Source organism: Bos javanicus, chromosome 13 (assembly GCF_032452875.1).
Source record: "Bos javanicus breed banteng chromosome 13, ARS-OSU_banteng_1.0, whole genome shotgun sequence".
NCBI lineage: Eukaryota > Metazoa > Chordata > Mammalia > Artiodactyla > Bovidae > Bos > Bos javanicus.
The window spans coordinates 72,104,909-72,165,572 of NC_083880.1; the positions used below are offsets into that span (position 1 = coordinate 72,104,909).

The 60,664-nt window shown below is 44.7% G+C and overlaps 2 protein-coding genes across 9 annotated transcripts in view; both read left to right on the forward strand.

Moving 5' to 3' along the window:
- The window catches only part of SGK2 (serum/glucocorticoid regulated kinase 2), a 25,362-nt gene extending 19,834 nt beyond the window's left edge, over nucleotides 1–5,528 (forward strand). For all 3 annotated transcript variants that reach the window (XM_061437635.1, XM_061437631.1, XM_061437633.1), the window contains 3 exons: nucleotides 393–482; nucleotides 2,657–2,863; nucleotides 5,101–5,528. In XM_061437635.1, the coding sequence (XP_061293619.1) occupies nucleotides 393–482; nucleotides 2,657–2,821 (255 nt within the window). In that variant the 3' untranslated portion in view covers nucleotides 2,822–2,863; nucleotides 5,101–5,528. The remainder of the gene's footprint in view (nucleotides 1–392; nucleotides 483–2,656; nucleotides 2,864–5,100) is intronic.
- Nucleotides 5,529–8,946: 3,418 nt separating this feature from the next.
- On the forward strand, nucleotides 8,947–47,130 carry IFT52 (intraflagellar transport 52). Of its 6 annotated transcripts, none has more exons than XM_061437638.1 (14): nucleotides 8,947–9,133; nucleotides 11,334–11,461; nucleotides 12,129–12,216; nucleotides 13,158–13,287; nucleotides 13,581–13,656; nucleotides 14,726–14,797; nucleotides 21,130–21,256; nucleotides 24,598–24,687; nucleotides 25,796–25,864; nucleotides 29,879–30,033; nucleotides 41,779–41,866; nucleotides 43,012–43,120; nucleotides 45,014–45,159; nucleotides 46,878–47,130. In XM_061437638.1, exons 2-14 carry the CDS (start codon nucleotides 11,343–11,345, stop codon nucleotides 46,932–46,934), a joined length of 1,326 nt encoding a protein of 441 aa, XP_061293622.1. In that variant the 5' UTR covers nucleotides 8,947–9,133; nucleotides 11,334–11,342; the 3' UTR covers nucleotides 46,935–47,130. The 6 variants fall into 6 exon arrangements, with proteins under 6 accessions (XP_061293622.1, XP_061293623.1, XP_061293620.1 ...); XM_061437636.1 differs by lacking the exon at nucleotides 8,947–9,133 and adding an exon at nucleotides 9,198–9,442; XM_061437637.1 differs by lacking the exon at nucleotides 8,947–9,133 and adding an exon at nucleotides 9,203–9,442 and having other exon boundaries at nucleotides 24,601–24,687.
- The last annotated feature ends 13,534 nt before the right edge of the window (nucleotides 47,131–60,664 follow it).

The following is a 60,664-nucleotide window of genomic DNA, read 5'->3' on the forward strand; positions in this document are numbered from 1 at the left end:
AAGAGTGTATTTAAAAAAAAAGAATTCTGGGAGAGTCCGGATGCACTGAGAGAGTGGAGTAAGATTCCCCAGGACCCTCCAAGAGCAGGGTCTGCTCTCTTTCTCACTGACATACCTCTACAGCCTAGTACGGCACAGGGTAGGTGCTCTATAAATAGCTGTGGAATAAACAGATGCTACAGGGAAAAGGTCTGGGCTTGAGATAATGGCTAAGGGGAGAGGTCTTATTGCAGACACTCCTTTGTTCCAGGAAACCAGCCAGCAAGTTACCTTCCTAGTAAAGATTTTGGGGCTAGACAACCGGCTGCCAATACAGTTGGAGCTCCGAGGCATGTGGGGTGGGGTGGGAGCGCCAATGGAGAGGACTGCTACTGATCACCTTCTTCCCACAGCTTGAGATAAAGAGCCATGTGTTCTTCAGCCCCATAAACTGGGATGACTTGTACCACAAGAGGCTGACTCCACCCTTCAACCCAAATGTGGTAAGAGGCCATCACGTTCTGGCTTCTGGGTTCCCAGGACTGGTGGAAGCTTGGAGGGTACCTGGGGAGGGTATCCTGGCCTGGCCTCTTCCTACAGATGGGAGAACCGAGGGTCCAAGAAGCTCAGTGATTTGTTCAAGGCTATCCTGTAAGCCAGAGGCAGAATTGGGTCCGGAACCCGGAAGTCCTGACTGCCAGTTCAGCTCTTTATGAGGAGCCAGGTTGCCTCCCTTTACTTTCAATACCAATAACCCTCATGGCAAAGCGCTTTACAGCTTTTAAAGTGTTCTGTGTCATGGAGCACACCCAGACAGAGCCGAGTCCTGTGACGATTTTTTTTCCTATGTTTAGCTTTCTTCCTGGTAATAAATGACATGTATTTATTGTAGAAAGTGTGTAAAACAGAGACATTTAAATCATCACGGAGAGGGACTTCCTTGGCAGTCCACTGGTTAAGACTTTAAGCTTCCGCTGCAGCAGGCACAGGTCTGATCCCTGGTCAGGGAACTTAAGATCCTGTGTGCTGCACAGCACGACCAAGAAATAAAATAAATTTAAAGCATTAAGAAGAAAGAGCGTATTATCTCACCACCCAAGAGAAAGCACGCACCACTGGCATGTTTCAGATATTTTTTTCTGTTTTTTATGTAGGTCATAGTTCATACACAGATACAGATATCATCTCCCCCAACAGAGATCATAATTCATGTATATAGATAGATCTCATCTCCTCCCTCTTTTTGCTAAAACTATGTCATCATTTTCCTAAGTCACAGAAGACTATGATTTTAAGTGGCTGTATAATATTTCAACCCTATGTCGGTAACATAATTTATTCCACCATGTTCCTAACGGTGAACTTTAGGTTATTACCATTTTTTCTTTATCATAATGGATTAATAACTTTAAGTTCATGTCTTTGTCCAGTTATTTTTTAATTAAATTTTTAATTGGAGTATAGTTGATTTATAATGTTAGGCTAGTTTCTGCTGTAAAGTGAAACAGTCATGCATAGATCCACTCTCTTCTAGACTCCATTCCCATATAGGTCATTACAGAGCACCGAATAAAGTTCCCTGGGCTGTACAGTAGGTTCTTATTAGTTACCTTTCATATAATAGTGTGTCTATGTCAATCCCAGTCTCCTAATTTATCCCTCCCCTGTTCCCCTTGGTAACCAAAAGTTTGTTTTCTATGTCTGTGAGTCTTTTCTGTTTTGTAAATAAGTTCATTTCTATCATTTTTTTAGATTGCACATATAAACGATACCATATATTTGTCTTTCTGACTTCACTCAGTATGACAATCTCGAGGTCCATCATGTTGCTGCAAATTGTCCAGAGTTCCGATTATTTCAGGATGGATTCCAGATGGGGAATTACCAAGTCAAAGAATGTGAATATATTTTATTTTTTATTGTTGAGGTATAGTTAGTTGGGGCTTCCCTCATTGCTTGGTTGGTAAAGAATCTGCCTGAAATCCAGGAATCCCAGGTTCGATTCCTGGGTTGGGAAGATCCTCTGGAGAAGGAAATGGCAACCCACTCCAGTATTCTTGTCTGGAGAATCCCATGGACAGAGGAGCCTGGCGGGGTCACAAGAGTTGGACACGACTTAGCGACTAAACCACCTCCACCACCACAGTTAGTTGACTTGCAGTATTATTTTAGTTTCAGGTGTACAGCATAGTAATTCGATATTTGTATATATTATACTCCATACAGAGTTACTATAAACTATTCACTATGTTCCCTGTGCTGTCCATTACATCCTTGTAACTTATTTTATACCTAGTGGTTTGTACGTCTTAATCCCCTTCACCTGTTTTGCCCTTCCTCCCGCCCCTCTCCTCTCTGGTAACCACTCATTGTTCTCTGAATCTGTTGTGCACATTTTTAGGTTCTTGATTCATACTTTCATCATGTCACAATCTACCGGCAGCATATTGAGGGTTGATGTAGAGCAGGCAGGGGGCCAGGCAGGTAGAGGAATTGGTAAATGGTTACTGGACCTTGTGGAACATGATGACTAGTGTAAATGCATGAAAAAATGACACTTAAAGAAGGATGCCCCTGGAGCACTCAGAGGGGAGATCTAACAGCTCTCTCAGGGCTCTGGGCTCCTTTGGCAGCTCTGACCCAGTGTTCCCTTCTCATCGTTGGCTTATATTCACAGGCAGGACCTGCTGACTTGAAACACTTTGACCCAGAGTTCACGCAAGAAGCTGTGTCAAAGTCCATTGGCTGCACTCCTGACACCATGGCGAGCAGCTCTGGGGCCTCAAGTGCCTTCCTAGGATTCTCCTATGCGCCGGATGATGATGCCATCTTGGATTGCTAGAAGAGAAGCTCCCGTGAAACCACCAAAGCCAGCCTGAAATCTGTAAGGAATTACCTTCAGCTGTTGGTCACAGAAGCCCAAACTAACAATGGCTTAAATAAGATTTCCGCCCACCTCCCCCCACCCCCCACCCGCCCGCCAGCACATAAAAGAAGGATGGTGTTAGGTGATCCAGAGCTGGTACGACAGGTCATCAGAGGCTTTCTGTATTTCCACTCTGTCATTCTTGGCAAGTGGCTTCTACTATTAGGATTATTATATTATCCTAAGATGGTACTGGAGCTCTAGCTACTGTTTCTGGGTCCTGGGCAGGAAAAAAAGGAGGAAAGAGCAAAAGGGCACCTTTACAGAGCTTCCCGAGAAGCCCCACCCAATGACTTCTGCTTGCATCTCACTAGCCAGCCACCTTACCTGCACTGGAGGATGGGATATATGTCCAATTAACTGGGCACATGACTCCCCACAATAACGCAGGGGTTCTGACACTAAGGGAGAAGGGAAAATGTTGGGTAGGCAACCAGCACCTCTTAACCAGAGGATCTCTTGGTGTTTGGATTTTGATCTCAATGTGTAAAATGACCAAGGTGCAACAAGCCTATAAGGTATCACCCAACATCCACTTTTTTTCCTTTGTCAATGATGTCTTTCTTTGGGTGGGTGGTATTGCACATTTATTAGGTTTGTCTGCCTGGCATCTGAACCCCGGCCTATTCCCCTGGCATCTATTCCCCGGTCAGGGAATCTCCTATTTTATGAGCCATGATGGGAGGCAATTCACTTCCTCCAGTTAACCGTAGCTGAAAATGCTAGACACTAACTTTCCCAGCCTCCCCTGGAGCTCGGGCCAGGCATGTGGCCTCAGGATGCACCTGTTATCAGATTTTTGGCTCAAGGAAGGAACTGGGAGCTCTCTTTCATGTGGCTGCTGTGATAACAAAGCCCACAAGACTGAGTTCCTGGTGTAGAAGTGGCAGCGATGCTCTTATTGACAGCACCAGTTCCCTCATCACATCCGTGCTGCAGTGTCATCCCTGGGAATCCTGGGTTCTCCCTCTCTAGTTTTCCCAATGATTTTGAGAGCTTCTGATACTGTTAATCACTCCTTCTTTTGCTTAACCCATTTTTGACCAGAGACGTGTTAGTATATCTTTTGTCACCTGCGTGTTATTAATAGGAGACGTATCAGTATCAGTTACAAAACAAATCGCCAGCCACAGGTGTTAGTTTCTGCAAAAATCCTGTGGTCAATAGAGTTAACTGCTCAAACTCAGCTTCAGAACACCTGCCTACACTGATGCAGTTTCTGTGCTAGACTTCTTCATGTCTGTTACCAGCTTTCATCCAAATGACCCTAAGGTAGGAATCTCCTTTTTACCCATGAAGAAACACAGAGAAGCTGTACCTTTCCTAGAGGTCACAGAGCTAATAAGGGCCAGGTCACAGAGCTAATAAGGGCCAGGTCACAGAGCTAATAAGGGCCAGAGTTGGGACTTGGAGCCCTATAAACTTACTCTGGGGCTCTCACATGTAACCTTTGTGCTGGTCTGCCTCTCACTCTGGCTGTTAGGTCCAAGCAGAGTAGCTGTCAAAATCTCTAAGCAGAGCCAAGCCAGGAACTGGCTGGAAGAAGCCAGGTAATGAGAAACGGGGTCTTCCAAGAGGAGGCATTCAATTGAATGCTCACGGTCTGAGCCTGGCTGCCAAGTTAATTCTCTGTTCCCTTTTCTGTCTCAGATGGAAAAGAATCTGCCTGCAATGCAGATCTGGGTTTGATCCCTGGGTTGGGAAGATCCCCTGGAGAAGGGAATGGCTACCCACTCCAGTATTCTTGCCTGGAGAATTTCATGGACAGAGGAGCCTAGCGGGTACAGTCCATGCAGTTGCAGAGTCAGGTAGCATGGAGCACCTAACACTTTTTACACACCTCTACCTCATATACCTCTGTATGCTTGTCAAGTCTAGGGCCATAGGGAGCCCAGGCAGGGTCTGTACAGGCCTAGTGATTAGCCATTTCCAAAAGCAATTCTGACCGGACAGAATGTGAGCATATAACACACACGAGTCCAGGACACTCCGCACTTGTTTGATGGATTTTATACTGCCTTATTTCGGTGAAGAAATCTTTTCACTGTAGTTCATCACCTGCTTCAGGGTGGTCCTATTAGCTGGGGACAAGAGGAGAACTTTCATTCTTTTCAACATCAGTGTGTGCTAGTGATTTTATTGGCTTTTCCTTTTAACTCAGTCCCACTCTTTGCCTTACATTTTTGTTTGCCCAGCGCCCTGCCCCAGGAATTATGGAGGATGAAGCTGGAAGACCATGGAAAACACATCGATGACACCACAATGACCTACTGGGAATCAAATCTGGGTCAAGGAGAGCTAGTTACCCTTTGACATGTGCTGAGAATTCTGAAAGAAACATTCTGATTTGATTTACATCTTAAGAGTGTCCGCTAAGAGACAAGTGTCGAACGTGATGAGAGAGAGGCCCAAATTCCCCCAACTTCCCAGAGCCAAGAGCAAGAGCGCTAATCATCAGAAATGGAAATAGTATTGTCAAAGTACACAACTTGCTATGAGTTGTGAAACACCCAAAGGTTCTATCTGTTATAAGACTGCAAAATCACAAAATGTTCACCAGGAGAGAAAATAAAAATGAAAAAATTATGAATATTCATTAAAAATGAGTATCTGTTTAATATCAGATTTGTTCACACCTGTTTATTGAGCACAGAGCTTCATATGCATTATCTACCATATGCATTACGCCAGTATTTAGAAATTATTAATCTCATTTTACAGATAAACACTCACTCAGAGATAGTAAGCGACTTGCCCAAGGTCACCTAGCTGTACGAGGCACAGCCAGGAATTGAACTTGGAAGCCGCTGATTCTCGGGCCCTTGCTCTCTCTACAGTCTCCAGTAGAGCGCGCAGTTCTTCGGGCACGTACTTTTTTTGTTTTCTAGCGAACACTGACTGCAAACAGGATTTACGCAATTTTGTACCGAAAGACAGCATCCTCAGGAAGAGAAATCACAAGCACCCTCTTCTCTACTCTTTAACTTTGTAGGGACAGTAGCTGAGAAAAGGCAACAAGAAAGAGTGTGTGTGTGTGTGTTTTAAGACCCTAAAACTCTGCACCTGCTGAAGACTGTAACAAAAATCTTTAAGTCTCTGCATTCATCAGTTTGAGCCAGCGAGACAGGTGCATTGCACACACATCCATGCTCCCTCAGGCAGCCACCAAGTGCTCCCCTGGGGAGAAGCCTGGCCCGTTTGTGGTCACCGCCCTCTAGTTTCTCATTTTCGCGACGGCTCTTTCCAAACGCAATTCCTTCGGCTCAAAAGCCCTTCTCCAGCCCTGGCCTTAATGATCTATTCTTTTTTCTCTTCTCTGCTCAACGAGGATGCCTGTCTACCCAGCTCCAGCCCCTCAGAGCTCCCTCAAAACGGTCTATATTTTTTATTTTTAAATTTGTTTTGGCTGCAGAGGATCTTAGTTTCCGCCAATGGGGATCTTTCATTGCGGCTTGCAGGCTCAGTTGCTGCCTGGTAAGTGCGAACTTAGCTCCCCTACCAGGGATCAAACCTGCCTCCCCTCCCTTGCAAGGAGGATTCTTAACCAATGGATCACTAGAGAAGTCCTATATTTTTTATTTTTTGGTTGGATTGACAAGGTCCAACATCCCTAAAGGATCACCGCCCCATCCTGAGTCTGGCACTGTGGCGCTCATAGATGCGGGGCTTATCAAACAGAAAGAACTAAGTCGTATTCCCGTTCTCATCATTAAACCTGCCCGCCCTGCAGCTGGATGTCCCCTCTGGTCTCCCAGGAGACAGAAACTCTCATATAAAACAGCGCCGACCCTCCAGTCCCGCGTTCCCAGTACCGCGACCCTTACTGAAGCTCGCTGGAGCAAACCTCCGCCCTCCGGCGGGCCGCCGCTCTGCGCCTGCGCCCTTGGGATCTAGGCTAGGCTTTCCGCACTCCCCGCCGGAAGACTCCACTAGCCTCGTCAGTCCAGGTGGAGCGAAGTTTCGGCCCTTGGTGGGAGGGGCGGGGCGAGGGGAGTCTCTCATTTTTCAGTTAAGTTCAGTCGCTCAGTCGTGTCCAACTCTTTGCAACCCCATGGACTGCAGCACACCAGGCCTCCCTGTCCATCACCAACTCCTGAAGTTTACTCAAACTCGTGTCCATTGAGTCGGTGATGCCATCCAACCATCTCATCCTCTGTCGTCCCCTTGTCCTCCCAACCTTCAATCTTTCCCAGCATCAGGGTCTTTTCAAATGAGTCAGTTCTTTGCATCAGTTGGCCAGTGTATTGGAGTTGCAGCTTTGGCATCAGTCCTTCCAATGAACATTCAGGACTGATTTCCTTTAGGATGGACAGGTTGGATCTCCTTGCAGTCCAGTTCACTTCAGTTCCGTCACTCAGTCGTGTCCGACTCTTTGCGACCCCATGAATTGCAGCCCGCCAGGCCTTCCTGTCCATCACCAACACCCGGAGTTCACTCAAACTCAAGTGCATCGAGTCGGTGATGCCATCCAACCATCTCATCCTCTGTCGTCCCCTTCTCCTCCTGCCCCCAATCCCTCCCAGCATCAGAGTCTTTTCCAATGAGTCAACTCTTCACATGAGCTGGCCAAAGTACTGGAGTTTCAGCTTTAGCATCATTCCTTCCAAAGAACACCCAGGACTGATCTCCTTTAGAATGGACTGGTTGGATCTCCTTGCAGTCCAAGGGACTCTCAAGAGTCTTCTCCAACACCACAGTTCAAAAGTATCAATTCTTTGGCGCTCAGCTTTCTTTACAGTCCAACTCTCAGCCTTCCTCAGCGATCAATGCAAAGAAATAGAGGAAAACAACAGAATGGGAAAGACTAGAGATCTTGTCAACAAAATTAGAGATACCAAGGGAACATTTCATGCAAAGATGGGCTCGATAAAGGACAGAAATGGTATGGACCTAACAGAAGCAGAAGATATTAAGAAGAGGTGGTAAGAATACACAGAAGACCTATACAAAAAAGATCTTCACGACCCAGATAATCACGATGGTGTGATCACTGACCTAGAGCCAGACATCCTGGAATGTAAAGTCAAGTGGGCCTTAGAAAGCATCACTACAAACAAAGCTAGTGGAGGTGATGGAATTCCAGTTGAGCTCTTTCAAATTCTGAAAGATGATGCTGTGGAAGTGCTGCACTCAATATGCCAGCAAATTTGGAAAACTCAGCAGTGGCCACAGGACTGGAAAAAGTCAGTTTTCATTCCAATCCCAAAGAAAGGCAATGCCAAAGAATGCTCAAACTACCACACAATTGCATTCATCTCACACGCTAGTAAAGTAATGCTCAAATTCTCCAAGCCAGGCTTCAGCAATACATAAATGAACTTCCAGATATTCAAGCTGGTTTTCGAAAAGGCAGAGGAACCAGAGATCAAATTGCCAACATCCGCTGGATCATGGAAAAAGCAAGAGAGTTCCAGAAAAACATCTATTTCTGCTTTATTGACTATGCCAAAGCCTTTGACTGTGTGGATCACAATAAACTGTGGAAAATTCTTCAAGAGATGGGAATACCAAACCACTTGACTTGCCTTGCAGTCCCAAGGGACTCTCAAAGAGTCTTCTTCAGCACTACAGTTAAAAAGCATCAATTCTTCGGCGCTCAGCTTCCTTTATGGTCTAACTCTCACATCCATACGTGACTACTGGAAAAACCATAGCTTTGACTAGACGGACCTTTGTTGGCAAAGTGATGTCTCTGCTTTATAATATGCTGTCTAGGTTGGTCATAATTTTTCTTCCAAGGAGCAAGCATCCTTTTAATTTCATGGCTACAGTCACCATCTGCAGTGATTTTGGAGCCCCCCAAAATAAAGTCTGTCACTGTTTCTACTGTTTCCCCATCTATTTGCCATGAAGTGTTGGAACTAGATGCCATGATCTTAGTCGTTTTTATAAGCCCTTAATGAAACTAGATATTAAAGGAGAAAATCCAGTGAGTTTGTCTTTGGCCTAAAGTTAATCCACGTTCTGTCTGGATTTCCCCTCTATCCAAAATAATGGTACAGTCCCGCGTAAGCCCCGCCCCTGCCCACCCGGGGCTCTGCCTCCTAGAAGAGTTAGTCGTAGCGGCGTCTTCCGCCAGGTCGTTGGCACGTCGCTCTCGAGGTGGGGCTACGCCCCTGTCCACGCCTTCCCAGCGGGCAGTTTCCCAACCGCCGTTGCTAAGCGGCGGTTACCTGGCCGCGCGGTGCTGGGCGGCGGCGGTTGCAGACGGTGGTCACCGGGCCTCAGGTAAGGCGGATTCCTGCTGCGGTGGGCCGGCCAGGGCGCTGAGGCCTGGGAGTTGGCGAGGGCCTCGGCCAGGTGTCCTCGAGGATGCTGGGCATATCCTAGGGAAAACTGAGGTCCACTAGGGTCCAGTCCTCTTGCCTGGAAAATCCCATGGGCGGAGGAGCCTGGCAGGCTGCAGTCCATGGGGTCGCGAAGAGTCGGACACGACTGAGCGACTTCACTTTCACTTTTCATTTTCATGCTTTGGAGAAGAAAATGGCACAGAGTCCGATACGACTGAATCGACTTAGCAGCAGCAGCAGCAGCAGGGTAAAGTAAAAAAGGAGCGCAGATAGAGGCCCGGATCCCAGACCTCAGACGGGGCTCGAATCTGACTCGCCGCCTCCTGCTGGAAGGTTTTTGGTCATCCTACCAAGTGGGAAGGAACACTGACATGAAACCGTGCCGTAACATCCTAGTCCCATCCCCTTTTCCCAGGAATCCTGCTCTTAGGAATTTGTTCTGGGACAAAAATTGTGACAGAAGCAGAAATATGTAAATTGCAGTAGGCCAGAAATAGAAAAGATGCTTATGAATATTGAGTTTATTATTGGCAGCCATGCAACCACTAAGGTAATCAGAAGGCAGGATATAATGTTGTTTGTACACACTGAAAATAAGCATGGGCGTGGATAAATAGAACATGAAAAGATCATGGGGGGATTTTTTTTTTTAACCCGTCAAAATCATTTTAAAGTTAAGTTTGAAGAAGGAAGATGTGGGACTAGCCAGGAAAATTCTAAAAATTCTTAGTAATAGAGGGACTAGCTTTTATCAGCAACACCAACATACCTATTATAAAACTATAGTAATTAAAATAATTGAGACTGAGCAGGAACTTACAGGCAGATAGATTATATAGAATATATAATAAAATTCAATTTTTAGGGATTTATTATATAGGCAAGGTGTATTTTAAATCAGCATTGAAAAGATAGATTAGTGTCAGGCAGCTTTTTAGTAATTAAAACAATAACAAAAGTAATTTTAAACACCAAAATAAATTCCAAATGGACTAAAGTTTAAATCTTAAAAATTATAACATCATAAAAGTACTAGAAGAAAGCATTGTGAAATGTATTTATAACCTTAGCATGGCAAAAACTCTTCTAAATACACAGTGCAATTCAGAAGCCAAAAAGGAAAATGTTAATACTTTTGATTCTATTAAATTTAAAACTATCCGTAGAGCCTGCAAAATTCATCCAAGCTAAACCAAAAAAACTACCAGTAACTAAGTCTAAAAACAAACTTCTGAAAATATTTGTTTCATGATCAACTAAAAAGTATTAAACCTAATAGAAAAATGATCCGCATATGTGAACACAAAAATCAGAAGAAATACAAGTGGCTAATATACACAGTGAAGGATGGTCTTCTTACTAATTTCAGAGTGCAGATTAAAACAATAAGGTTTTTTTTGCCTATCTTATTTGCAAAGATGAAAAAGTTAAAAAGAGTAGTGTGGAAACAGAAATGTATTAGTGTTAGTGAAAGTAAAAATTAGTTTTTTGTAGGGCAATTTAGAAATAATTTACTTAGCCATTCAACAGGAATTTATTCTGAAGATATGCAAAGTGCACCAAAATGTCATGTTCAATGATGTTCTTAGTACTGTTTTACTAGCAAAAAATTGGGGAGAAAAACAGATGTCCATTGGTATATGACTGATGCCATACATCTTGGTACATCCATAAAATGGAATACTGTGCAGCACTTAAAAAAAAGTGGTATATAGTGACATGGAAAGATGTGAAAGATACAGGTTAGATGAAAAAAGTGTGTTGCAGAATAGTGCATATGGTTCTATTTTGTGAATAAAACTGTAACTGTGTGTGTGTAAAAAGAATTTAGAAAACTATACTCCACATTTCACAGTAGTTAAGGGTGAGGAATCAGGTTGGAAACATGGTTCCCCATGTGGCAGGGTGATGGCAGGGCAGGGCCATGAGAGTGGGCTGATAGGAAACCCAGGGTTTGCCTTGGGTTTCTGCCGCCATGATTATTTATTTCACTTTCAGCCTTTGGGAATTGTAGGTAAGTTGCAGCTGTACTCCTTTTCTTAATGAATTATAGGAAATAGACATTTATTCCTTTTAGGATCTTTCTTTTGAAATATTGTTTATTGTTTCCCTTTTCTGTCCCTTCTTTTTCCCATAAGGAGGTGACCATGGAAAAAGAGCTTCGGAGCACCATTCTTTTCAATGCATACAAAAAGGAAGTCTTCACCACGAGCAATGGCTATAAATCCATGCAGAAAAGACTTCGGAGTCACTGGAAAATTCAGAGGTGACCGAGTATATTGTTTTCCCTTCTGAGCGGTAAAAACAGCTTGCTGGTAATACTGGGAAGTATCCATCTTATATAAGAATGGCATTTGCGGTGGGAGGGGTTCCACTAAACATTGTTCAGAAGTAAATTATTAAACCATCTCTCTTGAAAATTGGCAATTAGCATATTTATTAAGTTGTCCCCCCAAATTACAAGTCAAAAATTATTCTAATTATACATATATGCGTTTTTCAGAGGTTAAAGGCTTTCTCCATATTTTAACTCAGGTCAGTACTTCAGTTTAGGGAAAGGAAAAACCAAAAATATCTCTGAGTGTGTATGCATGGTTTTTCTTAATGGGTAAGGATATGTAGTCATGTGAGCTAATGGTAGAGCTGATTGAATTAGTAGTTGGGGGACTTCTTTATGCTCTAGTGTGGTCTAGTCTAATCTAAGATACCTAGAATTTTGGCTTATAGGTATATTTGAACAGAGGCTGATGACTCTGGGGCAGGCCTATTAGAGAGGAGTCTCACTTTTGAGAGAGAAGCTAGACTAGGTACCTCTAAATCCTTCATCTCTGGGCCTCTGTAGCCTCTGATTCCATACAGTTTAGATGCTAAAATAGCTCATAAATTGGTTTAAATCATGGATCTGACACTTGCTTTTAAAATCATATTTCTAGCTTAAAAGATGAAATCACACCTGAGAAGCTCATTGGGGTGAAACTATGGATTACAGCTGGGCCGAGGGAAAAATTTACCGCAGCTGAGGTAAGAAATATTCGTAAAGAAGACTGGTAGTGAGATAGCTAGGAGAATGGGCTCTGAAATCTTGAACGTAAATTCCTCTTCACCACTTACCTGTGAGGCCTCAAGGTGGTCACTTCATCTCTCTCTTCATCGTGGAGTTGTGATGATTCATGCAGCACAACAGCTATGGTGTGGTGTGGCTGAGTTTTTGCATGAAAAGTGCCAGACAGACAGTGCAGGCGAGTTCAGTATCAGCCATACCTCTTTGCCATATTTTTGCTTTAAAAATAGGAAATTCCATTTAAAATTAAACTATTTCTTAGCTATTTTTAAACTCTGTTTCATGGCTAGACAAAGAATGAGAAATGTGAAACCCAAACATAAATGAGTGAAGATGTAAAGAAATTGGACCCCTTGTGTGCCATTGGTGGAGAGGTGAAGTGGTGCAGCCACTGTGGAAAACAGGATGGTGGTTCCTAAAAAATGACAAACAGAATTCTGTGATTCCGCAATCCCACTTCTGGGATATATGCAGAGAATTGAAAGCAGGATCTCAAAGGGGTTTGTACACCCACGTTCATCGAGAGCACCATTCCCAGCAGCCAAAAGGCAGAAGCAACCCAGGTGTCCACCAACAGTTAAATGGATAAACCATATGGGATCTATACGACAGTGACTTGTAATCTTCCTTTAGCTAGTAGTTTTCCACTTGTGCTGTCCAGATAGTCAACTGGGAAAATGTGGTTTCAGTTTGAGTATTTTGGAGCTTTATGCTAATGACAAATATGGAAATCCTATTGAAACATAGTAAGTTTTATGTTTTCTTAATATAAACTTATATTTAAGTGCCTTTACAGATTGGAAGTGTTTCTTTTTCAGCTAGTTAAGATCTTATTCACAGTGTTTTTGACAAAGGTCTTTGGCATAAATTTATAGATTGTTTTTTTTTTTTCTTTGTGTAGTTTGAAATCCTAAAGAAATACCTTGATGGTGGTGGAGACATCCTTGTGATGCTAGGAGAGGGTGGGGAATCCAGATTTGATACCAACATTAACTTTCTCCTAGAAGAATATGGAATCATGGTTAATAATGGTAATTATTATTACTATTTTATTAGAGGCAGTAACTTCCTATTTATTATTTATATCGTAGTCCTCTGGGCCTGATAGTACAATGGAGAAAGCCCTGGGCTGTGAGGGTGCACGGTCCTGCATTCTGACCTCCCCAGCAGTCTCACTTTTTTGGTGCTTAGCTTCTTCCATGTATGAAATGAGAGTGATTGGAATACAGTTCCAGGATTCCCTTCAGGTCAAAATTTGTACGTGTCTATAATATCAAACTTACTTCTAATCTAAGATGCACCACCTTCTCTTTTCTCCCTAAAGATGCTGTGGTTAGAAATGTGTATTACAAGTATTTCCATCCTAAAGAAGCTCTAGTTTCCAATGGAGTCTTGAATAGGTAAGCATATCAAAAGTGGAAATGACTTTGCCGATGACTCTCCTCTTTCCTCCGTGACTCTTCCCTTCTATCTTCTCACACATTGTTTTCTCCAGCCTTTTTCCTTTCTTGCCTTTTTGTTTTATTTTATTAAATGATTGTTTATTGTATTATATCACTTCTCATCCATCAAATAATATTACTCCCATCTTTTGAAACCCGACTCCACATCACCTTTTGACAGAATATATTCAATTTCAAGTAACAGAAAACCCTGTTCAAATGGGATTAAGCAACAGGGAGATTGTATTGATTCATGTAATTGAAAAGCTGAGAAGTTGGGCGTGCTTTGGATATGGACCGACAGATCACAATGTCATCAGGACTCCAGTCCCATTTCTCTGCAGCTCTCTTGGCTCTGCTCTCCGGTGTGTGTGGACTGAATCCTTCTAACGGTTCCCAAATTGGTATCTTCATGCTACGTGAGTTAGGGCAAGAGTGCAGGCCTTGGTTCCAATCTGCTTAACAAAAGTAGACCTGAGGTGTGGTTTCTTTGAGCTGACCTAGGCTACAGGCTCATCATGAACTGGTCACTGTGGCAGAGGGCATCGAAGGCCCGGGGTCATATTCACCCCTGGAACCAAAGATGAAACTCGTTTTTTTCTCATCCATTGAATCCTAAACCGTAAGAGCTTTGAGAAAGCAGGAACTGAGTGCGTGAGGGGCAACATCAAGGACCCTCTGGTCCCCGTGTCCAGAACAATTCATTCCACACTTCAACTTGCCAGGTACGTAGGGTCTGAAGATCCAGAGTCTAGAATACAAGGCAAGAATGTGGGTCTAACACATATTTGAGCCCTTTCCTCAGGACTCAAGAAAGAGCAATTAACTCTTACATTTTCATATTAACTTTTGCAAACTTTCAGAAGAGAGAGAAGTGTGTAGGAGTACTTTTAATTTTTTTAAGAATTGTATTTTGACTGCACAGTCCTCGTATCTGATTGAAAGTTATATTAATGAATGGAGTGTGAAATCCCTACATTTATTTTGTTGTTGTTGTGTACTAGATTTTAATTCGTTTTTCTTCAAGGGAGATTAGCCGGGCTGCAGGGAAGGCGGTGCCTGGAATCCTTGATGAGGAGAGCAGTGGAAACAACGCGCAGTGAGTGTGTTCCCCGAGGCCACCTGAAGAGGGCAGAATTGTCATTTGAAGAGTTTCCTTTTTCAAAATGAAACCATTTTCGTTCTTGATTACAAAAGCAGTTCTCATCAAAAAACCAGTTTGATCAGTTCAAAAGGAAGAAAATAGAACCCTCCACTCTAACTAAATCCATGCCCTTCTCCCCAAAGATAATCCTTCTAAACAACATTTAGATTTAAAAATCTTTTTTTTCATATATAAAAATAGGGATAGGTACTTTATCCTTTTAATAATGACTGGATTCAGTTGGATGTATCCTAATCTAGCCAGTCTCCTCTTACTGGACATTTAGGTAATTTTATAACATTTTGCATTAATAATACCACCTAACATTTAATGAGCACTTACTGTGTCGTAGGCATGGCATGTATTATTACTTCAGTTAATCTTCACAGCAGCCTCTAAGGTTATTGACGAGTTAACAGAGAGTGTAGTTGCCCAGGCTCACTTGACTAGTGTCGGAACTGAGTTTCGGTGCTAGGCAGTCTGCTCCAAGGCAGACTCTTAACTTCTTTTCCTTATTTTTATTATACACAGTTTGATATTGTTGTTGTTCAGCCCCCAAGTCGTGTCCAACTCTTTGCAACCCCAGGGACTGCAGCATGCCAGGCTTCCCTGTCCTCCACCATTTCATATTAATTGTCATAAATAACAAAGCACAAAGTGAACATCTTTGTAGGCACAGTTTTTGAGCACTTATGCTAGTATCTTAGTAGGCCAGATTCTTGGTGTTTAAATTTCGGGGTCACAGATGTTCCAGTTGATGCATTGCCAAATGTGGTGCATTGCCAAATCACCCTCCAGGCACGTGTAGCGTTTGCGGTCCCTACGAACATCCCTTTCCTCTCTTGCCAGCATAGAATATTCTACTGAGAAATGATACCACTTTATTTTCAGGTGTAGTTCTTGGATTATGAATAGGATGGCCTTCAAAGTTTATTGACTGATTGTGTTTATCCTGTGAATTTCCTATTCACGCATTTGATCTGTTTTCCTGTTGATGGTATATCTTATCCATTTACAAGACCTCCATTGGTTGCAAGTATTTTTCCCAGTTTATCATTTTACTTTGGGATATTCTGTCCCATAAAAGTTGAATGTTTTTATATCATTAATGCATATTACAAACCTCTAGTAGTTAAAATACTGTGATACTAATTCCAAACTAGTGAAAAACAAAAAATTAGACCCAAAATATATGGAAGATAAGGGTTATTTTATAGTAAAAGTGATATTTCAGATTATTGGGGAATGAATGGTATAATTTTGGCTAAAATGTTTTTCACTTGGAAAACATTTCTATTTTCATGCCACATCTCAAAATGTATTTCAGATGGGTTAAATTTATAAATATTAAAAATCAGACCACAACAGTACTGAAAGAAACGATAAGTGAATGTTTTATAATCTTAGAGTAAAAAAAAAATCTTTCTTAGTATAAAACCACAGTAAAGTCATAAAGGGTAAAAATAAGTAGCAACATATAAGTTAACATTTTTGGACATTTAAGAATCACAATCTGATTCTTGGTAAAGAAGTAAAAGAACTGTGGACTTGGATTTAGAAGGATTTAGAAGTTTCCAATTTCATGCCTTCCTTGCAGGGTGGCCCAGCACAGAGTGACTCTTAGCTGTAGTTGCTATATCTGTGTACTGGGGACGATATGAATCTTAGCTGTTGGGAAACTCCAGCGAGGCATACTTGCAGGAGTGCTTGTAAGGTATGAGGCGTGTAACTTACCTGCTGTCAGAGTCTCACTTCCTCAGTCTCGTGAAGGGCAGATGGCAGATTGTTCCTTTCCTGGGTTATCTCGGAAGCAGAACCGTGTCTTGAGAGGCTCTGAGGTGTGGATAAGCAGCCCTGCTTCGTGCTTTGAAATCTCTTAGCTGTTGGAGTCTCAGGCTGTCCTTTAGCCCCGTGTATTTTATCACTTGTCTTTTTCCTTCTCTTACTCTGCTGTAGCCACCCTGACTTTGTTTGAATTCCTTAAGTATGCTAAGCTCTCTCTCACCTTAGGACCTTTACATATCTGCTTCCTCTTCCAGGAATACACTTTCCCAGCTAATCTTACTCATTCACACATCTTAGGAGAAGTCCTGTATTAGTTTTGGGGGTGGGTGTTTAGCCTTAACACTTAGATGAGATCAGATCAGCTCAGTCACTCAGTCGTGTCTGACTCTTTGCGACCCCATGAATCCCAGCACACCAGGCCTCCCTGTCCATCACCAACTCCTGGAGTTCACTGAGACTCACGTCCATCGAGTCAGTGATGCCATCCAGCCATCTCATCTTCTCCTCTTGCCCCCAATCCCTCCCAGCATCAGAGTCTTTTCCAATGAGTCAGCTCTTCGCATGAGGTGGCCAAAGTACTGGAGTTTCAGCTTTAGCATCATTCTTTCCAAAGAAATCCCAGGGCTGATCTCCTTCAGAATGGACTGGTTGGATCTCCTTGCAGTCCAAGGGACTCTCAAGAGTCTTCTCCAGCACCACAGTTCAAAAGCATCAATTCTTCGGCGCTCAGCCTTCTTCACAGTCCAACTCTCACATCCATACATGACCACTGGAAAAACCATAGCCTTGACTAGACGAACCTTTGTTGGCAAAGTCATGTCTCTGCTTTTGAATATGCTATCTAGGTTGGTCATAACTTTCCTTCCAAGGAGTAAGCGTCTTTTAATTTCATGGCTGCAGTCACCATCTGTAGTGATTTTGGAGCCCAGAAAAATAAAGTCTGACACTGTTTCCACTGTTTCCCCATCTATTTCCCATGAAGTGATGGGACCAGATGCCATGATCTTTGTTTTCTGAATGTTGAGCTTTAAGCCAGCTTTTTCACTTTCATCAAGAGGCTTTTTAGTTCCTCTTCACTTTCTGCCATAAGGGTGGTGTCATCTGCATATCTGAGGTTATTGATATTTCTCCCGGCAATCTTGATTCCAGCTTGTGCTTCTTCCAGTCCAGCGTTTCTCATGATGTACTCTGCATATAAGTTAAATAAACAGGGTGACAATATACAGCCTTGACGAACTCCTTTTCCTATTTGGAACCAGTCTGTTGTTCCATGTCCAGTTCTAACTGTTGCTTCCTGACCTGCATACAGATTTCTCAAGAGGCAGATCAGGTGATCTGGTATTCCCATCTCTTTCAGAATTTTCCACAGTTTATTGTGCTCCACGCAGTCAAAGGCTTTGGCATAGTCAGTAAAGCAGAAATAGATGTTTTTCTGGAACTCTCTTGCTTTTTCCATGATCCAGTGGATGTTGGCAATTTGATCTCTGGTTCCTCTGCCTTTCCTAAAACCAGCTTGAACATCTGGAAGTTCACGGTTCACATATTGCTGAAGCCTGGCTTGGAGAATTTTGAGCATTACTTTACTAGCGTGTGAGATGAGTGCAATTGTGCGGTAGTTTGAGCATTCTTTGGCATTGCCTTTCTTTGGGATTGGAATGAAAACTGATCTTTTCCAGTCCTGTGGCCACTGCTGAGTTTTCCAAATTTGCTGGCATATTGAGTGCAGCACTTTCACAGCATCATCTTTCAGGATTTGGAATAGCTCGACTGGAATTCCATCACCTCCACTAGCTTTGTTCGTAGTGATGCTTTCTAAGGCCCACTTGACTTCACATTCCAGGATGTCTGGCTCTAGGTCAGTGATCACACCATCGTGATTATCTGGGTCATGAAGGTCTTTTTTGTACAGGTCTTCTGTGTATTCTTGCCATCTCTTCTTAATATCTTCTTCTTCTGTTAGGTCCATACCATTTCTGTCCTTTATCGAGCCCATCTTTGCATGAAATGTTCCTTTGGTATCTCTGATTTTCTTGAAGAGATCCCTAGTCTTTCCCATTCTGTTGTTTTCCTCTATTTCTTTGCATTAATCGCTGAAGAAGGCTTTCTTATCTCTTTTTGCTATTCTTTGGAACTCTGCATTCAGATGTTTATATCTTTCCTTTTCTCCTTTGCTTTTCACTTCTCTTCTTTTCACAGCTATTTGTAAGGCTTCCCCAGACAGCCATTTTTCTTTTTTGCATTTCTTTTCCATGGGAATGGTCTTGATCCGTGTCTTCTGTACAATGTCACGAACCTCATTCCATAGTTCATCAGGCACTCTATCTATCAGATCTAGGCCCTTAAATCTATTTCTCACTTCCACTGTGTAGTCATAAGGGATTTGACTTAAGTCATACCTGAATGGTCTAGTGGTTTTCCCTACTTTCTTCAGTTTAAGTCTGAATTTGGCAATAAGGAGTTCATGATCTGAGCCACAGTCAGTTCCTGGTCTTGTTTTTGCTGAGTGTATAGAGCTTCTCCATCTTTGGCTGCAAAGAATATAATCAATCTGATTTTGGTGTTGACCATCTGGTGATGTCCATGTATAGAGTCTTCTCTTGTGTTGTTGGAAGAGGGTGTTTTTTTATGACCAGTGCATTTTCTTGGCAAAACTCTATTAGTCTTTGCCCTGCTTCATTCCGTATTCCAAGGCCAAATTTGCCTGTTACTCCAGGTGTTTCTTGACTTCCTACTTTTGCATTCCAGTCCCCTATAATGAAAAGGACATCTTTTTTGAGTGTTCTAAAAGGTCTTGTAGGTCTTCATAGAACCGTTCAACTTCAGCTTCTTCAGCGTTACTGGTTGGGGCATAGACTTGGATTACTGTAATATTGAATGGTTTGCCTTGGAAATGAACAGAGATCATTCTGTCGTTTTTGAGATTGCATCCAAGTACTGCATTTTGGACTCTTTTGTTGACCATGATGGCCACTCCATTTCTTCTGAGGGATTCCTGCACACAGTAGTAGATATAATGGTCATCTGAGTTAAATTCACCCATTCCAGTCCATTTCAATTCGCTAATTCCTAGAATGTCGACATTCACTCTTGCCATCTCTTGTTTGACCACTTCCAATTTGCCTTGATTCATGGACCTAACACTTAAAGTCTCATCAAAATGTCAGTCTGATTGATTTCTTAGTAATAATAAAAGAAATAGAGGCATATAAATAGCTTGACAGTTTTCATCTTATAAGCGACCATTCTCTTTGCTTTCTTAAGAATTATCTCCCTTGAGTGCACTTGGGAAAGTGTGGGAAAGGGTGGGCCCTGACATACACACAACTGTTTCTCCCTTTTCTTCCTCCTTGGCAACTGTTCACTTCCTTCTGCTCCTGCTCTGGAAATCCTGGGCTGTAGCCCCCTTACTGGGATACTGTTAGGTTCAGGGTAGAAGGAAGAGAATGGGCAATGTGGGGCAGGTACCTCTTCTCAACCACGATGAGACATAGAAGTCATAGCTGTAGGTGAGACTTTACTGAAGGGACAGGGAGAACTGACACAGGAAGGAAATAATTGAAAACTTAAGCTAAAAAGAGTGGTCTAAAAGAAAGAAAAATTAAAATCTTCATAGGCAGCTCTTCCTGGGTATTCCCTCTGCCCGTTCCTCCCACCTCCTGCCCCAGTTTCTAATTATATGCTTTGCTTTTAAGATTCCTGTTTCTCTCCATTCTGAGAACACTTCTTTCAAACAAATACTTTGGAGAGCTCGTTTTTCTTTTTGGCCACATAGCATGCAAGATCCTAGTTCCCCGACCAGGGGTGGAACCCGCGCCCCCTGAATTGGAAACGCAGAATTTTTAGCACTGGATCACCAGGGAACTCGCTCCATTTTTCTTTCACTGAAACCCTAGCTCCTCCTGCAGGGCCTGGCCTCACCCAGGTGTGCACGCCACCCTTAGCCCCTCAGTCCCACACCTTTTCCAGGAGTACATTGCCCAACTACTGATTCACTCTGGGTACTCACAGTCTTTGCTAGAACAGTGTAGAGTAGAGGGGGTACTCCAAGACTGGTCTGCGTAGAAGTGTCCAACGTGGGATAAATATACGCCTGTATTCGTATAAGCCCTCAGCCGCTCCACACCCCTCCAGTGGCAGATATTCGTACCTGGCGATAACACCAGTCAGGTTTATGAGGGGGAGAAAACTATGTCTGCGACGTGGTTCCCCAGAGCAGGCTCATGTGTAGTTCTGGTTCAGTTCTTAGATGAAGCCTCCTCTTCTTCCACTTCTTCCATAGGGACTACTTTATTTCTTTCTGTTATAATCATTTACGCATACGATTGTACATTTTTCATTTATATTCACATTTCCTAAAATGCTTCATTAAACTTAGAGCTATACTGATTTTGAGGTAATAAACCAAAGCTTATAGAAGATTTTGATCATAACTTTCTCAAGAAACACTGAGATTATCTTCAAAAACTTTGCTATTGAACACCTTGAACGTTTCTTTCTTTCAGGGCTCTCACCTTTGTCTATCCTTTTGGTGCCACGTTGAGTGTCACGAAGCCCGCAGTGGCTGTCCTGTCCACAGGCTCTGTCTGTTTCCCGCTTAACAGGCCCATCCTGGCTTTCTATCACTCGAAGGTACAGCCTTTCTTAGATATGGGTGGGTATGTAATTTTTATTACTGAAATTGTGAACACTACTGTTTCTATAGGGGTTTCATATACTGTCTGTCTCTTTTTTGGGGGCGTGGGTCGGGGGAACGCTGCACCACTATGTAGGATCTGAGTTCCCCAACCAGGGATTGAACCCGGGTCCCTTGCAGTAGAGTCCTAACTCTGGTCCACCAGGAAATGCCTATATTTTCTCATTGGTCTTCACAATAGTCCTGTGAAGTAGAATTGCACTGAATTACATTTTACTTATGGGGAAACAGTGGTCATTTTTGGAGTCAAGACCTAAACGTAGCTCTTATTATAAATCCAAAGCTTTTCCAGTGCAGCATGAGGCTGCGTGTAGTACAGCTGCCTCTGACCAGCTCTCACCCTCACTGTAAGAGAATCCATTTAGAGGAAGGTTGATTAAGCAAACTGCACCACAGAATTGTGCTGCTTGTATTTTAGTGCATCCCAGGAAAACATTCCGGGAGACTCATCCTGGAATGTTATCATCCTGGAGTACATGCAAGATACAGGTTCAGGTGGCTCGAGAGGGCATTGTCGTCATCCTCATCACCCCATGTATCCACTGCCTTTTAATTCATGTCTGTTGAACCCACCTTCATCTGTCTACCAAGACGTGGAATTCACCAGTGACCTCCCAGTTTTTGTGCAGAGACCCACATGTCTGTAGTTTAGCAGGATCCTATTTTTCTTTATGGGACCTAGGTATTACTTTTCCTTCTCATATTTAAAATTTCTGACATCATTTTATTAGGAAGTAAATAAATGTCTATGCTGTGCTTGAAAGATGATGTTTAGACAAAATTGGTATAGCTATTATGGCAGTTTAATCTCTCCTAAGCAGAGAGAAATATTGTTTTAGAATTAAAGTGTTATTAAATGATTCAAGATGCGGAAATGACTAGTTTACATGAAATGTCTATTCAGAGACACAAAAGTCATGAGACACCATCTTAAGGGGCCCCTGGTATTGTATGTAATACCAGAGCTTTGATTGTTTTTAACCAGGCACAGAGATGTTACCTGGCTTAATTAGTGGACTTTATGGAGTATCTGGTGGGTATACCGTTCTGTGCTAAGTGTGGCGTTTCCTCTGGAACTCATGAGATTATCATCTGTTCATTGCCTAGCTATTTAAAGCCCATTTTCTCCTCCTAATAGGCTTTCAGTCCTGCCTTGTAAACAGTCTTTCAGAGAGGTTGCTGCCTGTCACTCTTGTTGGTGAGATGAGGCAGTGATCTCAGGGAGGAGCTCCACCTGGACCCATGAGCAAGGTCAGGCCAGCACTGGAGGGTTCTGCCTGCTTGCCCAGGGCCGTTGCCTTCTCTGGGCTCATCACAAGACTTTCTAGGTCTTCAGTTTACTGGGACAGACTCATTAACACTGAGGGAGCAAATGGTCCTTGAGTAAACATATGCCTATTTAATTGGAACAAGTTATAGACAGATGCTGGAAAAGGCCACTGAAGACAATGGTATAATCTGTCAGGACAGAATAAAAGGGTTAAAGAACAATCTACAGTCTATTTGAAATAAATGAAGTAGGGAAAAGAAAACACAGTCGACCCATGAACAGTGTGGGGGTTAGAGGTGCCGGTCGTCTGCATGGTGGAAAATCGTGTGTAATAGAGCCAGGCCTCCATCTGTGCAGTCTGCTTCTGTGAATTCAATCGACCGTGGACTGTGTTGTACAATAGTATTCACTGTTGAAAAAGTTCACTTGTAAGTGAAACCATGCAGTTGAAACCCATGTTCATTCAAAGGTCAACTGTATATTAAGGAAAAGATAAATCTGTGAATAGAGGTTTATGTATTGACTTAGCCTGTGGGGATTCAAATCACAACCCAGTTCATCCAGTCATTTCCCCATTCTTTTTCTAGAATTCCACCCAGTTAAAATTTCCTATTCTCAGTAACCGATCTGTTTGCAGTGGTTATGGTGTAGAAATCATTTTATTTTTCCTATGAAGCATTTGCTTTTCATGTGGGACCTTTCAGAGTTTGTTTTGCAAATTTTGTTTTATTTGCAGAATTTGTATATTTGTCTCCCAACATCTGTGGCTTAGGTGTCATTCTTTTTCAGTATCATTACAACTGTGTCTTCCTTGTATGTGACTTTGCTAGAAAGTCTGATTTCATTTTGTATTTTTAATTCTGTACTCTTTTTTTCTTATGACAAAATAATATATACTCAGTAATTTAAAATACAGCTATGGAAGGATTTCCCTGGTGGTTCAGTGGTTAAGAATCTGCCTTCCAGTGCAAGGGATGTGGGTGTGATCCCTGGTGAGGGAACTAAGATCCCACATGCTGTGGGGCAATGAAGCCCGCCTGATCCAGAGCTCATGCGCCACACGGAAGACTGAGCGCAGCCACAAAATACACACAGAGATGGAGGGAAAACATGCTGCTCTCGCACTGTTCTGAGGCGGGCCAGGTGGACATCGTGGTCATTTTCTCCTGCTTCTGCTGGTGCTGCATTTTTGTTTGCTTCACAGGCTTTAAACTCTCTACAATTGATGGTATACTTTTTTTTTTAACCTAATGTTGTGGCAGATGCATTTTTCCAAGTTAGTGAAAATGCTTTCTAATATATAACTTAACAACTGGGAGGTTCCATTGTTCTTAACTGTATTTCTGGGTGAATGTTTGGATTTATTTCTGATCTTTTGTAACTATTACTGTAGAGGTGTGCAGAGTGTCTGCTGTATTTTATACTGCTTTGCTGCTTTTGTTGGCAGTTTCAGCACCGTGTCAGAGACTGTCACTGAAACCTGACCAATAGTTTACAGTCACTTTTTCTTACTTATTAATCTTATAAGGAAAAGTACTTTGTTTTTTGTTTAAATTACTAATCTTAAAGTTTTTTATTATTAGCTAGTCATTTCTTTTGTGAATTTTTCATGCTTGTGGGTTAGTTTTCTGTCTCTTAAACACTTTTTATGGTACTCCTAAAATGTCTAAATCTTTACAGATTGTTTTTCAATTTGTCTTTTTTATTTCCCTTTAAGATTATGATTTTCATTTATAATTTCACTAACTGGGAAAATACTGTCGAACAAATTTACATTACTTTCTGTTAAAGTCAGATAGAAGGGTACAGAAGCGTCTAAATTGAGAGGCAGGTTGGAATTTAGTTGTTGTCATAATTGACATTTCTAGACCATTAAAATACCCATGTAAACTGACACATGTTGGTGTAGAAGACATTTGCTCGTGTGATTGTGAGGATAAGTGTTTGGTGACTAGGATGCACGTGGTCCATTTGGGATCTGAATCACTGACCCTGCTTTGTCATCAGCAGAACCAAGGTGGGAAGCTGGCAGTGCTTGGCTCATGTCACATGTTCAGTGACCAATATTTGGATAAAGAAGAGAACAGCAAAATCATGGTAAGCTCTTTTCTTTTGTCATATTAATGAATATTGTACACGATTTTCATGTCATTTAAAAAATGTACTGCTGAGTTCATCTATTCATTTAAAACCAGCTCTTCAGAGCCCATTCTGTTCCAGGCACTAAGGACACGAAGGTGAGTCAGGCACAGTCTCTGCTCTGCACAAGTGCACAGGACATTGACGGAGACTGAGAGATGAGGGAGGTCAGTGCAGAGGGATGCGGCGCGTGTCTCTAAACTTGCCGCACGGGCTGGGAGCCTCCCTGGGGAAGCAGGGAGGAGCAAGCCCAGCCAGGGCCTCGTGCGTGGAGCCTTGGAACTCAAACTCTCTTTGAAAAGCCACGGCGAGCCCTTGTAGAGAGTCCAGCAGCTTTGGGCATAGTCAGGTCTTTGGGTGTGGAAGAGGGAAGGGAGAGGGAAACATATGGGCAGGGAGGGGCAAGGACGTGAATGAAGGCAGGGAAGGGGTGAGTGGGGGAGGCACTGGCCAGCACGAGGAGACTGTGATGGGACCGGCTGCTGGCTGAGGTGGGAAATGAAGGAAAGGCATGGCAAGTGTGAGGGGGACGTGCCCTGGGAAGGGTGGCAGGGTGCTGGCCGGAGCTGGACTTTGGCGTGATGCTGCTGGCTCTCTGACCAGAGGGAGAAGATGTTCCTTCAGCCTTAAGGATTGTTGTTGTGTTGAGAGACTGATTGAAGATCTTGTTTTTATAGAATCCACATGAAGTTCCATTGTCTCTAGTCACATTCTGGGGCATCTTGCTGTATTCTACTTTTTAAGTCCAGACTGTCATCAGCACATTATACAGGGATTGTCTCAGAATTGTGAACACATTTTAATAGATTTGGGCTTGTGGTTAAAGGCTTGAGTGCCCAAAGATAAATGGTACATTTCTAACAATAAAAATGGCACTAGAGTGAGAAAGACTTTCAAGTTTTTATATGATTTCACCAAGACAGGGGCGACTGCCCTTTTTCAAATCACTGCTGTATAGTCTCTTTCCTGCCATCATTTTTCTTGATTGATTAAATTCTCTAGTCCTGCCTACAGCTTTCTCAAATACACAGTGTGTAAGTCTGTGTTTTTTTTTTTTTTAATTTAGGATGTTGTTTTCCGGTGGCTCACAACAGAAGACATCCACCTAAACCAGATTGACGCCGAGGACCCAGAGGTAGGAGGCGGTAAATTACTTAACAACTTTGAAATGAAAAATGGGTCCAGCTTCTCAGCACCACTTCTAAGAGTTCCAAAAACCTATCTATCTCTTACCTTATCTGTAAGACAGATAGCAAGAAATGATGCTTTTTGGCAAGATGAAGCCTATGCTGTTAAAAAAAAAATCAGTAAATTATTAGTCATAGAATTCAGTGGGGTGGGAGCCTCTGTCTGTATATGTAGTAACTGGAACTTAATATATGCTCTCTGGCTGAAACTTTCAGAATCAGTATCTGTAGAGAAATACGTCTTCAAAACTATGAAGGATATAAAAGTACTTTTTCATAAAGAAACAAAGATCATCAGAATTTAAGTTTTAAGCTCCAATTTGGTTGCCTTTAGGAAGAACAATCCTAAAGGCATTATGATAATACTTCATCAGACATGGGAGAGTGGAAAGACCACTTCCCTAGTAGTCTGGTGGCTAAGACTCTGTGCTCCTATCGCAGGGGGCCTGGGTTCAGTCCACGGTCAGGGAACTAGATCCCACACGCCGCAAATGAAGTTTCCTCGTGTGGAACTAAGACCCAGTGGAGCCAAATAAATATTAAAAAATAAATAAATAAAAGGCCAGCTCTGGACTGGGAACCAGTAACTGCATTCTCGGTCCCACTCCACCATGAGCCTTGAAACCTTAAGTGGGTTATTTCTGACCTTTTTTCATCTTCATTTTCTCATTAGTTTTGGGGCTACCAGTACCTTTCTCACAGGGTAATTATGAGAATCATAATAATAAGTGAATCAACATAAATTTACTTGTTAAACTGAAGTGTATAAAAGGGCTATACATCTATCAAGACTTTTTTAAAAACCTCTTGTATTGGTTATATATTAATACCAGGCCCTATATATCATATACGTCCACATAAATCATTGTTTAAACCGCACTACAGCCCTGGCAAGTAGATGGTCTTATTCTCTTTTTATCAATGAAACTGAAATTCTGCAAGACTGTAATATGCCCAAAGAGCCAGCCAACAGTTACAGAGCCAGGGACCAAACCCAGGGCTGCTGACTCAAAAGTCTACTCCTTCTTCATTTACCTCTGTGTTTCCTAACTGCTGACCTGTCAGGAAAATGATTTTTTGGCTATGGGTAGCACAAGGTAACTGGAGAAGGCAATGGCACCCCACTCCAGTACTCTTGCCTGGAAAATCCCATGGATGGGGGAGCCTGGTGGGCTGCAGTCCATGGGGTCGCTGGGAGTCGGACACGACTGAGCGACTTCACTTTCACTTTTCTCTTTCGTGCATCAGAGAAGGAAGTGGCGACCCACTCCAGTGTTCTTGCCTGGAGAATCCCAGGGATGGGGGAGCCTGGTGGGCTGCCGTCTATGGGGTCGCACAGGGTCGGACACGACTGAAGCGACTTGGCAGGCAGCACAAGGTAGCCAGAGACCATCACCGATGGCCTGTGCCCTTGGCTGAGGACTGATTTGGCTGGGAAACCTCGGGCTGACTCAGGTTCGGAAACATGAGAGCCTCACATCTAAAATATCGCTTCACGTGGAAACATGAAGTGTGGGGCTGTTGTGCTTAAATTTCTCCTTAAAAGTAATGTAAGCCCCAAAACCAAAGAATTGGGGTAAAGCCAACCAGGAATTGGCTTTTCAGGTTTCAGAGGACCCAGCTCTGAGTGGATGATGTGTTTGGCAGCCGCCAGCCCTAGTTAGAGTGTTGTGTGCCGAGGGAAGCAGTGCTAAGAGGTGTTGTGTCTGCTCCAGTTCCGTGTGGCCGCCTTGCTCTTGCTCAGTTTCTGTCAGTCCTGTTTTCTAACCGAGGAAACGGAAGTGAGTAAAGTCTTCAAGGTTCCCACTTAGATTAATCCCTGGCCGAGCCATTGTTCGTGGGTTGGGAGATCCCCTGGAGAAGGGAATGGCTACCCACTCCAGTATGCTTGCCTGGAGAATCCCATGGACAGAGGAGCCTGGTGGGCTACAGTCCATGGAGTCACAGAGTCAGACACGACCGAGTGACTAACACGTACTTAAGCCATTGTTAGTACCCGCTTCAGTCTGATTTCAGAGTCTGTGCCTTTCTGCTGTTCTGTTCTTCTCTCTCTACCGTGTGAGACACTGGGCTGGTTCCAAAGCAAAGCCTCAGTACAAAGCCAGAGGAGGGGAGTGTTGTTAAGGCCTTCTTAGCTCTAAAACGGTGCAGTTTCACATACCTTCCAGGTGGGAGACCTGGTGGAAAATGTCCTTTGTCTTGTAAGGCTTTGAAAAGTAAGACACTGAATCCAGTAACATGACACAGTGAGAAATACTGAAAATCTTCCAGGTGGCGCTAGTGGTAAAGAACTCTCGGGCCATAGGAAACATGGGTTCAATCCCTGGGAAGATCCCTGGAAGAGGGCACAGCACCCCACTCCAGTATTCTTGCCTGGAGAATCCCATGGCCAGAGGAGCCTGGCGGGCTGCGGTCCGTGGGGCTGCAGAGTGGGGCGCCACTGAGCACCCTCTGGGGCGGCGTGGCCCGCATTCCTTCCTGTGCTGGGCACACGTCTGTGTCCTGCTCTTGCCTTCATCTCTTCCCTGGTAGAGGGTTGAAGCCTCTGCATCGGCCAGATCAGGCCAGGAAGCACATTTATTTGTTGATGCTTCCCCTTGTTTCTGGTCTAAAAAGTTGTTTAAGGATTGGGGAAGTTTATGATGCTTGGGATATAGAAAAAAGTGCTCCTGTTTGACTCAGAGTCTCACTGACATCAAGCTCAGACACCTCTCCCCAAGCGCTGGCAGTGGAGAATGTGTAGCCGTTTGTTGTGAGTTCAGAGACCAGTTTTTCAAACTGTTACCAAGTTAGCCTTGTTAGAAGTCCAGGTTAAACGCAGTTCAAAGGGAAATTAGGAACACACAAACTTCCGGTTGCCAGCATGCATTCATTTAAACTTAAATTTATTGCCTGGCTAGGTAATGTCTTCCCATCATTTGAAATTCAAGAGCAGGCACACTGAAGGCTCTCCCTTCTGCCTTTGCCCAGCCACCTGGTTCTCCTCCCCAGTGACAACAATCTTAGCAGTTACTCATATGTTATTCCAGAGACAGTTTATACAGAGATAAGCAAGCGTGTGTGTGTATACTCTCCTTCCCCCTTGTTTTACCAGATGGTCCTATATGTATGCTATGTGTATATACTGCCTAGCACCTCGCTTTTTAAATATTATGTCTGGGAGATTTTTCCATATTGTTCATAAAAAGCTTTCTTTTGATTGTGTTTTGGAAGCTGTACTGTCCATTGTTTGTACTGCGGTGTACTGACTGTGGTATACCTATTGAGGGACATAGGTTTTCCTGGTCTTCTGCTGTAACCAAGGTGTCATCACTGAAGGTTCTCAGCAGGGCTGCAGGCATGTCCGCAGCTAGGCGAGAAGAATTAGGGCCTAGTGTCCAGGGAGGGGTTGTCTGTGCCGGGGTCACAGGTGGTTCATATATAGGACAGGAGAGAAAGCAGAGTATACAGCACATGCTGGTGGCTGGAGAGAAGATAGACTTTTAAATGGGAGCTTGTGGATTTTCTTTTATGGTTGCTTCTGATTTCTCACTGAACTAGAAAATAAGGTCACCAAAATTAAGAAAGGGAAAATCATTTTAGTTGGTGGAAGTAGCAGACAGAACTGCCTAGGAGAATGGGAACAGGGGATGAACTTGAGAATTGGGTTGATGACTGAGCCCTCAAGATCACAAAAAGGAGGAGAGCCATCCAGCAGGGTCACGCATTTCTCCAGCCGTGTCCAGCTGTGTGCGTGCCAGCCTGCATCGTGGATTTCTCCAGCGCTGGCGTTTACCCAGGTGACCTTGGTCCTTCTTTCCACAGAAATGGGCATATTTAAGGTTTGGCTGTCAGTAAGTGTAATCAGCAAGATGTTTTAGCAAGAGAAGAGAAATATTGCAGATTCAGACCTGAGGCGTTGGAGACCAGACAGTAAATCCTAGCCCCTGCTCTGCTGAAAGGAACCGTCTTATCACTTTCAGATTTCCGACTACATGATGCTACCCGACACAGCCGCCCTGTCCGAGCGGCTGCGAGTGTGTCTCCAGGAGGGCGATGAGAACCCACGGGACTTCACCAGCCTCTTCGACCTGTCCCTTTACCAGCTGGATACGACCTCCCTCCCGAAGGTCATCAAGTCAGTACTGTGGCTCTCCGCTGCTCTGCACTCCATTCTGAGTGTTCGGTCTGCAAACATGAGCCTGGGGCCAGGAGATAGGGTCACAATAAGTGTGGTGTACAAAACGTGTTCTCAGACCTGTGATGAGGTCAGCCGGGACAGCCGGGGGATTGGGGCGGGACTTGATGCAGAGGAAACTGCCTGCAGTTATCAGCCTCTGCTGTGTTCCAGGCTCTGTATCAGGCATTTAGAGGAACCAGTTTGGCCTGCTTTGCCCGAGACTTTCCTGGTCTTAGGACAGAGAGCCCCACGTCCCAGGGACCCACTCAGTGAATCAAGATGGTTAGTCATCCTGTAAGCACGCCGCGTTGTGCCTTCTTTTAATGCTTTCGGTGGTCCTCTGAGTTACCTGCCTCATTTTTGGTCGAGGAGTCTGAGGTTTCTTGGGGAAGGATTCTCCCACGTTGGGAGCAGGGATTTCAAGCCAGGCCCGAGTGGCCTTCAGGCCAGTGCTGGACCCCATATCATTGCCTGTGCTCTTGTTGTTTTTTGCCTTCTCTGTTGGATCCCTAAGGACAGAGGCAGAGACTAACGTTTTTGAGCATCTTGGGCCTGGCACAGGATCTATCAATACATCTCTAATAATAAACCAAAGGCTGAAGGCACAGCTACAGATGCCTGTCTAATGTCCTGTCCCCTGTACTTAGGTACAAGGTCACCAAGTACTTCTAGAGCTCCGACTGTGCTGAACATTGTACCTCAAGTGTAGGGTTTTATGGAGGAGACGGACAGAAGCTGTGATGCAGGGTTATCTGCTAAGTCGCTTCAGTCATGTGCGACTCTGTGCAACCCCATAGACGGCAGCCCACCAGGCTCCCCCGTCCCTGGAATTCTCCAGGCAAGAACACTGGAGTGGGTTGCCATTTCCTTCTCCAATCCATGAAAGTGAAAAGTGAAAGTGAAGTTGCTCAGTCATATCGGACTCTTAGCGACCCCATGGACTGCAGCCTACCAGGCTCCTCTGCCCATGGGATTTTCCAGGCAAGAGTACTGGAGTGGGTTGCTGTCATGCAAGTGTATGTTCCTTGGTTCTTTGTCTCCTCACAACAAAGATTTGGAGTGACGGACATTAAAGCCCTAGGCGCGTCACAGCTCTTGGGTCTTGGACAAACCGTGCTACAGCTCTTAGGCAAATCAGTGTTACAGCTCCATTTTTATTTATAAGATAGCAGGAGAATCCAAGACTTGAAGAGAAGAGAGTGGAGGAGTGCGTGGGGAGGGAGAAAGAGAGAGAGAGAGAGAGAGATAGAGAGCTTGCGCATGCACACGGAAGAGAGAGTCCGAGAGAAAGCGCTTTGGCTCCTACTTTTATATGTTTTTTCCTCCACCTGGGCCTGCCCTATGCAAATTGGGCTTAGCCAGGAGTGCTGTTTGTTCTGCCTGAAGTTTTCACTCTGGTCCTCGGACCTTCCTTTGACCTTCCTTGTCTTTTAGCCACTACCATTTTGGACTCCTTTTCCCTAGTCTACCTACCTAACATTCCCCCCTCAAGAGATGGGAGGCCCAATTCTTTGGGAATAGGGGCGTTGAGATCTTTCTGGCTACTTCCTGCTGAACTGGGGTGGCGAGGGGTATTGGGCCTCCCCCTCTTGCTATAGTCTCAATCCTCAGAGTCCTTATAGCGGTGTCCAAGGGTGTGTGATATTTTCCGTGGTCAGCTGTAGTCTTATATCTTTGTTGAACTGGCACTGCATGTTGTAGCTGGTTGACCTGGGCAGAGACAAAACAGGTTAGACAATGGACAGTACATGGAATAATCATAGGCATCATCAATATAGCACAACAAGGACTAGTAGGGACATTGGTCAATTTTAAACTCACATCGCCAGGATAGCTCAAGTCCCTCCTTGTTCAGAGATCAGAAGATCTATCTCCTGTCTGTCTTGGAGTACATTCTCTGTCAAGCTGTGTTGGCTCCTTAGAGTTATCCTGAGAAATTTTATCCCCAGAAACCAGATTTCGAGGGTCTTCATTAGAATGGCACTCACTGGTAGTTCTGAATAGGTATTTGAGACCTCCCAGGGGCTCACAGGTGTATCGAGTGTCCTCTTCTGTTTTCTTCTACAGCTTGACTCGTGAGTAGTGAATCCAGGAGTCATGTCCTGGTACCTTGACTGCTGTGGGGTAGAAAGTATTACAGGGTAGGCGCCCTTCCATGTGGGCTGGAGTTGAGCCTTTGGGGACCCATCTTTCCAGACTTTAATTAGGACTTGAGTCCCTGGAGCATATAGTGGTGACTCTTTAGAATCTTTTGTGTCCTGGTTCATACCCCACAAGCGTATATCCTGTTGGAATTGCCCAATGGCCATGGTATAAGACTGGAGGGTCTAAACCTCTGGATCTAGGAAGAGGTCATTGACATAAACAAAAGGTCTCCCATATAGCATCTCATAAGGACTAAGACCAACCTGTTCCTTAGGGGCAATGCGGGTGCGGAGGAGAGCTATTGGTAAAGCCTCCTTCCATCCCAGGGAGGTCTCCTGGGTTATCTTTTTTATCGCTGATTTTAAGAATTGACTGGCTTTATACTTTTCCTGAAGATTGAGGCCTCCAGGCACAATGGAGATAATAAGTAATGCCCAATGCTTTCGAGACTCCTCGGGTGACCTTAGAAGTAAATGATGTCCCTTTGTCACTTTGTAATGACCTGAGCAGCCTCAGCCTTCTCGGTCCGGGTGGGAAAGCCTTCAATCCATCCTGTGAATGTATCTATCATAACGAATAGGTATTTATACCCTTGAGAAACTGGCATCTGGGTGAAGTTCATCTGCAAGTCCTCTCCTGGGTAGGCCCCATGTCGTTGGATGGGCTGGGCCAACTGGGGTCTTCGAGCTCCTTGGGGGTTGTTTAATAGGCAAGTGGGACAAGAGGAGACAACCTGTCTTATAGTTGTTTGGAGGCCTGTTCCTCTGAAGGACCTTTCTAGTAATCTTTGGAGGGCCTTTTCTCCTAAATGAGTAGTGGCATGTAAGGAGTTAACCAACTTCCATTGGAGGTTTCCAGGCAGAAAAAGGAGTCCTTCCTTTTGGAACCATCCCATATGATCTTCTTGAAAGCTGTCGCTCTTAGCTTTAAGAGTCTTACCTTCAGTATATGAAGGAGTTTCTGGCAAATTAGTCTGTGGAACTAAGGTGGAAATCCCTATTAGGTTATGGTTCTCTAATGCTGCTCTCCTAGCTGCCTGATCAGCTGCTTGGTTCCCTCGTGCCACTTCCATGTTCCCTTTTTGGTGTCCTTTACAGTGGGAGACTGAAACCTCAGTGGGCAGGTGGACTGCCTCCAAGAGTCGAAGAATCTGATCACTGTATTTGATTGGGGACCCTTGGGTGATCAAGTGGCCCCTTTCTTTCCAAACAGCCGCATGTGCATGTAGCACCAGAAAGGCATACTTGGAGTCAGTGTAAATGGCTATTCTTTTTCCTTTTCCCAGCTCTAAAGCTCGAGTCAGGGCTATGAGCTCAGCTAATTGGGCTGAAGTACCTGGTGGCAGAGGCTTAGCCTCTATGGTCTCAAAATTGGAGATTACTGCATACCTGGCTCTTCTTTTTCCATTCAAGACAAAGCTGCTTCCATCAGTGTACCAGATATCCTCAGGATTGGTCAGAGGATCTTCTGACAATCCCTCTCGGGGTTTTGTCTAGTGGTCCAAGGTTTCTAGACAAGAGTGAAAGAGGAGAGAGCCCTCGGGGGTAGGGAGGAGGGTGGCCTGGTTAAGAACCTCACAAGGGGATATAGTGAGGCCTGGATTTTCCATCAGCATTACTTGATGTCTGAGGATTCTTTGATCAGACATCCATAAATGGCCTCTCCCATTTAGGAGTTGTTTTACTTGGTGGCTGGTAAAAATAGTTTGCCCCAAAGGAGAGTTTTAAAGCATCTTCTATCATGATTGCAATAGCTGCAAGATTTCGAAGGCAGGGGGGCCAACCTTGGGAAGTTGGATCAAGCCTCTTGGATAAGTAAGCTACAGGCTGGGGCTCAGATCCCAGCCTTTGAGTTAACACTCCCAAGGCTATTCCCTCTCTTTCATGGACATAAAGTTGGAATGCTTTTTCTGGGTCTGGCATCCTCAAGGCAGGTGCCTGAGTTAAGGCCTGTTTTAGTGTAGCTTCTGCCTCCTTTTGAGGAGTTCCCCACATCAGTGGGATTGAATCATCTCGTCCCTTTAAGCTTTCATATAAACTTTCATATAAGCTTTCAATTAGACCATAGTTGGGTATCCAGATTCCACAATAACCAGTTAGCCCCAGGAAAGCTCGCAATTGTTTTCGAGTCGTGGGGGAGGGCAACTGGAGGATTCCTTGTACCCGATCAGAGGACAGCCTCCTGGACCCGTGTGTAATCTGAATTCCCAGGTAAGTGACCTTTGTCTTGACCATCTGTGCCTTAGTACGGGAGACTTTATATCCCCTTTTTGCCAAGAAGTTTAGAACCTGAATTGCATGTTGTTGGGCGCTTTTCTCATCTTGTGAGCAGATTAGTAGGTCATCTACATATTGTAATATTTTCCCATTAGGTCCCAGGTCCAGATCTAGGAGATCCCGGCTAAGGGCCTGTCCAAACAGGTGGGGGCTATCTCTGAACCCCTGAGGTAATACTGTCCAAGTCATCTGTTGGTGTTTTTTTCCTGGGGCCTCCCACTCAAAAGCAAAAAGGTATTGGGATTCTTTAGCCAGTGGTATGCAAAAAAATGCATCTTTGAGATCCAAGACAGTAAACCACTTGGCACTGGGTGGGATTTCTCCCAAGATTACATAGGGATTGGGTACTGTGGGATGGAGGGGGACTACAGCTTCATTTATAATCTGGAGATCTTGAACCATTCACCAGGTCCCGTCTTTTTTCTTTACTGAGAGGATTGGGCTGTTACATGGTGAACTGGTAGGGACCAATAGCCTACAAGCAAGGACTTTATTTATTAAAGGCTGTAGTCCCTCCCGAGCCTCTCTTTTGAGAGGATATTGTTTCCAGTCAGGAAACCAAGTTGGATCTCGGAGGACAATGATGGTTCAGCTTGGTGGGCTCGTCCAGGAATCCCCTGATCCCACACTTGGGGGTTAATTTTGTCTTCCCATAGTTTTTGGTCCCTCTCTATTGAAGGTGTAATGGGTTCTTCAGTAGTAGCCAGGAGCTGTAGAGCTCTAGGGGCTGAAAAACTTCCCATCACAAGGGTGGTCCCCAGTTTAGTGAGTATATCTCTTCCCAATAAGGGGGTAGGACACTCAGGGACCACCAAAAACTGGTGGGAAAATATTTGTCCATCCCAGCAACAAAGAAGTGCTCGGGTGAATCTTTTAGTAGTTGCTTTTCCTGTAGCACCCAAAATGGTACAGGTTTGGGAGGAAAAGACTCCGGAGTAGGAGATCAAGACAGAGTAGGTAGCCCCTGTGTCAACCAATAAATTCTCGGACCTACCTGCCACATCCAATTGCACCCTTGGCTCCAGCCCCGTGATGGTTATCTGTGACAGGTGGGTTGGCTGGAGCGGGCGCTTCAGTCCTCTTGAACCATCGTGAGGGTAGGCTTGGCACTTGACCTTGAGGCTCTTGGGTCCCGAGGGCAGAGTGCTGCCCAATGTCCCAGTTGATGGCATTTGTGGCAAGCCTAGCATTTGTGGCAAGTTCTAGGAGACTTGTCACGTTTGGACACTCTTTGGCCTAATGCCCCGCCTGTCTACAGATCAGGCATCTGTCTTGTGCCTTGTCCTTCAAGGACTCGGGGTTTGCCATAGGGCTTCTCTGGAGGGCGGCCAGCATCTAGGCATGCCTTGTCTGTTTGTTTCTCTCCTTCTCCTGGGCCTTGGCCTCCTCCTCCTGTTCTCTGTTATAAAAGGTATTGGTGGCTGTCTGGACCATCTCATCTAAAGAGGCAGCAGGGTCCTGCTGTTGTAGCTGCTGTAACTTAATTCTGATATCTAATGCACATTGGGACAGGAATTTGTCCTTTAAAATCACCCGTCCCTCATAAGAGTCTAAGTCCAGGTTGGTAAACCTTTGGAGTGCCTCTTTTAGCCTCTCCAGAAAGGCAGTGGGGTTCTCACTGGGCTCCTGAGTTATTGCTGAGACTGGGCAAAGTCCGACAAGTAATAGGCTTCTTTATGTTTCCATGGGTGGACTTCCTTAGGGGTGAAGTCTTTCTAAAGCTTATCCTACCCAGAACTGTTACAACCTGAGAGCCAGGCGTCCCCGGGTCAGGGTGCAGATCCCCAGGCAGACTGAGGTGTGACAGCCTCCTAGAGATCGAATCCCTGGGCAGGTCAAGGCGTGACGGCCTCCCGAGGATTGGGTCCCTGGGCAGGTCAAGGCATGACGACCTCCTGGGACCCCTGGGACTAAAGGATCCCCAAACAGGTTGAGGCGTGACAACCTTTCGAAGACCGATCCCTAGGCAGGTCAAGGTGTGATGACCTCCTGGGACCCCCTGGACTGGAGTTTGGGCGTCCCCAAGATCTCCAGTGTGACCAGTATTGGGTAGGATTAGGGGTTGGATATTATAGAGTATTTCCTTCCCAAGGCCAGCTATTTTCTGGTTGTCTCTCCAGAAGATTGTAGAGGCAACCTTGTGGGTCTGGATGGGGCTCAGAAAAAGAGCATGAAACAGGAGGGAAGGGGCAGAGCACAAACTTTGAAAGAATGACATTAGCACAAGGGAATAATGTAAACCAATTAAAATCAATTGGGTCCAAGATGACAAGTCAAATTCAAGTAAACCGTAATCCCCAATCTATAAGCCAACAGACACACCCAGAGGTGGCAGGACAGCTCCAAGGCACAAGGTCAGAAGAGGGAGGAGTAGGTGGTTCCCCAATGGCTGGGATGATCCTCTCACTCATTAGCATATGAATTCCATCCTCTCACAAAACCTAGCCAGGCCTAATATGGCCCTGGTTCACACCCTGAAGGGTGGCTTCTCTGTGGATCCTAACAAATCTACAATGAATTTTTGCAATGAGACATCAAGAGCCTGAGTTTCGTTAGTTTTGGCCAGGCTTGAGTCCCGGGAGAGAGCTGAAGGACAGGAGGAAAAAGCAGTGGGAAAAACATGCCAAGGAATCCCCTTCATAGCCCACTGGAAGATTTGCTAAATATCTGACCGGTGCTCAGTTTCATTGGTCTGATCTTTGGCACAGAGAAGAGAAAGGACAGAACCCCCACCGGCTTGTGTAACAGCTACTGGGGCTCAGCAGATAGTGCCCTTGGGACATGCTGAGGAGCAGCCTCTCCAGAGTCCCTCAGTTGTGCCCCTGCCGCCTGCCTGTTTGTGGGAGGTTTGAGGAAACAAGAAACGAGAGATTGTAAAGGTCCCTCCAGCCATAGGAGCAAGGACCTCTTTCCTTAACCGGAGGTCTTCTGGAATCTGAGACTGGGCCGCGTGAGCTTTCTGCTGAGTTCATTTTTCGCTGTCCCGGTTTCCAGCACGATGGGCCTTCCCCTGCACTGGGTTTCCTCGCCTTCCACTTCTAGCGTGGGAGCTTCCCTGAGTTGGGCTCCTGCTGTGCTTGGCCTCTTCTGCGCAGAGGTTGTTTCAGCCAGGTTATATCCGAGTCATGGCACCATAGATGTCACGCGAGCATATGTTCCTCGGTTCTTTGTCTCCTCACAACAAAGATTTGGAGCTACGGACATTAAAGCCCTCTGCGCGTCACAGCTCTTGGGTCTTGGACAAACCGTGCTACAGCTCTTAGGCAAATCAGTGTTACAGCTCCATTTTTATTTATAAGATAGCAGGAGAATCCAAGACTCGAAGAGAAGAGAGTGGAGGAGTGCGTGGGGAGGGAGAAAGAGAGAGAGAGAAAGAGAGAGCTCGCACATGCACACGGGAGAGAGAGTCCGAGAGAAAGCGCTTTGGCTCCTCCTTTTATATATTTTTTCCTCCACCTGGGCTTGCCCTATGCAAATTGGGCTTAGCCAGGAGTGCTGTTTGTTCTGCCTGAAGTTTTCACTCTGGTCCTCGGACCTTTCTTTGACCTTCCTTGTCTTTTAGCCACCGCCATTTTGGACTCCTTTTCCCTAGTCTACCTAACAGTTGCCATTGCCTTCTCCCACAAGGTTATCAAAGTGTGAAACGTAAAACTAGAGGCCGTGGCATAATGAGGAAGAGAATTCCATTCTGACTGGGGTCGCCAGGAAGGCTTTAAGAAAGAGGGGCCCTTTGAGCCAGCTGTTGATGATTTCCAAAAACATTTCTTGGTGACCTGAGTCTGCTTGGCCGTCTTCTGGATGCTGCATTTTACGGGGTGAGAGGACTTGAGGAGAGGGTTGGGGGTGCTGGAAGAGAGCCTTCTGCAGGGAGGTCACTATGAGGAAAGGCAGGGTGTGCCCAGGCAAGGAAGCTTATCCTTAGTTGCCGTTTGAACTGCATTTAGCCTTGACTTCTAACAAGTATCATGTTAAGTTTTCTATGTACGTTGTTTTATCACGTAAAATCAGAATGTAGTTCATTCTCCTTGTTGTACACTGTGAGGACACTGAGGCACAGAGAAGTTAAGAGGTTTGCCTAAGGTCACACAGCTAGTTTTCAGTGGGGCCTGAAATTGAATCCAGCCAATCTTAACGCTGAACCCAGGAAGAAATTATCTGGGGATTTGTTAGCATAGATTAGATTGTTTCTCAAAAAGCTAAACTCTCAAAAAGCAAAATAGTCATCCAGTGGTTAAGACTGCTCTTCGACTGCAGAGGGCACGGGTTCAGTCCCTGGTCAGGGAACTAAGATCTCACATGCCATGCGGTGTGACCAAAACTAAAACAAAGAGCAACAACAAAACCCAGCAGCAACGTTCCCAGAGCTGCCCAGGCCTCTCTGGCATCCCTCACCACCTGCAGCTGACAGCCAGTCAGACATTCTGGCTGCACATCTGGCTCTTTACTTGCTTGGTTTTGAGCTCCAGTGTTTGCTCTCTCACTCAGGGCTTCTCTTTGAAGAAAAGTTTGTCACCCTGCTTCACTAGCTGCTTCCAGTCCAAGCGGCCTCTGCAGTTTTGACCTGCTTTTCTCCTCATCGGGGAGGACTGGGCCGTCATAGCCACTCTTGAGTGTTGAGTGAGGGGTTCACTGGAACCGTCTGCGCATTTAGTGTCTGCAGGGCCCGGCGGTGGATGTTTCAGAGGCCTGGACGGCTCTTTTCATTGTTTGTCTTCCCACCACAGCAGAGGGCAGGCGTTCCTGGTTTATGGTTTCTCTGTGGAGCACATACGTATTTTCATTTGCACGTAACAACTTTTGAATGCAGCTCAAAAGTTGCATTATTCAAAAAGAACAGTTTTTTACTCTTTTTGAGTAACAGTTCTATTAGTTGTTAAATATTTATGTCAACTGTAGGTATTGCTCTGAGGTGACTTCATTTGTCCTTCTGGTCTTTGTTTTTTTAAGATTATTCCTTTAAAAAAATTTTTTTAATTGAAGGATGATTGCCTTACAGAATTTTGTGGTTTTCTGTCATACATCAACAAGAATCAGCTGTAGGCACACCCATGTCCCCTCCCTCCTACCTCCCTCCCCATCCCAGCCTTCAGCCTGTCACAGAGCCCCTGTTTGAGTTCCCTGAGTCATACAGCAAACTCCCATTGGCTGTCTATTTTACATATGGTAATATAAATGTCTGTGTTACTCTGTCCATACATTTCCCCTTCTCCCTCCTCTCGTACCACGTCCATAGGTCTGTTCTCTTGTCTGTTTCTCCATTGCTTCCCTGAAAATAAATTCATCAGCTATCTCTTTAGATTCCATATATATGCGTCAGTATATGGATATTTATATGTGCGTCAGTATATGGATATTTATATTTCTCTTTCTGACTTACTTCACTCTATATAATAGGCTCTAGTTTCACCCACCTCATTAGAATGGATACAAATGGATTCCTTTGGTCTTAGTTGTGGCACACAAGATCTTTAGTTGCAGGCCTGTGGGATCTAGTTCAGTCACCAGGATGCAACATGGGCCCTCTGCATGAGGAGCTTGGAGTCTCAGACACTGGACCACCAGGGAAGTCCTGATCATTTTTCTGAATTAGGTTTTGCTTGGTTTTAAGATGAGCTTCTCCACTAATCACACCCGCCACACGCCGCCCCCCGCCCCTGCCCTCCGACCGGTACATGTTGGCTTATTGTAGGAGGAAGATTGGGGCAGGTGGTGAAAGGGAAGACTTAGTGGAACTTGTTTTATTAGTAATACGGGGCTTCAGTCGTCAGCTCTGTCTGGGGACAGAAAACAGAATATCATGGCTAGGATGACCAAAGTGAGGACTGGTAGCAGGGTTCTTTGTGTGTGGATAGTAGGACTTTTATCTTAGAACTGCCTTTCATTTTGCCTTCTGGGTAGACTGAGTCATAGGGCTTCTGATTAGCAGGGATCTGAGTTCTAATCTTGCCTCCGAGGCTTTTTAATCTTGTTACCTTGGGAAGCTACTTCTTCTCTGTACCTGTTTCCTCTTCCTATGAGATTATACCCACTGCCCAGGATTGTTTTGAGGATTCAGTGAAATCAGTGCCTGCTCGAGAATCCTTATTTCTCTTCTCTCCATGGGGTCTTCTGCTCACTGCTAGGAAAGAGGCTCCCTGAACACCTGGGACTAGTAGAGGAGGTGACAGCAGTAAGCTCAGCCACGCTCCTTTCTGTAGTCACAGATCGGTGTGCTTTCTGCAAGCACCCGTGCGGAGAAACAGGCATGACCTTCGTCCCCACTTGTTGGTGTTTGCTTGTTTAGATGAATTTTGAAAGGCTACACACAAGCATACAGTTTCAGTTGGTTTATTTTAATTTGCCTCGTTTCCAGAGGAGGTCAGCCAGTTGGCAGCCTGTACATGATGCAAAAGGTCAACTGAATGTTCGAGAGAAGGGAGGGAAAGGGGAAGTGCAGTAAAAAAAAATGATCTCTGGGGAAAGGTCAGCATGCGACTCCATAAACCCCTTCCTACTGCTCTCCTTGCACTGCAGCCTCGCTGGCTGCCCTGCCGTTCTCTGAAAATGTCTCGCCCCCTTCCCCGTTCTCCTTACTGACCTCTGCCCGGGACGGCGCTGAGGGTGGCCGCACGCCCTGGCCCTGCCTTCACTCGGGGCGGCTGGGACCAGCGGCACTCCCACCCCTGCCCTGTCTCTGTCCCTCTCCTGATCTGCTTTTCTTCCTAATGCTTATTAATCCCCAGCATCATAGCTTTTGTTTATTGGGTGTCTCTCTTCTGCTACAGTGTCAGTCCCATGAGGGTGTGCCTTGGTCTCTTTTTTTTCCCCTGCTGCTGGACTCCTGGCGGATAAAACTGTCTGGCACACAGTAGGTGTTCAGTAAATGGAGTGAACGAACGCGCAGAAGTGCATATCCTGCGGCTCTGTTGAGACTTCCCGTTAGATTCCTGTCTCTTAATGATGAAAACAAATAAGGAAACAATGAGTTGTAGAATTCACAGTGTCCGATGGGTAAAAATTAGAAGCCTGTTCAGGAGAAGCCTGATAGGAAAGTTGACAGATAGGAAAGTTGACAGAACTTTCCCTCTCAATGCTCAATAAAGTTGCACTGTCTACTACAATAGAGATGTCTGAAAGGCTCATTCCATTGCGTGTAACAGCACATTTTGTGTGATTTTAATTTTTTTTGCCAAGATGCTACGCTGCCTGATTCTGTGGAGAAGAGCATCGTGTGATCAATTAGACGTGCTTTGCCTTGGTGTCTCATCCTGATTCCCACGTTTTTATCTTCTTCTCTACACAGGGCTTATGAACAGCTCAACGTGAAACATGAACCTCTCCAGCTCATCCAGCCTCAGTTTGAGACACCGCTGCCAGCCCTTCAGCCAGCAGTGAGTTGGTGTGGGTGGAGCATCTGGCTGCAGAGCCTCGACGTCTTGCCCTTCCCTTGCTAGCTGGCCTCATGTGGAACAGGCCTCCTCGTGGGGTCACGTGTCTCTGGCTCTAAATATGCACAGAGACCAAGCCTGTTAGTATTCTGCAGGGACTTCCATTTGATGTGGTCCTCAACTGAGGAATCAAGGGCGTGATTCTGTTTAATAGCCTCTCTGGCTATTAAACATTTCCCATCCTGTTGGGTTAGAGGGCATATGTGAAAATTCCTGGGTGAAGAGGAGGAAGAGCTTTGTGCTAGAAAGCTTTGAGCTTTCCAGGCAGCAGGCACTGAGATTCACAGCACAGTTCTCATAGCCCAGGGGCCAACCATGTGTCTATAGGTTATAAACATTCCAGTTCAACATGAGCTCCACTTACCTTTGGGGAACTGTCTTATGCTGGACTTTTCCCTGGTGGTTTAGTGGCTAAGACGCCACGCTCCCAAGGCAGGGGGCCCAGGTTTGATCCCTGGTCAGGGAACTAGATCTCACAGGCTGCAAATAAAATCCCACAACTAACACCCAGTGCAGCTAAATAAATAAATAAATGAATATTTTAAAAATTTGTCTTATCCTCCTACCTTCTGGAATGTTCCAAGGCCGTTAACTGGCTACAGCTTGGTAGCTTGAAAATCGGCCATGGTGGAGGTGTTTATAGAACAGAAAATGACAAATGCTACAGATCAGGCCTCTTGTTTTAAATGATAGCTCAGCATTTAGCAGCACACTACTGGTTCACACCTGTGATTTCTGGCTCTAAGTTCAGCACTTTCTATATTAATCTACATCCGTTCCCCCAATTTCTGTCACGGTCAGATGAGAAAGTCAAAAGGTCAACACAAATAAAAGCCTGAGAAGCGCCAAGCTTTGTGTCTTTGAACAAGTTAATGGGCGCTGGGACCCCAGCTTGGTCAGTTCGGTGGTGCGGTTGGAGCTGGCTCTGCTGGGTTGCTTCCAGTGGGTCGCCATCGTGCTTCCTATGGCCTCACGGGCGGAGGGGCGACAGGCGCTGGGCGTCTCATCCTCTTGTTTTCCTCCTGTCTCCTTCCTGTCAGTTATGGCTCTGGATACGCTCTTTCATAAAAGACCTCATTGCCTTTTAGGTTTTCCCTCCTAGTTTCAGGGAATTACCACCTCCTCCGCTGGAGCTATTTGACTTAGATGAGACGTTCTCCTCTGAGAAGGCCCGGCTTGCTCAGATTACCAATAAGTGTGAGTTTGGTCAAAATTTTTTTTTCTTTTCTGAGTTTTACTAAATTGTGAATTTCTGAGATTTGCCATGAGAGAAAGTTTACAGTTTGTTTAGGGAGAAGAAAATAGGAATGGGAGTATTTAAAATGACAGTTTTGTTTATTTCATGTAAATGATGTTGACTGTAAGAGCTCAGCTTTAATTCCTGCGCGTCTTTATCTCTGACCTGTTGAGTGACCCCAGGATGAATCCTGACCTTGGCTACCGCATAGCAAATCTAGGCCAGTGGTCATAGGAGCACTTGAATAAGAAGATTTGGTTAGGGCCAATTACAGAGGCTTCAGATTGGAAGGGGTCCTGGAGAGTCCAGTGCGCCCACCCTGACCCATGCGTGAGAAAAGGCCCCGGGCTACACAGCTGCTCGGTGAGTGGTGCTCCCGACTCTCAGCCCTGGGCTCCTCCTGACGTGCCCTGCCTCCAGCACAGCACGTGGGCCTGCACACGTGTGCTCAGAGACATAAAAGTAACCGTCCATTTTGAGGCAGTGACCCCACTCCTGGGAATCTAACCTAGGGAGACAAATGAAGGTATACAGATGAGACTACTACATTATTTATTTAATAAATAAAATACAGTTGGGAATAGCCTTAGTGTTCAGTCATAGGGGAATGGTAGTAAACTGTGCCATATTCAGTCAGTGGGATAAAACATACTCATTATAAAAGAGCTTTACAAAGCCCGGGGGGTGACACTGAGTGAATTGGAGATTCCTAAATGAAGAAAGCAAAATATAAAACTGTACTTGTGGTAGGATCTCAACTATGCAAACATCTATATATGCTCAGAGACCAGAAAGGAGTATGCAAAAATGAACATAGTTAAATGTCAGACATTGCATTTCTGTTCCATTCCAGATATTGTGGCAGGTGCTGGGCAATCAGATATTAGTAAGACCCAGTAAGTACCCTGTAGGAATAACAGACCTGTGAAGGATTAGATGCTTTGACCCAGCATTTCTGATTCTAGCAGTCTATCTTCCAGAATTTCTTGTAGAAATGCAAAAAAAAAAAAAAAAAAAAAGGTACAGCTATAGAGCTATTAACTGTATCATTCAGAAAATTGACAACAGTCTAACAGCCTATCAAGAGGAAGACTGGTTAAAAAAATATGAAACAAACTGTTGAAAGATGAGCATAGGCTTTGACATGGAATATCCATGTTACACCATTAAATGATAAAGACAACTTAGAGAACTATTGTAGTCTGATCCTTACACATGGAGGGATTTTTTTTACACATGTAGATATGCAGGCATACATAGCATTATTTATCCTAGATAATATTGGTGAGGGTTAGAGTGAGATATCATTTATACCATAGCTTTAAAAATGCAAGTCAGAGGGGAAAAAGAAAAGAAGTTACAGTCTAGTATAACAAGGGCAGTAATGACTGTCCATTCTTGATATACAGCCAGAAATCGTTTCAGAGAATTATGAGTGATTTTTTCTTTCATTCCTTTTCTATAACATTGCTATAATAAATGCTCTTTAAAATACCCATATGTCCTTCTCATAATGGTCCCTGTGGCATTCAGAGGATGGTAATTTCATTTCCTGCTGGCTGCTCCTCCTCTTTGTAATGTAGGAATGCCAGATCTGGGAATAGTGAGCCAGAACCAGTGCAGCTTTATTCTGTCTAGGAGTGTCACACTTCTGGCCTACTAATTTACAAAAACAGCACATCAGAGATCTCTACAGTCTATCACTGTTTGAGTCCTTTGGTCACATTACCCAAGGGAGAGGTGAGTGATCTTGAGAGATGTAGGAACCCTACAGGGATACCCAGACCACAATAAGTCTGTACTTGGGGCAGGGCAGAATCAAGGATGAATCTAACCACTGCAACTGTGCTCAGGTACTGAAGAAGACCTGGAATTCTATGTCAGGAAGTGTGGTGACATCCTTGGAGTCACCAATAAACTCCCAAAGGACCGGCAAGATGCCAAACATATCCTTGAGCACATCTTCTTCCAAGTGGTGGAGTTCAAGAAGTTGAACCAGGTACAGAGCCCAGAAGGCCCACTCAAGTGGTCAAGTGGGGATATCATCCACAAACTAGACTTCCCATGGTCTGTACCATTCATTCATTCTGTCGGTATTTCACTGTCTACTAGGTGGACACACAGGTGACGGTCCCTGCGCTTATGGGATGTGTATTCTAGCTGGAGGAGACTGACAGTAGATCGACAACACAGTATCTTAAGTATTAAACCACACGGGATGCCAGGAGATGAAACGTGGTATAAACCAGAGCAGGCTCAGAGGGGTCAGTGTACTGAACGTGGCAAGATTCAGGGGTGGTCAGGGTGGGCCACACACACTGCAGAGCTGGCTTGGGAGCCAGGACTTGAAGGTGTCCAGGGGCTGGCCATGGAGATAGCTGGGAGATGAGTGTCCCGGGCAGAGAGAAGACCTGTGCAGAGTCCCTAAGGCGGGACTCTGCTTGGCTCGTTTGAGGAACAGCAGTGATGCCTGTGTGGCAGACGAGAACTTAGCCAAGGACAGAGCAGCAGGATGTGAGGACAGAAACCATCTTGCCCTGGACTAAGGACTTAACATTTATTATGCCAGGCCTTCATCTTATCTGTCCCTGGACAGGATTTCTAAAATTAAATGCCCAACCACTGCTGGTAAATGGATATTCATTTATATACTACTGACTGGAGAATAAGCTGGTTCCATTTTTATGGACATATTTTTTAGGATATTCAGAAGCCTTGAAATACATGGATACCTCTGACCCAGCAATTTTAACCCTCAGAATTTGTCTTAATAATACAATCCTGGGACTTCGCTGGCAGTTCAGTGGTTAAGACTCCACACTTCCACTGCAGGGGGCACAGGTTCAATCCCTGGTCGGGGAACTAACATCCCAAGTACCACACCACACAGCCAAAAAATAAAAAAATAATACAATTCTGAATATATGTAGATTTACCAGTCAGAACGCTCAGCGAAGCATTGTTTTCATAGAAGAAAACCATCAGTAGGGAACTAGTTAAGTACCTAGGGTGCATGCATAAGATTAAGAATGTTTCGAAGGATGTTCAAGCACTTGGGAAGACATTCATGATACAGCAGTGGGATGGGGGGAGAGGGCTATAAAACAGTAGAAGAGAGTCTGTTTTTCACACACACACAGATTCTAGATGCTGAATAGAAAGACTGATCAGGATCTGAGCCACTGCTGGTGTGCACTGGCACTGCTGGGTATTCATACTGCAGGCCTCAGGTGTGCTAGCATGGTGCTAGACGTCAGGGTTATGGCAGTGAATGCAGTCCTTGCTGTCTGAGCTCCATGCAGTGGGCAAGGCAGGAATATATGGGCATTTACAGTGCTCTTCAGATAAGTGCCAGGAAGGCACCTCAGAGGCAAGGTGTTGAAAACCTGCTCAGCACTGACATGTGGGGCAGGGGAGAGGCAAGCAAATTCCCAGCAGTACTTAGGCTGGTGGCAAGGCAGGGTCAGGCCCCCAGGGCCAAGGTAAGAAGTCTGGTGTGGTGTTTCCATCAGTACCTTCAACTGTATTTGCTCCCCACTCATGGTGGGTAGTGGGTTGTGGTCAGAGCTCTATCTGGTCATGAAAGCTTGATCCCTGGCCTGGATGTAGCCTTAAAGCCAGAGATTACCCGTGTCCCAATCAGAACCGCTCATCAAAGAGTTCACATTTTAGGTTTTGAACTGAAATACTAACATTCTGTCTTATTCCCTCCTCCAGGAACATGACATTGACACACGGCATTCCAGAACAGCTTCTGAGGACCAAGCCTCTTGAAGCATTTTCTGCCTCCCGATTCTTTGTAAACTTTTTGAATTATCCCTGTTTTTTATGAAAACTGTCTATACAGTCCTTCCTCTCTGACCTGTGGGAAGATCTGTGCATCTTCTGTAGTTCCCAGAGAGGGACAACATTTCTTATGTAAGATATGTTCCATTTTTTAAATTAAATGTTTGAGTCTGTACTTTGATAATTGATGCATCAGTCTTTCATTGAAATCTTTCCTTTCCAGTTCTAGATGTGATTTTCTTTTATCAAAAGCATAAATAATTCTCAAACCTATGAGTACTGTACAGCTTTTCTAGTTCAAAAGGATAGAAAATAAACTTAACCCACAGTCTGTGTGCCCCACTATACCTATGAATAGGCCTCCCAGGGGGCACTAGTGGAAGGTAAAAGAGTTGGTAGGTATCTTCCTTACATGGATCACTCACTCCTTCACCTCCCAGCTGCCCACAGGCTCAACCATTTGGAGGCTGTTGTCTTAGCCCACAGTTTGTCCCCTTCCTTTGAGCTCCTGAACCACTCAGTTTTATCATTTTAGGTTAGACTGTAGGACAAAAGGTGATCATCTGTCCCACGGACAATGGGAGAGATTGTACTTGCTTGAGCATGACAGTCAATACAGAAATGGACAATGTGCTGGGTACACTAGGAACCAGCTTTAGGGAAAGCCTGAAAGACAAAGATTGCAGATCCACCACCATGTATGTAAGGGATGTGGTTCAGTGGGAGTAGCTTAGCTGGTGGGTTCTGTAAAGGTAGGAAGCGTGCAAGGAAGCCCCTTAGGGGGCGTCATATAACTCCAAGAGGAAATAACAAGGGCAGGGATTTAAGATGCTGTTGTAGGGACTTCCCTGGCCGACCAGTGATTAATAAGACTCGGCACTTCCAATGCAGGAGGCACAGCTTTGATCCCTGGTCAGTAAGCTAAGATCCCTAGGCCTAATCCAGTAAGCTAAGATCACAGGCCTTTGTGGTACAACCAAAAAAATTAAAAAAAAAAAAAAAAGATTCCTAAGATGCTGTTGTAAGAAAACTGGCATTCTGAAATAGATTTGGTCCGGGTGTTGAAGGTCAGGTTGGCAACATTTTGAGCGTCACTGCCTGGAACAGTGGTGAAGCTAATGGAAGATGGGGATTCTAAAGGGTGAGCTTGTTTGGAGTGTAAGAACCGGCTGAGACAATGGTAATTCATGGAAGTGATAAATAACCAGTCAATAGCTGCTGCTGCTGCTGTCACTTCAGTCATGTCCGACTCTCTGCTACCAGGCTCCCCCGTCCCTGGGATTCTCCAGGCAAGAACACTGGAGTAGGTTGCCATTTCCTTCTCCAATGCATCAAAGTGAAAAGTGAAAATGAAGTCACTCAGTCATGTCTGACTCTTAGTGACCCCATGGACTGCAGCCTACCAGGCTCCTCCGTCCATGGGATTTTGCAGGCAAGAGTACTGGAGTGGGGTGCCATTCCCTTCTCCGAGTCAATAGCTAGAAGTCCCTAAATGAGGCTTAGAAAAGATGTCCAGTACCTTAGTTTTTCACATGGAGTTGATCATTGAAGCCAGAATACACTGTCAAGGAATGAACTTTATTTTTAATTTAAAACCTTGGGATGAGACTCAAGTCACATCCTGAATTTCAAGACTTATTTATTCATGTTAAAGCTGTGTTTGTAGGCTTCCATTCTCTCACACTCAAGCCCTTGTGCAGGGCCTCCTCGAGTGACCCAGCCAGAGCACTGTGTTGGGGATGGGGGAGACCACTTTGATGAAAGGGCAGAATCTGGGAGCCTGCTGGGGACAAGCAGCTAGGGAACAGCATAGAGTGTTGTGGAAATAAATTTGGAATTCCAAAAATGTGCTCAAAAATTACCTCCCAACCCATGTGCTCTTACACTCTGGGTCTGGTGCTCCTGCCACTGAGAGGTGAGGTCTGTGATCCATGCCTCTGAATCTGGCACTATGGAAGTGACACTGTGAGTTCTGAGGCTAGGTCATAAAAGGCTATGCAGCTTCTGCCTGGTTCTCTTGGGACACTCATCTTTAGAGCCACAAGCCTCCATGCCAAGAAGCATGCGGTTACCTGGATGGCTATGTGGATAGGCCTCGAATAGATGTTCTGGCCAACAGCCAGCCTGTATGAGCATCGCCTGCTAAACTCGTGAGTGAAGAGGCCTCCAAATGCTTCCTGCCCTTGACCTCAAGTCACCCGAGCCTTCTAGTTGTCCTTGCTGAAGTCCCAGATGCTGTGCAGCAAACTGTCCCTGCTCTGACCTTTCTGAACTCCTGACCCACACAATCTATAAACGTTATAAAAGAGCAGCTTAAGCCACTGATTTGGAGTGGTTTATTATGCAGCAATAGATAACGACAATTTTATTTTTGAGGTAACCTTGGTTTGTAAGTTTCGTGTGTACATTTCTTCTTCTGTATTTCCTACAGGGTTTCCCCCGCTGCCCCCAGGCCCTTTCTCTCTGGTAACCACTGCTTTGTACCTATATGCTCATATCTACAGTTTTAGAAGGAACTTTTTGGATCATATCCAAGTTCACTTTCCAGCAGAGACACGGGGGCCTTGTAGACCAAGGAGCAGAGGAGCAGTGACTACCTGCCTGCCTGCTAACCTGGAGCTTCTCCCATCACACTCCTGACTCAAGAAGTTTCCTTGGACGGGGCACGGCCTGTCTTGCCATGAGCTGGCTTTTCCCCTTAATCTATGGATGACTTATGGCAATAATGTATGCTTTCCCCCAACTTCTTACGAAAAATTTGGAACAGAAAAGTGCAAAGAGAAGTACAATGAACCTACTTTTCTAAAGTGAAGATATTGCCATATATACTAAATGTATGTGTATAATTTTTCTTACTGAACATCTGAAATTAAGTTTCAGTCTTTCTAACACTTTACTCCTTAATATACATCACGGTGTAACTACAGTATACCATTATCATATCTAGTATGTAATACTTATTCAGATGAAGATACAACCAGTCCATCTAAAGGAAATCAGTCCTGAATATTCATTGGAAGAACTGATGCTGAAGCTGAAACCAATACTTTGGCCACCTGAAATGAACAACGGACTCATTTGGAAAGACCCTGATGCTGGGAAAGATTGAAGGCAGGAGAAAAAGGGATGACAGAGGATAAGATGGCTGGATGGCATCACTGACACAATGGACATGAGTTTGAGTAAACTCCAGGAGTCGGTGATGGACAGGGAGGCCTGGCATGCTGCAGTCCACGGGGTCACAAGGATTCAGACACAACTGAGTGACTGAAATGAACTGACTGAACTGAGTATTTAATACTTATTCAAATGTGTTTTATATCTTTTCAAGCTAGGATCCAGTCAAATTTCACATATTGGATTTCATTGTCTCTAGTCTCTTAGAATCTTTCCTTACCTCTTCGTGTTCCTCTTTCCCTTTTTTAAGTGACATTGTTTTTTCTTTTTTTTTTTTGTCACGCCTCTCAGCATACGGAACTTCCCCAACCAGTAAGTGCAGAGTCTTAAGCACTGGACCACCAGGGTTGCCCCCACATTGGATTTTTGAAAAGACTAAACTAGGTGTCATACATTCTAGAAATCTGATGGTTTCACCATGGTGTCTATTGTCCCTTTATCTCCTTTATTTCCTGCAAGCTGAAAGTTAGGCACAGAGGCTAGCTTTGAACGAAACTTTTTTGGTGAGACTGTTTCACAGGTGATGCTATGTATGATGTCAGGTCCCCTATTAATGAAATTAAATTTAATCAACTGGTTAAGAGAATGAGTATGAGTAGGGGTGTTTTTAAACTGAAACATGAGCTCTTAAACACATGAAAAGAGGCTCAACATGCTCATCATTAGAGAAAATGCAAATCAAAGCTATAATGAGGTATCATCTTCACAGCAATTAGAAAGGCCACCATCAAAAAAATCTACAAATGCTGGAAAGGATGTGGAGAAAAGGGAACGCCCTTGCACTGTTGGTGTGAATGCAAACTGTTACAGCCACTGTGGAAAACAGTATGGAGATATATTTAAAAACTAGGAATAAAACTACCATCAGTGCAGTTCAGTTCAGTTACGTCCGACTCTTTGCGACCCCATGAATCACAGCACACCAAGCCTCCTTGTCCATCACCAACTCCCGGAGTTTACCCAAACTCATGTCCATCGAGTCGGTGATGCCATTCAGCCATCTCATCTTCTATCGTCCCCTTCTCCTCCTGCCCCCAATCCCTCCCAGCATCAGGGTCTTTTTCAATGAGTCAGCTCTTAGCATGAGGTGGCCAAAGTATTGGAGTTTCGGCTTCAACATCAGTCCTTCCAATAAACACCCAGGACTGATTTCCCTTAGGATGGACAGGTTGGATCTCCTTGCAGTCCAAGGGACTCTCAAGAGTCTTCTCCAACACCACAGTTCAAAAGCATCAATTCTTCGGCGCTCAGCCTTCTTCACAGTCCAACTCTCACATCCCTACATGACCACTGGAAAAACCATAGCCTTGACTGGATGGACCTTTGTTGGCAAAGTAATGTCTCTGCTTTTGAATATGCTATCTAGGTTGGTCGTAACTTTCCTTCCAAGGAGTAAGCGTCTTAATTTCATGGCTGCAGTCACCATCTGCAGTGATTTGGGAGCCCCCGAAAAATAAAGTCTGACACTGTTTCCACTGTTTCCCCATCTATTTCCCGTGAAGTGATGGGACCGGATGCCATGATCTTTGTTTTCTGAATGTTGAGCTTTAAGCCAACTTTTTCACTCTCCTCTTTCACTTTCATCAAGAGGCTTTTTAGTTCCTCTTCACTTTCTGCTATAAGGGTGTCATCTGCATATCTGAGGTTATTGATATTTCTCAGGGCAATCTTGATTCCAGCTTGTGCTTCTTCCAGCCCAGTGTTTCTCATGATGTACTCTGCATAGAAGTTAAATAAGCAGGGTGACAATATACAGCCTTGACGAACTCCTTTTCCTATTTGGAACCAGTTTGTTGTTCCATGTGCAGTTCTAACTGTTGCTTCCTGACCTTCATATAGGTTTCTCAAGAGGCTACTATACGACCTAGCAAACATGAGCCCTTTATCCCCATTGCTGTTCACCTATATACACAAACTTTTTTCTGGCACATAAGGCGCTTGAGATGAAAAAGTTAACTTGAATAAATGTTGTTTCAATTTCACACTTAAAAAAACAAAACAACAAAGCAACCACAAAAAAGTGATAGAACTTGGCCTGGTAGGTAATAGCAACAACAACAAAAAATTGTTGGAGATTTTATTTAGTGAACTCAAATACATCTCTGAAGGAGTTAACATAGAAAGAGTTACCCATGGGTGACAAAAGTTCTCTCCCTCCCAAAGAGCAAGGCGGAAAATTAAAATCTGTGCTATCTTATGACAGATCACAGATCTACTATGTGGCTTTTGCTAAGTTACTGTTTACTTATAAAATCAAGTAAGACAGCTTTTCAAACTCTTCTGTAAAAAGTCCTAGTACACTACTTATGCCTCAATGAAACTGAAGGATATTGGAGAGAGTTTCAACCTCTTCAGCCATTCAGTTCCCCTTTCTGCAACCAAGGCTATTAACTTCTTCCGCTGCCTTCAAGAGACAGGAAGAAATATATACACTTTAAAAAGAATAATAAATCTTGCTCATACCAAATTTTAACATGCAGATGACACCACCCTTACGGCAGAAAGTGAAGAGAAACTAAAAAGCCTCTTGATGAAAGTGAAAGAGGGAGTGAAAAAGTTGGCTTAAAGCTCAACATTCAGAAAACGAAGATCATGGTATCTCGTCCCATCACTTCATGGGAAATAGATAGGGAAACAGTGGAAACAGTGTCAGACTTTATTTTGGGGGGCTCCAAAATCACTGCAGATGGTGATTGCAGCCATGAAATTAAAAGATGCTTACTCCTTGGAAGGAAAGTTATGACCAACCTAGATAGCATATTAAAAAGCTATAGCTAAAGGAGGCTTGGTGTGCTGTGATTCATGGGGTCGCAAAGAGTCGGACGTAACTGAACTGAACTGCACTGATGGTAGTTTTATTCCTAGTTTTTAAATATATCTCCATACTGTTTTCCACAGTGGCTGTAACAGTTTGCATTCACACCAACAGTGCAAGGGCGTTCCCTTTTCTCCACATCCTTTCCAGCATTTGTAGATTTTTTTGATGGTGGCCTTTCTAATTGCTGTGAAGATGATACCTCATTATAGCTTTGATTTGCATTTTCTCTAATGATGAGCATGTTGAGCCTCTTTTCATGTGTTTAAGAGCTCATGTTTCAGTTTAAAAACACCCCTACTCATACTCATTACTTTGCCAACAAAGGTCCGTCCAGTCAAGGCTATGGTTTTTCCAGTGGTCATGTAGGGATGTGAGAGTTGGACTGTGAAGAAGGCTGAGCGCCGAAGAATTGATGCTTTTGAACTGTGGTGTTGGAGAAGACTCTTGAGAGTCCCTTGGACTGCAAGGAGATCCAACCTGTCCATCCTAAGGGAAATCAGTCCTGGGTGTTCATTGGAAGGACTGATGCTGAAGCCGAAAATCCAATACTTTGGCCACCTCATGCGAAGAGTTGACTCATTGGAAAAGACCCTGATGCTGGGAGGGATTGGGGACAGGAGGAGAAGGGGACGACAGAGGATGAGATGGCTGGATGGCATCACCGACTCGATGGACGTGAGTTTGAGTGAACTCCGGGAGTTGGTGATGGACAGGGGGGCCTGGCGTGCTGCTATTCATGGGATCGCAAAGAGTCGGACACGACTGAGCGACTGAACTGAACTGAACTGAAGCCTACTAAGTTTTCATCCTAAGGCTGTGCTCCTGTAGCTCACAATGTAAACGGTGAAAGAAATTAATCTCTTACGTGGCAAACGGTGACAAACAACACGAAGGAAATCTGCAGCGTTAGGGGCTCGTTCAGGGCTGCTTGCTGAGCCACAGAAGGGGATCAACCGGGCTCTCGGTCGTGACCGCCACGGCGTCGGGGGCCGGCGATGTACCTGCCTTGCTCCCGCTCCCTCCTGAGCATTTCTGTCATCGTCCTCCCACGATCTGAAACAGCAGGCTCTCAGCGAGCACGGCTCTGGAAGGGGCAGGACCGGAGGGATCGGCGGGCGACAACGGAAAGCCGAGAAAAGACGGTGAAGACCCACAACCCAGCAGCCAGACTCCAAGCGGCCCCTGAGCGCCCGCGCCCTTTAGTGACGTCAAGCGGCGCGACTCCCGCCCTGCCTCGCGCGGCGCCGTATCTGGGGCGCGCCCCTGAAAGCCAGCGGGCTGAGACTCAGGCGCCGGCTGCGAGGTTTACCCTGCCTGCCGCCTTCCGCCTTTGTTTACTAGGTGGGGCGCTTCAAAACTGGTCACGTTTCTAATTCCCTGTCACTCGGGGACGCCAGGGACTGCCAGGTGGACTCCAAGGCCTGATTTTCCCTGTCTTCACAGAGAAGAGCGATGTTGCCTCCCAGTGCGGCCCCGGATCCTGGCAGGGCTAGCCGGTGCCTCTGGACTAGGCCTTGGTGTTCGTCGTCCGTTCCCTCCCTGACTGTGTGCTCTAGCTCCGTAGTCCGTGACTTCTTCCTGCTTGATTGCTGAACTGCAAGTGGCCACGTTACAAAAGGAAGAACTAAGTGTTTGCGAAAGCTGATGCCCCAGAAGGCACAGGGTAAGAGATCAGAGGTGTGGGCTGGACTTCGTGTGTGTATAAAAGCAGCCCAGGTCCTGGCACTCGTCTCAGTCTCATCCTCCTCATCAGGCATGCGAGAGATTTGCAGTAAATGGTTTCTAAGAGACCAAATTGTCACCGTTTGGACCTACTGTATAGCACTGGGAACTCTGCTTAATGTTATGTAGCACCTTGGATGGGAGGGGAGTTTGGGGGAGAATGGATGCATGCATGTGTGTGGCTGAGTCCATTAGCTGTTCACCTGAAACTGCCCCAACATTGTTTGCTGATCAGCTATACCCCAATACAAAAAGTTTTTTAAAAATAACAAATTCTCACCCTTTGCAGTTGCATAAATGACACAGCTAGGGCTGGCATGAACCTGGACAAACCCAGGCAGGATTGATTGCTGTGTTCTGTGGTAGTGACCCCACACTTCTCCCAGTGATTGAAGAGGGACCTCTAGAGTCACGCTGAAGGAACATATCCATCACTCCTCCAAAACTACTCGTGTCCCTTTGTTACCCCTTTTCTACAACCGTTGTCACGTTAGATTGGTTCTCTTACTGCTGATTGGTTTGCAGTTTCTAGAGTTGTGCGTAAATGGAATCAGACAGTCTGTACCCTTTGTCTTCTTTCAGCATAATTATTTTGAGATTGATATTGAAGAAGTAATCCCTTTTTATTGTCAGAGTGGATATATTTGTTTTATATCTGTAATTTGTTTTCCCAGTTACCTGTTGGTGGACGTTGAGGTTGCCTCCAGTTTGGGCTCTTACAAATAAAACTATGTGAAAGGCTCTGTGTGGACATGTGCGTTCACTTTTCTTGGCTCCATATGGCATTAACAGGTGTGTATATTTTTAAGAAACTGCTGAGCTGTTTCTAAAGTGATTGTACAATTTCATATTCCACCAACAGTATTTGAGATGTCTGATGACTCCCCATTTTCATCAACATTTGACGTGATTAGTCTTCTCAGTCAGGGATTCTAATAGGTGTGTAAATCTCATTGTAGTTTTAATTTGCATTTCGCTAATGAAATAGTATTGAGCATCCTTTCATGTGCTTTGCCACTTCATATATTTTGAAGGTGAAGTTGGAGGGGAAAGCCAATAGGATTTGCAGGCAGATCAGATAAGTGATGTGAGAGAAGAGTCAAAAATATCTTCAACTCTGGTCAGTCCCTGAGTACTTCCTAATAGTTCTGTCCCTAACATGCACTGGCTGTACCTGCAGACCGCCTTGCAAATTCCTAAATCACCCAACTTTGAAGAGTCTTCAGTGACATGTTCGTTTGGTACCCACAGCCTTTGCCTTTATTTTCACCCTTAGAAATCTAATTTTTTGTTTACTCATTGTCTCCTCTGTCAGCTGGTGAGCTTCTGGAGAAGATGGATGGTTGGATTGTCTCCAGATGACTAGCCCCTGGTGTAGCCTAGCCCAATCGTTTTGGCATATTTTCACAAACTCTAGTCTTCAAATTTGCATTTCAAAGTATGGGTGCTTTGCTTCAAGTTATCTGCATCAAGCTGTGTGATCATGGCAGCTTAACATCTGTGTGCCTCAATTTCCTCATCTTTAAAATGGGGACCTGTTGATTGACACCTGCTTCTCATAGTGATGAGTATTAAATGCAAAATGGATGCAAAGCCTTTACTATGTTGCCTGGCCCATGGTGTCTTCCCCAGTAAAATCTAGCTATTATTTTCTGACCTGAATATTTTGCCAGTCCTTTGCTAGAACTCAAATATAGATGCTTTGCAAATAGTTATCCATAAAATCTCAATAATTTGAAAAGTGGATGGGGAAATTTCACTGTTGAAGTCTGATTTGTTGAATCAGATAATTGAATTGCTTCCCTGCCTTGAAATGGGAAAGTCTCCCATTTCCAGTGCTGGTCCCGGACCTCTCATGCCTCTGGCCACCTGTTGCTGTGATCTACAGTGATACCCTTGGGGATGAGGCAGAAGTATTTTTTTCTTTTTTAGCCATACCGCAAGGCTTTCGAGATCTTACCTTCCTGACCAGGGATTGAACACTGATCCTTGGCCTTGAGAGCAGAGTCCTATCCACTGGACATGGTCAGGGAATTCCATGAGCAGAAGTATCTGAAAAACATACTTTGTTTCGAAATCTCTTTTGATGGTCCTTATAAGACAATTCAAACTCTAACATTCCAAGTTCTCCCAATTCTCTTCTGTGCCTTCCTAACAACTCTCCAGCCCAAATGTTAGCTTTAATATTTCATTCATTCATTCAGTTAAGAATGTGTAAAAGCCCTAATGTGAGTACCTGCCAAGAGCCAAACATGGTCAACCTCCAAAGCTAAAAAAGTGAATGCAGGAACTTCCCCAGTGGCCAGTGGTTAAGACTGAGCTTCCGCTGCAGAGGGTGCACATTTGATCCCTGGTCCGGGAACTAAGATCTCACAGGCATGCTTTGCTGTGCAGCCAAAAAAAATGTGAATATGGGGTTGTCCCTGATCTTAGGAGAGCAGTAAAATCATGGACAGAGGAAGTATGGGTGGGAGGACAAGGACGATAAGGACGTGTTCCCTGGATAGTCCGTAGGATTGCAAAGAGTCCAACATGACTGAGGCGATTTAGCACACACATAGTAGATGGAGGGGAGACGCCTGGCAAAGGGACTGTGATCCTGCTTACCATTTGTGACCCCGTGGACTGTAGCCTGCCAGGTTCCTCCAACCATGGAATTCTCCAGGCAAGAATACTGGAGTGAATTTTCAGAGGCTCTTTCTGACTCAGAGATCAAACCAGGTCTCCTGTACTGCAGGCAGATTCTTTACCATCTAAGCCACCAGGGAAGCCCACTTATCACTGACTTATTATCAATCAGTGTTTGATTTGTGTCTAGCCTGATGCTGCACCCGGAGCATTTGATAAGTAGATTTGATGCTGTCTTCCCAAGCAGGGGCAAGCTCTGGGTCTGGAGCCTGAGGTGGGGCAGATTGTGAAATGACCAAATGACTGAAGCCTCCCTGTCCAAAGAGGCATGTGCAGAAAAAGTTTCCTGATAGAGTGTAATCTGTATGTTATCAGTCCTGGGCCCAGGGACCACTCCCAGCTGTGGCTGCACCCAGGACACTCGGAGTCCTCTCTCCAGGGGTGTCTGTTGGCGTGATGATAACTGGAGAAGACACACTTGTTCAGATAACCAGATTCCATCTGGTACCAGAGTGACCTCCCTGCTCACTGACTCCAGGCTTCTTAGGCTCTGGTGTAGACAAAGAATACCACCCGAGTCACTTCAGTAAACAAAGGATGTTGTGGCCCTCAGCCACTACAGCTGCCCCTGACAGTGTACCCTGAGAAGATTCAGGGTGGAGAAAAATAGGATACTGGCCCTAGATAGTTAAGGTGCAAATCAGGTGAATGATTTCAATACACCTAGACCCTGGGATCTTGCTGTACATAGAAAAGTGCTAAATTCATTAACTTGAGATGTTTTCTTTAATTAGCAATAATCATTTGATGTTCTGACCCCTTGTTTTTATTTTTTGTTTTATAAAAACTCCTGTATAGAAAATTCCTTGGCAGTCCAGTGGTTAGAACTTGGCACTTTCACTGTCATGGCCCTGGTTCAATCCTCGGTGGAGAAATAAGATTCCACAAGCCACGAAGAGTAGCCAAAAACAAAAAGCGAACAATTTCTTGGCTCCTCCCTTACTTCTTCAGAACAGTCCCCTCGGAGCTATCTGAGAGGCTGTATGCCAGTCTTAAGTCCTCAGTAAGTCTGCTGAATAAAATGTGATTCTCGACTTTTAGGTTGTACATGTGTTTTTCATTCAGTAAATGTATTGGTCAACTGGCAACTGGAGACAGCTGCTTCCTATCTCTGGCATTGGGCAAATACCTTGCCCAGGGTGCCAGTGTTACAGCAGGTAGGTAAGTGCAGAGAAACGGGCCAGGGGCCAAGTGGCAGGAAATCGCGCAGCTTGTAAACAGTGGGGGTCCATGGACAGACAAGGAAAAGCAGGAACCTCCAGACTGACAGGAAACCACACATTTTAAATGATGTGTGTCCTGGAAGCAAAGAAGGGTGACTAAAGGCGGGAATCTCCTGGGTCAGAGTGTAACCTGTTGCTCATTAAGCTCGCATTACAATAAAATTAGCCTTATTAAGTTGGCAGATACAATGTTCCCATCACGCACCAACGCCATGACTCTTCGGATCTAAGTTAGATAAGGACAAAAATCCCTCTTCCCCTTCGGAAAATGGAGCTGGGATGAAAATCCGGGAATATGACCCCCATACTCCTCCTTCCTCAGAGAATCTTCCACCCTTTCATTTGTATCCCCCTCAGAGCCAGCTTGCCAGAGAAATCAGGGCAGCACCTCCCCACCTGTCTGCCTGCTCTGGTTCTGAGGGAGTATTCTTGCTTAAATAAATTCTCACTTTACTTTCCTAATCTCCTTGCTTCCTTTCTAAATTCTCTTGAGACAAAGAACTTTAACCGAGAACACCAGGTTCTATCTTTTTCCTAAAATGAGACTAATTAGCCATGTGAGAGAATGTGCTGTGTGCAGTGCAGCTTCCTAGACCTGAAAGGACAAGCATGAGAGCAGCTGAAGAGTAATAATAATAATACAATAAGTAATGTAGAGCTTATCACATGCCAGGGATTGTTCTCAGAGGTTTACATATATCAATGTATTTAATCCTACAACCACCTCACAAAGTAGATAACCAGTGTAGTGATTAAGAGCATAGACTCTAGAACTAGACAGCCCAGGTTTGGCTTCCTGCTTTGCCATTTACTAGCAGTGTGACCTGGGGGAGGCCTGTGGGTCTGTCCCCATCTGCCAAAAGAAGAGACTGCTATTACTAGCTCATAGGAATAAATGAATTAAAATCCATTGTTGTTCAGTTGCTAAGTCACATCTGACTTTTGTGACCCCATGGACTGCAGCACACCAGGCTTCCCTGTCCTTCACCATCTCCCAGAGTTTACTCAAACTCATGTCCATTGATTTGGTAATGCCATTCAACCATCTCTTTCTCTGTTGCCCCCTTCTCCTCCTGCCCTCAATCTTTCCCAGCATCAGGGTCTTTTCCAGTGAGTGGGCCAAAAGTATTGGAGCTTCGGCTTCAGCATCAGTCCTTCCAATTGAATATTCAGAGTTGATTTCCTTTAGAATTGACTGGTTTGAACTTGCTGTCCAAAGAGTCTTACAAAGTGGCTGAAGGTGAAAGTGAAAAGTCATTCAGTCATGCCCAACTCTTTGGGACACCATGGACTGCAAGTCCATGGAATTTTTCAGGCCAGAATACTGGAATGGGTAGCCTTTCCCTTCTCCAGGGGATCTTCCCAACTCAGGGATCAAACCCAGGTCTCCTGCATTGCAGGCGGATTCTTTACCAACTGAGCTGAGGGAAGCACAAACCAGTGGCTAGCACATAGTAAAAGCTGTCTAAGTTCTTGGTAAATATCAAGACCTGATAAAATATATCACTTTTATAGATGAGAAAACAGAGGCACAGAGAAGCTACTTTCCTGTGATCCCATAATTAGTAAACACAGAGTTGGGAATCAAATCCTGGGCAGTGTGGCTTCAGAGCCTGGACTCTTAAATACTATGTGCTATTTCAAATCCTGAAAGATGATGCTGTGAAAGTGCTGCACTCAATATGCCAGCAAATTTGGAAAACTCAGCAGTGGCTACAGGACTGGAAAAGTCAGTTTTCATTCCAATCCCAAAGAAAGGCAATGCCAAAGAATGCTCAAACTACCACACAATTGCACTCATCTCACACGCTAGTAAAGTAATGCTCAAAATTCTCCAAGCCAGGCTTCAGCAATATGTGAACCGTGAACTTTCTGATGTTCAAGCTGGTTTTAGAAAATGCAGAGGAACCAGAGATCAAATTGCCAATATCTGCTGGATCATGGAAAAAGCAAGAGTTCCAGAAAAACATCTATTTCTGCTTTATTGACTATCCCAAAGCCTTTGACTGTGTGGATCACAATGAACTGTGGAAAATTCTGAAAGAGATGGGAATACCAGATCACCTGATCTGTCTCTTGAGAAATTTGTA

Bases quoted from the DNA above. Each gene is read 5' to 3' on its own strand.
- IFT52 (XM_061437636.1), top strand. From the start codon at position 9,284: ATGGGCGGAGGAGCCTGGCAGGCTGCAGTCCATGGGGTCGCGAAGAGT. The intron at 11,462-12,128 runs GTGACCGAGTAT...TCATATTTCTAG, and splicing joins AGTCACTGGAAAATTCAGAG to CTTAAAAGATGAAATCACAC. The intron at 43,121-45,013 runs GTGAGTTTGGTC...AACTGTGCTCAG, and splicing joins TGCTCAGATTACCAATAAGT to GTACTGAAGAAGACCTGGAA.